General features: G+C 46.2%; 2 protein-coding genes across 3 annotated transcripts; both read right to left on the minus strand.

Moving 5' to 3' along the window:
- Positions 1-2,024: 2,024 nt before the first annotated feature.
- Positions 2,025-13,838, minus strand: LOC146178133 (ABC transporter G family member 23-like). The gene is made up of 9 exons (XM_084579639.1): positions 12,903-13,838; positions 11,908-12,303; positions 10,788-10,965; positions 9,796-9,899; positions 7,726-7,796; positions 7,046-7,134; positions 3,920-4,096; positions 3,087-3,173; positions 2,025-2,230 (listed from the first exon to the last, which is right to left on the minus strand). Exons 1-9 carry the CDS (start codon positions 13,836-13,838, stop codon positions 2,025-2,027), a joined length of 2,244 nt encoding a protein of 747 aa, XP_084435765.1.
- A 12,022-nt stretch (positions 13,839-25,860) lies between these two features.
- LOC146178134 (ABC transporter G family member 23-like) lies at positions 25,861-59,956 on the minus strand. Of its 2 annotated transcripts, XM_084577960.1 has the most exons (9): positions 59,724-59,956; positions 45,217-45,461; positions 41,296-42,237; positions 37,939-38,104; positions 33,621-33,798; positions 31,288-31,403; positions 30,894-31,053; positions 29,711-29,974; positions 25,861-26,156 (listed from the first exon to the last, which is right to left on the minus strand). In XM_084577960.1, the coding sequence occupies exons 1-9, from the start codon at positions 59,760-59,762 to the stop codon at positions 25,945-25,947; spliced, it is 2,322 nt and encodes a 773-aa protein (XP_084434086.1). In that variant the 5' UTR covers positions 59,763-59,956; the 3' UTR covers positions 25,861-25,944. The 2 variants fall into 2 exon arrangements, with proteins under 2 accessions (XP_084434086.1, XP_084434085.1); XM_084577959.1 differs by lacking the exon at positions 59,724-59,956 and having other exon boundaries at positions 45,217-45,694.
- Between the last annotated feature and the right edge of the window lie 12,133 nt (positions 59,957-72,089).

The following is a 72,089-nucleotide window of genomic DNA, read 5'->3' on the forward strand; positions in this document are numbered from 1 at the left end:
GATAAAAGCGTGTTATCATGTTTGAGAAAAAACGTACTACCGCATTCAAACATGCAACGTAATTCGCATTTGTCAGCCTCCGGGATCCCTAGCGCGTCACGTGATTTGTAGTTGCGAGCCTCGGCCGTTTGGCTGTGGTGGCGATACCTGTACTTTTGTTATTCTTGTTTACTACCTTATAACAGCTCTGTTTTCAGTAAGAGTGGTCTTTTTGTAATCAGGAACTGGCATTCTATCGATGCAAACCCACTTCCTTTCTCTTTTTAGTGTCCCTTTAAGGACTTGAGCTACATGTGACCGAAGAAAGGAGCGACGCGACAAGGCGGTGCGGCCGATCATCGTTCGCTCTGTCGCGACCGCGCGAACCGACGGCAACGCAAGATGGCGACGACGGTCTGCGTTGTTGGCATAGTACGCACCCTTCTATGATGTAGTACCCCGCAAAACTATTTGCAAATGCAACAACAGTCAGAACAATTGCAACAATTGAATTATCTTGCGACAACATATAAAATAAAATGCATTTAGGGCGTACCGTATTGAGTTTGAGGCACTGAACATGTGTTAACTTGCGCTGTACAAGTGGTAACGTGACCTTGTCTTTTTTTAGATTAGACGTGCGTTGAATCCTTGCATCATTGTTGGCACAAAGCTAGAAATTTACGCAGCAAAGCACAATCATAAGGCAACACTGCAAGAACTAAAGCGTACGAAGTGAGCGGCAGTGACGTACGCTGAGTGTGCGTCAATGCCGCGTATCCACTTCATAATCGCACATGCGCTTCCGGGCGAACGAGCGAAATGTTCTATTTCCGCAGGTCCGTCGCGACGAGCCAAGCGACACAGGCATTTTTGTTCGCGCGAAGGCTTCTCGCGACCCGTGCCACCGTCGCGCTCGCGTTCGCATGAGTTTTCGCGTACATGCATGTAGCTCAGCCTTAAGAATGGTTGCTCGCAAAATTTTAAATTCGTTGCTGATGGTTTTGAGACTAAAAAGCGCAGCTGCTGGAAAATAAAAATCCAAGCGCGCAATATTGTTTTAGACAAAGTAATGCTTCGGGAATGCTGCCCTTCGCCTACCGCGCACCAGATTTCACTGCTGCTCCACAGCGTCAATCAGGAGCCGGGTTCGACCGCCGCGCCACCTACCCAGGGAAACCGCCGGGCGCCGCCCGTAATGTACAGCGGAGGTAGGGAGTTTTCAAACTGAAGCTGGTTCTAATAACGTTGAAGGTAGGAACCTAAATCAGCGTCAGCACGCTCAGATGCCGCGAAACCGTTTGCGAATCGCGTGCTGCGCGCGTGCCCGAGCAACCTATGACGTCAGCAGCACAGGATGGCCTGACTGCTCGACTTTAGGGTATGGCTTTCATCACCGGACGCTTTTTTAGAAGTTCGACTGCGGAAAAACAAAGCAGCGTTCCAGTGAAATAATTCACATGGGAGTTCGGAAAACCGTGAGGACTATAGACCAAGTTTCTGTTCACTGTATATATATGAAATAAAAAATTGCCGGAGTTTCCCTTTAATGCGTTACGAAGTTTGGTTTGGTTTTGGGATTTAACGTCCCAAAGCGACTCACGCTATGAGAGACGCCGTAGTGGAGGACTCAGGAAATTATCGGTCCAAAACATTAATGCATCCACCGCTGCTGGGCCCGTGACAGTACGCTCAGCATTACAATATATTAAACATGTTGAGCCACCGCGCGAGTCTGCGACCTGCGCCAGAATGCTGAGCGATAGCAGCAAATGCACGCAGGTGGGGGCAGCCAACAGGTAAATAAGAGGACCATGCTCCAATAATAGCGCTCGTATTCGGACAGGCGGAACGACGCTTTCAAGAACATTTTCCCCTCTGAAGTGCTTTCAAGAAGTCTGCCACGCTCGTTGCAGTCAACACCGATAATAGCTACATCGTGGCTACCGAAGGGCAGATGTCAGTCTCCCGAATATTTCCCCATTGTGGGGAACAAATAGAACAAGGTAAATAGACATTGTCATACCACACCGGACCAGCGGCGGTTACTGTCGGAAGGCCAGCACGGTGCCGGCGAGGAACACGGTGGCCCATGTGACGCTCACCAGGACTCCGAGCAGAACGTGCACGTGCGTCAGGCCCCATCCCTTGGACATGACGCTGCGGAAGGCGTCCGCCGGCAGCGTCAGCGGCAGCACGTAGCTCACCGCGCGAACCGCGCTCGGGATCCCTTCCAGGGGCCACAGGATGCCTGCTACCGCCAAGAATACCATCAGCGAACACAGCAACGCCATGTTCGGTCTGAATAGCGCAAGCGACACAAGACACATTGCCTGACAGGGACGAGGTACGTACTGGAGGAGCACTGGCGGAATGTCTGGACTATTGAAAGTGATTAGGCAGTGTATGCTGTTTTTACTCGCTTTTTGATGCCACCCTTTCCATTGACTGGTTACATGTGCGCACGTACGTGCACGTGCGCACGCACATAGGATATAAACTAGGCGAATTATTTTAACTGAACGTTTCTTGCACGGTTTTTAGGGCCCTTTGTAGCTTTGCGTACACTCGAAGCACAAATAACCCTATAGAGGATTAAAACGAGAGTAACATGCTCTCTAGCGTACTCCCGGCCTGTCTACATCGGGGTAGATTTTAACCCTCTAAATATGCAGAATATCTACCGTTGGCAACGGAAGCATATTCTCACTTCAAAACATGAGGAGTTTTAGCAGCTACTAAAATTTTACACAAGGTTTCAAGCTCCTTCAATTCCTAACCTCAATATCTATATGGTACCGTGGTTAAATGTCTTCTGAGATTATTAATTACATCAAATTAATGTTGTTTCACATATTTAGTGAGCGAAAATCTATCCTAATGACTGAAAAGAATATGTTAATAGCTCCTATAGGGAGTGCGCTAGAGAGCATGTTACTTTGTTTTTAGTGCCTATAGTACTTTGTGTTTAGAATGTATACCATCGTTTCCAAATGCCACACAGTGGTGAACGAAAAACCAAAATTAACAATGGAGAACATTGACTGTGTACCAGAAAAATATTACTGTAAACAGCACAGAATTGCAGTGGAGGGTGTTATACGCACCGCTGATCATCATGGCCGGGTAGTTTGCTCCGACGGAGACCATGGTGGCAGCATCAGGATCATCGAACAAGGACGAGATAAGAAATCCTGCGCATGCGTGGGGTGCATTAGCTAGTTACGCGTAACATTGTTTGTCAAAAGCGCTTGTAGCGTCACCCCAAGAATAGATTGCCTACTGATCATAATTATGAGTACCAATACAAAGGGAGCCAACAGCCAGTGACACCGAGGAAAGCACGGGAAATTTCTTTTATGTGGTGTTGGTGATTGTGAAATAACAATTTAATCATGTATGTATCTTTTTATCTCATAACGATATAGCCCCTCGTCTTCCCTACATGCGTTTGCTTATATCAGTATCAATTGGTACCAGGCTATATCACTGCATAAAGTATTTCAGGTGCCATGATGAGTGTGCTGTAAGACAACGCGTACGACAAAGTCAGTGGTTTAGTAATATTATTCTTTATGCAGGAAAGGTGCCCAAGAGAATTTAAGCCTTAGAAATAAGGAAGCCGACAAAGCGGGTCGAAGTGTGGCATTATGTGCAGGAGGTGCACGCATTATTGTATGCACGAGGCAACAAGGGGAAATCGTTACGCATTGATGGCAGAATAACGGCACATACTGCATGCATAACGGAAACAGAACATTGAAGTAAAAATATACTAAATATTAAATACGGCGCGTTCCGCTCGTACGGTCACCGCCTGCGCCCGTGTACTGACACGAACATTCAAAGGTCCCCACCCGAAGAAATTAACCCGGAGACCGGTACCGCGGCGCGCCAAGTGGCACACTGCCTGGTGTCTTGCATAGGGAGTGTTTCTCACCGAGCATCATGCCACAGGTGCCTTGGAGCAGGGTGAGCACGATGACGACATACATGGGGCCCCTGTTGGGCAGCTGAAATATGAAGAAGGCCACGAATAGCAACAGCAGATCCTGCGCCACGATGATGAAGATCTGAGAGGCGGCGTGGGCCAGCACCACCTCGAAGGAGCGAACGCCTGCATGAGAGGACGAATGGCTGGACGTTTGCCTGATGCACGAATTTGCGCATGCGATGTCCAATTTTTTAGAGAGAATTTCTACATTCAAACCAAGATATGTCAAAGCGGACACCGATATAGTTCTGCATACCAATAATACAGATAAGCTTTCACGCTATTGATGTGGTTATTGCAGTGACCCGTTGCCCATCGACGTGTAGGCAGCGTGTCGCTCGTTAGGAGTTGACAAGCCCAACCTGCTTCACATCGAAGCCACAACGGACGATGCTTTAGAACAGGATGTTTGATCTTGTTACGAATACAATATAAGTAGAATAATCTAAGTTAAGGTGCAGTGGCCTGCGCAAAGTCTTCGGCAGCGAAGCACTCCATGTAAGGTTAGTCTGTTAACGATAGAAAAGAAAAAAGTCTACGTTGGTTTGTCGGAAACTGGGGATGTATAGGCTAAAGATGTTATAAATACACGACGAGGGTCTGTCGCCTTGGAAAATACATGGCAAAGTTCAATAATTCAAAAATTATGCACAGGAGCTCTCTACAGTTAATAAGCAAACATAGAAAACTCAACACGACATAGGCTTCTCTAAAACAAGGCAAGTAATAGAGCAATAAGGTGACAAAAGTGATGTAAGATGACGGACTCTGTGCAGTTCAAAAAGAAACTAGCATTAAGCAAATCCCATTTTAAAATTGATTTCATATGTGCTGTTTTCAACCGCCAAATCTGGACTTTCAAGGTAAATATATTAAAATTCATTACCTGGTACGTGAGCTTTTGAAAGCTCCTCTTCGCGCGGGGGTAAAAAATTCATAATTTTGCTGCTGGAAAATATAAGCTGAATAAAAAATGAGGTATTGTATCTCAAGATCAAATGTTTTAGCGCAGTTAGGCGTTTAATATATGCGCTGCTAGTTTCTTTTCGTTTATTTTTTCAGTCGTTACTGTGTTATACCGGGATAAAACTTCTTGCATGAGCTCACTAAAAGGAAGCTCTTCTAAAGCATGAATGGCTCTTCAGTGCAAACTGCATTATTATTTTTTTCACTTTACCGCTGGTATTTGTGCCCCTTGTAAGTATAAGCTATCCTACTTGTACGAATAGAAGATAAGTTTTCACCATCTCCGGTGCGGAGGAGGCAGGCTCGCCCTGAGCTCCTAGTAATAAGTGGTAATGGCCTGATACGTATTCATTGTGTATTCATTGGTGAGCGGCCTCGTTCCCCGGGACGTCCGAGTGAGCGGGGCCCATACGAGATCCACTACGTTCCTATCATTTGGCAACGCGCTAAGAATTTTGAATGCAGTAGCGGAGATACGACCCCTGGCGAAGTTGCGAAGGGCCATTTTGGAATCCCTGAGAATGTTGCTGGTTCCGTTTTGAACCATTCCTAGGGCTACGCTTCGCTCAGCCGAGAACGGGCTACCACGTGGCGGCGGCTGCAACGCGGTCGCAGCCAAACCGCTGGACGTATGCCAAAATCTTTCCCGACATAGCAAATCCATACTGCCAACTGTGCGGCGAGCCTGCCACCTTAGACCATATAATCTGGGACTGCGCGGAGGATCCGCTCTGGTGGATCTAGTACCATCTCCCTCGCTGGAACACTGGGAAGCAGTTCTCGCCAGCCGGGACCCGGACGTCCAGTCCCGGGCCTCGGCAAGAGCGCAAGAGGTCGCTAACAGACTTTTAACATGTCTACTTAGGGTAGGTAGTAATCGCAGATCCAGACCATAAAAGGGAAATAACAAATTAAAATTGGGATGGAGCGCATTTGGCATGCACTCGCAGATTATGACAAACTGCCAGTCACCTGTAGCAGCTGAATGCAACCCAAGACAAAAATCATCGCTCACGAATAAAGTTCTTTTTTTCTCTCTCTCTCCCGATATCCCGTAAAACGTTCGTAAATTAATTTACCAAAGGCAGGGCGGTGTTTGGGCGATTGTGTTCAGTACCTGAGTCCTCTAAAGAAGACGCTGATTAGACATCACGCCTAAGATTTTTATCGAATTCTCTTCAGTGAGACAACCATCTTAAATGTGATGCAGAGCTTACAATTTTCACTGTCTTGCTATAAATTTATTGTTACTTAGTTTTAGCCATGTTCACTGTTTGTTCATCAGCTTTCGGCTCGGAAGGGGTTTCGACCACGCGTTATTCAAAGCCCTTAGCTACAGTTAAGCCGATAACCAGAAGAGCAAGGCTGAAATGAACATGTAGTCGAGATTTGGGTGAGCTTAGAGAAGCCCGCTTCCTCGTGACAGCCACATCTCGTTCAGCTGGCGGCTCCAATGGGCGGTTGTACTCTGTGGTTGTGCTCGAGCAGCGTCAGTACAGACTTGCTTTCAAGCGACTAATGAACTCAGCCTTACAGAGCCCAAGAGCGTCCCCTATAGTAAGCATAATCTCCATATCATTCCGGTACAAAATGTTTCGAGCAGACTTGTTGCTTAGTAACAAGTTAACTGTCCCGAGTATAGATTTTGCCCACTTGTCACGAAAGTCTTCGTTGCTGTGAAATTTATGGTAGACCGCGCCAGTTGCCGCAGAATTGATGTGGCCCCTTTGAGATCCCACCAAGATGAAAGCTAAATTGACGTAATCCTGTGTCGCTTGAAAGCGATTGCAAATCCCCAGCTCCACATGCACCTTACCAACCCATGACGTCAGCAGCAAATGGTGGAGCTTGTAGAGGTCGCTCGATTATGAAGTGCAATTCACACAAAGGGCGCTTATTTTTAAAATCCAACTGGGGAAAAACTACGCCACGACAAGGTACCAAATCTGACATGATAGATCAGTGCACCATGAAGAATGCAGAGTTAAAATTCTTTTGCTGTCCGTCAATATCAAGAAACCACCGGCATCACCTTTTAAGCGTTTCCCGTTTTTCGTCCACAGCAACGCCAGTGTGATATATGTACGCTGCTAATGGAATACTTACCAGCGACGATGCACCTTTCTAGAAGGCCGTCAGTTTTCTCCTCCAGGAGTGTGTTGAGGCAGGAGGTGACAGCCATGAAGTAAGTGATCCTGAAGGATAAAGAGAGCGCGACAGCCGAGATGCACATATACTATGATATAAAGATATGAATCTATATACTCTAACCTTCGTGACAATCAAAGAACTGAGTAAAGATCAAAGACCAAAGAGCGCAACTCTAGCGTAAGCTAAAATAGCGTTTCCAGTATAGCGCGCGGTCCACTTCGAAGGAAGGCTGACGATTGTATGTTCACAATAGTGGAACAAAACCAAGGAACTTTACACACTACTCGAAAGAAAAAGGAAGGCAACACACGTGCTGCATTGTTTTTATTTTTCGTTATCTGTCCGTTGTTGTTTTTAATCTTCTTTCTACCACTCTCTAAAGGTAATCCGCAAGAGTTGTCATTACGGGAACTATTGTTGAGGATTGCTTTTACACGACGTGGCCAAGACTGTATAGGATAGGATTTGGTTCACTATTAAGGGTTTGCATCTAAATCAGTGGTAGAATCACATATGCCTATGTGGTGAGAGCTAGTTAACGTCTCGAAGCAGTACGAGCCGTGAGAATCGTCCTAATGAAGGGCAGGTTATTTCCGATCACCTGATGTTCCCAAATATGCGAATGAAGCACTCACGTGAGGATCATGCCGGGAGCTACAAATTCGCTGAAGGTTGCCGTCTTGCTGCCAATGATCGGTTCCTCGAACTGTAAATGTCGAAAAAAAAAAAAAAAAAACACCAAGCGAAACCTTGTACTCCCACTCCGAAGCACTTCCGTTAAGAGTATACAGAAGGAGTCAACAGCCAAGGAAAACATGTTTTTTTTTTTTTTTTAGGATGCTACTCAATGTGAATTGATATCACTCATAAAGATAACTGATTTAAAAGCAGAAGAAAAACTTAGTCGGGCGCTTCAGCTTCACTTTAAGAGTAGACGCGAAAGCATGCGCAATAATTGGCTCGCAGCTCTAAGAGTAGACGCGAAAGCATCCGCAGTAATTGGCTCGTAGCTCGAAGAGTAGACGCGAAACATCTGCAATAATTGGCTCGTAGCTCGAAGAGTAGACGCGAAAGCATCCGCAGTAATTGGCTCGTAGCTCGAAGAGTAGACGCGAAACATCTGCAATAATTGGCTCGTAGCTCGAAGAGTAGACGCGAAAGCATCCGCAGTAATTGGCTCGTAGCTCGAAGAGTAGACGCGAAACATCTGCAATAATTGGCTCGTAGCTCTAAGAGTAGAAGCGAAAGCATCCGCAGTAATTGGCTCGTAGCTCGAAGAGTAGACGCGAAACATCTGCAATAATTGGCTCGTAGCTCGAAGAGTAGACGCGAAAGCATCCGCAGTAATTGGCTCGTAGCTCAGCATCCCACCTTGGCTTGAAGTACCCCATACCGAGCGTTCTTCTGTGCGAACGCTCAGCATCCTTTTTACGAAGTTTCACTGGTAGTTGAGCAGCACCCTAAAGAACCCTTAAATGAAACCCCTGCACTATTACACGTATCCGGTAAAATATCAGACGACGTTGCCGCCCTAATACTAACCACAAGTTCCATCGCACGTACATGTTCAAACTCAGTGACACACGCACGAGATTGTTCGTCTGCACCCCGCTGGCTTCATTCACTGATCACTGCAGTCACTACTCACTGATCAATCAGTCAACCAATCAAACTATCGACCACCGCCCAATTAATGATAACCGACACTACATATATAATATGCACTCAACACAAGGCGTCCATTGTTTTGCGGCACGGAAATACTTATAAGGTCAGTATCGATAGAAGCCGCCATGGAGGAGTCGGCGCCGCCCAAATCTTTACCCCGGCAGGATTTTGGCTTGTCCTCAAAAGCTCCCTCAAGCTCGGGTGGTGGCTTTTCCGCACAACGAGCCCAGATACGCTCTCGCATAAAGACAACCACATGACGCCCATGGAATCCGAACCCACACTCCAGGATCATCCACGGTCGCGTTACACGTGACACTCGCGCAACACAGGACGTTCCATGTCCGCCACTGTGGAGGAGGGTGATGGTGGCAAACGCTGTCAAGGATAGGTTACACGCAGTTTAAATACCTAGGCCTAAGAAAGAAGATTGAACAGCCGCTGCTGTAGCTCAGTTCGTAGAACACTGGAACAGAAATTCAGAGGTAGTGGCTTCGGATCCTGCTGGCGGGGGGCAATTGTTTTTCATTCTGCTTTATTTGTTTATTTATTTACTTATCTATTTGTTCAAGAACTTATTTATTTGTACATATAGAAAAGCAGAATAATATTGATGAAATATTTCAGTTGCTCTTCAAATGATCTTATTGATTTATGCGTGACTGCGTAGTTAACAAGGTTGTTCCAGTCAACTATGCTGCGAGGGAAATAAGTGTACTTGAAGCATTTAACTCTTGTGGTTAGAGGTGTTATTCCTTTTCAGTGAAGTCTCGTGGGTTAGCCTGTCGAGAAAGTGAAGACACCAGATGTGTGAATATATAGAGATAATCAATTATCTTTGATTACATAATTATTTCACGCTGATCACCTCCCCTCCTCCCAAATTTCCTAATGCTTCATTTGGTGTGAAACCGCTGTTGGGTTCATTCCTATGTACATCATAATGAACCCTTCATTTTCTCTACATTTGTTTCCCGATTCCGCAAGCAATAACCAACGTAACCGTTTGGTGGCGCAGCTTAACCCTGTGCACGTACCACAAGAACGTTGCTGTCGGCGAGCTTGTTGGGTAGAAAGCCCGGCAGTGAGGCGTCCAGGGCAAGATGAAGGTATGCCTCGATGGTCATGAAAACTTGCTGGTCTAAAAGAAAAACTAAAGTTTAATGACGTTGTCGACCAATGCCACAGCCTGATAAACTTGAAACCAGAAAAGCTGAATAAGCACTCTCTTTGGACTTCCTGAAGCTAGGCGGTCATCCATGACATTGGCCCGCATGCGCAAACCGGGATACAAGTCTAATGCAGTGAATAGGCAATAAAATGGAGAGTTGAGCTAGTTGGTGTACCATTTCGTAAAACACATAGTGCAACGGACGAAGGACAAGCGAGTAGACGGGACCAGCGCTGTTCCCGTGTACTCGCTTGTGCATCGTCCGCTGAGCTCTATGTTTAAGGAAAAGCAGTGAATATGCTTTCGTAGTTTTGCTGTGGATAATCCTGAAATTCGCATGTTTGTCAACTGTACTCGCTCGCTCACACACTGAGTCGAACAGGCTAAGGTGGGCACACGCGCCTGTGCAACTGCAATGCGTTTTTTACATCAACGTCCTCTCGAATGTTTTCTTTCGAAGACATGCACGCTGTGGAATGCAATTTACATGTGTGAGCTTGCTATTGTATACGTCGTCATTACCACAGTAATTATGGCAAATTGCAGTGCAAACACTGGCGCTGAAAAAGCCACGTACGTCCAATTTTATGTTGTTAGTGTACCAATTATCACAGATACTTTGCCACCAGAAGGGCCAAAATGCATGACGTAAAAATGCTGAACTAAGGCGGGTGACGTGTGAGTACCGAACATACAAGAGAAAATGGCCCCGAGGAGCAGCACCAAAGTGCCCTTAACGCATGTATGGCGTCGAAGCAAAATTCGAGGTCTGCACGGCGATGCATGCTTCAAAACGAAGCTCAAAAAGACACCGAATGCAAGCGTGCCATTTGTCGAGAAGGGCGAGAATTGTCTTACTGGACATGTCCAGGTGGACGTGGACAGCGGCGAAGTCCACGAGCTCCTTCGTGAGCTGCGTGGTTGGCGTGTAACGCGCCATCAGGCTTTGGGTGATGTTGTGCCTGATGTGAATGACACCGTAGGTGTCGCCGTTCCTCACCGAGTCCAAGGCAGCGTCCATGCTGTGAAATGACACCTGCAGCATTGGCAGCCAACAACACAGGACGGTCGTGTTCTACTTTCGTTTAGAACATGTGGGTAGCTACGCATTCCAACTATGCATTGCGAAACTCAGGAAATGTTTGCAGATAAGAGTATGAAAGGCAGCTACTGAGGCGTTGCAGCGTGCGTGTGAGCAACATGTGCTTACGCTTGCTACATCTTTCGCACTTACATCTTTCGCACTTCCAAGACAGAAACTAGCGACATTCTCAGTCAGCTGTACACAACTAAATTATGAGAGAATTGTGGAGATGGGATAAAGTATCTAAAAAAATAATATGTCTTCGAGCAGGATGCCAGATGATCTATCATTTTATGCATATATCGTACATCTAATGATTCATGGTATAGTGCATAATATTTGACATTCCAAAGCAGCATAAGGTAAAAGATAGGTTGTAGTCAAGGGCTTCGTATTATACCTCTAGGTGATTTTTTTTAATGTGCGCTGATATCACAGTACATCGGCGCGTTGCGTTTCGCCCTCGTCGAAACGTTGCCGGAGTTCAACATGCGTGTTCAGGCTCAGCACTCGAGCAGCCTATCTCCGAAAGAATGCTACTGGGGCAGGGGCGGGGTTGGGTGTGGGTGGGTGCGGAGGTGGGTAAACTGTATAAATGAAAATGATGAAATTAAATTCAACCTTTAAGGCCTCAAAACAGACGTATAGTCGACTTTCTCTGAGGGACCTCTGCACACCGCAGTATTAGTTCAGGTATACTCATTGCTATGTTTCGGCCACCACTAAGATTCTTACAGATAAAGTACATACCATAAGATAATGTTAGAACCGTCATATCCATAGAGTTAAGCAGAATCACATGGGGAAGTATTTACAACGCGACTTCAAATCCGTAATGTCTGTAGCCTTTCCCGTCGTCGTCAGAGAGGTAAGAGAAGCTACGAATGGGCGTACCTGTTGCAGGATGCTGCTGTCAATGTTTCCTAGGAAGAGCGCGCTGAATGAGCCGGTGCCCGACACCTCCTCATTTACCACCGCGATGCGCAGGTCGAACGGCGTGTGTCCCACGATAGAGCAGAAGATGCCCACCTCGATCGAAGGCAGCAGGAAGCTGTAGAGAAGCAGCCCCATGCTACGCCTCAGCTTCATGACGTTCTTGTGAAATATGGCCCCGACGCGCGCTTTCGAGCGCTCTAAATCCTTGCGCTCGAAGCCGCGAGCACTCCGGGCGCGGGACACGGACGCCATGAAGCTGAGCGAGGTGTGCCCAAATTCTTCGGGCTGCAGATTCTCCTCAGCAGGCTCTTCGGCTTTCTCAGGCTCCTCTGCGGTGGCCAGTTTGAGGAACACCTGCGCTGAGAAAGGTGCATTATACAAGTGAGCGAACGTACATAAAGCGGTGGTATATACGGTACGTTCTTCTATGTCGGCAGGGAAGAAGCGATTTGACGCCTGTCCTTGCGAGATGGTTATGGCAGCGTTGAAGCGGGACAATATGCCGATGTGTGAAGCAGAGTAAAGCAGCTGATACTGACCTATTCTTATAAGATATTTTGTTTTCTACACCGTTTGTACAGCTGTCGTTTCAGCCTGTTTCATGCTTAAAATGATTGGCTCCCGTAGAAACAGTCACTGCCAGAGCATCACGTGACCGCCAGGGAGGGAGCCGTGTGTCCATGCAGGGTTAGACTTCAAGAAACGTCGCTTAGCAGGTGTGGTCAATCTGCGATCGCATGGCGCTTGTGAGAGCAAAGTGAAGTATGGGTGGCATTCTGCAAAGCGGACTTGAGGCTCGCCTTATCAGATTTTATTTCCTTTCTATCGCAACCTACTACGTTAGACTGCACTCCTGTCGGCATGCATAGTCCTTAAATACAGCTGCAGGTGGTAGAGTTCGGTCTTGTAGGCTTGTAAACGAGAGTGGAAAGAGCGGCTATAATTCATCTCACCTCCTCCAGGTTGTCGGTATTGTGGCGCATCATCAGCTGCATGGGCGACTCTTCCGCCAGTATCTTTCCGTGCCTCAGGAAGGCCACGGTGGTCGCCAGTCGGGCCTCGTCGATGTAGTGGGTCGTGATGATGATAGTCATGCGCTCCTTCTCGGCCAGCGCGACCATGTGCTCCCAGATGGACATGCGCAGTACGGGATCGATGCCCACGGTAGGCTCGTCAAGTATGAGCAGCGGAGGATTATGTATTAGTGAGACCGCGAGTGAGACGCGCCTCTTCTGGCCTCCGCTCAGGCAGGACACAGGCCGCTTGCAGTCGGGCAGCTCAAGGAAGGCGGTCAGAAACTCCGTGCGCTCCTTGGCCAACTCCGGAGACAGGTCGTAGATCCTGGCGAAAAAGGCCATGGTCTCTTCGATGGTGAAGGCGTTGAAAAGGGCCACCTCCTGCGGCATGTAACCTACGTTGGCCCCGGGGATTTTGGAGCCCTGGGTTCCAGGCTCATGACCGAAGACACGAATCATTCCCTTCTGGAACCGCTTTCGTCCCATGATGCAGCGCAGGAGAGTGGTTTTTCCGCAGCCCGAGGATCCGAGGAGCGCGTAGATGGAGCCCCTGCGCACCGTCATGTCGACGCCTCGGAATATGTCGACCTTGTCGTTGCCGCCGCCGTACCACAGTTCGAGGCCATTGATAAAGACGGCAGGCGTCCCTATTTTCGGCCGCTTCTCCTTGGCCTGCCTCCCTGCATCTTCGGGTTGCTGAGCTTCGACGCCTCCGGGAGATTCAGGAGCCTCGGCGACGTCGCCTTGCACCCCTGGCGCCTTCCGAATTGCCTCTTCCTCCTGCTGAGGCTCCGCGTTCCGCATCGCTGCCCCTGGCGATGTGAATGCTGGGGAGGGACGATCCATGGGCTCGGCGCCATGCTGGTCACCCATCAGAGTACAGTGTTTTGGACGGGTGGGGAGCTGATGGCGCTTCCGGTACCGCTTGCTTTCGAGGCGAGGGTAGGTCCAGTCTTTTGTAACGCCTTCACTGTGCAGCAGATCAACCGGCCCGGGGGTTCCCGAAGAGCTGGAGTGGGCCGGTGTTTTGTGCTACAGTCTCGTTCAAGCAGAGTCTTCTTCTGACCCAGATGGGCGTGGCCGAGCGTGCTTCTCGTGTCGCGAGAGTAGTGCGCGAGCCGCGCTTTCTTCTACTTTTCATGGATTGTTTCGGGGCGTTAGAAAATAATGTGTAAGGCGCATCTGTAACAAAAAAAAATTAAAAAGGATTGTTCCTTTTCCGACATTTTCAGATGAGTAACCGCGAGCTAAGTGAGATTCACCAGCTTGGCTACATACCACTCAAGTTTGGCGCAAGTTCCAGGTCTCAAACCAGCACGACGAGGCTTCGAAGGCTTTATATAATTATAATCAACTTCTTCCTTTCGGACTGCACAGCGTTTAAGAGGACCTAGTTGCCTATATGGTAGACGAAGTGACCTTATACGAGCAGCTTGCAATTTGGTTTCTCACCCGACTGTAAGCAGGCGCACTGTCATGTTGGCGCATGTCCTTGTGGTACTGAGTGCGCATGCGCGAGATCGTATCAGCATTTATAAAAGCAGCCTCTTGTCTGGTAATAAACACACTTTGTTCACTGCCTCCCGGCCGTTCACACCTACTGAGTGGCTTACTCTGACATTTGTCTCCGACTTGTGCCCTTATGACTTGGACTTGAGCTACCTATTATGATACTTCGCCGAACTGTTCTTCATCATCCCCCAACCATGGCCCGAGGCCCTCCTATACAAATAAAAATTCCTTCATTCATCCATACAGACCCCGCCACGAGGCGGATACAAGCTTAACGCGCAGAGCCCCGGGGTATGGTAATGGTGACCATACATTCTGTGGTGCGTTCAGGGGGCCAAAGTTTGGAGGTGGACTGTCTAAATTTGGAGGTAACCATTGAGCCACCATACTCGAATTACATTTAACATCAATTCTGGTGAAATTCTGTGGTCTATTTTTGGGGTTGAATGGGGCCAAACTATGGGCTTGGCTAACCCCAATGGCCATACTCGAATAGGTTAGACATCAATTTCGGTCATATTTTGACTAGCTGTAATTTTTTGGGGAGTGGATTAAAAGGCCGAAATTTTTGTGTGGCCAGGCCAAATTTTGAGGTCACCATTGGGTTGTCCGTACCCAATTAGGTTGGACACCAGACTCAGTCGAATCGAATATCAGTGGCCCGCAGGGCCGATTTGGGCGATGCGAACAGACGCTTTATTACAAACTTTTGGGCACACCTCCTGCGGACGCTTTTTGCAGAATAACATTAATGCGCCCGCATGCAAAATGAGGCTTTGCAAGTGCATTCAGTTAACCGCCAAGCGCACACCGACAGACTACCAGGTCAAATGTTGTCTGCGCGTATGCCGATTGTGCAAAGCATCTAAAGTGCAAAGCATCTAAAGTATAACATAGCATTTTTGCACACAGCAGCGGTGGCAGGCAGAACGCGGTGACATGTTCCGGTGATCTTCTCTAACTACTACACAATATTCTTACAGAAAACGCCTACCTTGCTCTCGTCTCCGCCGATCTGGATCAACTCGATTTTCCCATCATTCCCCTGATAAGGACTACTCACTTGGCTACATGGCTTTCGACTTCCGGAACATCGAGAAGTGCCCTGGCTGTGCTTAAAAGGCGGGATCCACCGGCTGCGCTGACATTTGCACACAGCAGTGGTGGCTGCTGGCAGCCAGCGGTGACCTGCTCCGGTGATCTGCTCTAACTACTACGCAATATTCTTGCAGGTTGGTGGTTTTAGTATATCTTTTTTTTCAAACGTTGTTTGGGTAACCGCTGTTGCTGCCGCTGCTGCTGCTGCTGCTGTTTTGTGCTGTTTTTATTATTATTTTTATTTATTTTTATATTTCCTACTGTTTCTTCAGAGAACCCTCATTTTGAGGATATGTCGCAGAGTTTAGCCTGCCATTAGGATGTGGCTGATGATGAAATGATTTTAGTATGCTCCGCTTGTAACTATTCTTATCACCTTGGAAAATGTTCCGGTGTGTTGCGTCGAGCTTTCGTAACAAGGGTGACTCTTTTAGGTCAACCTGAAAATGCACAACTTGTGAGTCAGCAATAAAGAAAAGTGAGGGTGCTCCTTCAACAGCTGAGAATGCAAATGTTGAACGCCTGCTAAAGGACCTGAATGACAAATTTTCTTTGCTTCTTCCCCTCATTGCCAAGGTTGACGCACTCAGTGAACTCGTTGCTAAAGTTGACGGCATTGAAAGTTCAATTAAACTATTTTTCGACCAGTATGACACTGTGCTAGAAAGTCTTGAGAAACAAAAGAATAACATGACTGCCCTTAAGAAAAGGGTAGAAAACATTGAAACTGGAAAATCCCCTGTGACGAGACAAATAAGGCTTCAGATGAATGAACTGCAGCAATACAACCACAGACTGGACTTGTAAGTGTATGGTGTTGTTCAAGAACAGCATGAAAATCTTCTTGAGCAAATGAATAGCTTAGCGGCTTCGCTACAACTCCCAACGCTAAAAGACTCTGACCTTGAAGCTCTGCATCGCTTGCCACCAAAGTTTGGTAAGAAACCAGTCATCATTCCAAGATTTCGTCAGGTATCCCTAAAACAGAAATGGATGAAATGCCGTTCTCTTCTCAGGGAAAAAGACTCAGACGTGAAGCTTCTTGAAAACTTAACTCCGGAAAACAAACGATTATTCTGGCTAGCCCGCTCGAAGGGAACCGAACTTAACTATGCTTTTGTGTGGCAGAAAGACGGGCGCATCTTTGCTCGAAAGGCAGAAGACGATAAAGTTCTTAGGATCTACGACGAGCATGATCTGGAACAACTGTAATGATAAGAGGCAAGCATTTTCTGCTCCTCCGGCCCATTATTCACAAGAATGGCAGGTCTCGAATCTGGTTGTGTTTATCATAACATAGAATCTTTTCGTAGCATTCCTTTACTAAACAATTAGCAGGTGAAGTACTTTTCCTTTTATCACCTGAATGCGCAGAGTTTGCGTAACAAGGATGAAGAAGTTAGCAGTTTTTGTCTTATTTAGAGCAAGAGTTTGATGTTTTGGGCTTTTCAGAAACCTGGTTCAGGAATTCTGATGATATAGTACATTTTGAAGGTTATGAATGTGAAGCTTTATGCAGAAAAGATAAAATAGGCGGTAGTGTTGCAGTATACATTAAGCAATTGCAAATTATGAGCGCTGCGACGGAGAACAACAACGAGAGAGTAATGGCAAGGACAGGCGCTACTATCAACTGAACATTTATTCGAAGAACACAGATTACTCCTTGTCATTACTCTCTCGTTGTTGTTCTCCGTCGCAGCGCTCATAATTTGCAATCATGTACCAACTAGCTCAACTTTCCGTATTACTACATTAAGCAAAGCTTTCTATATGAAGTCGTATCTGACTATATATAGTGTTTTGAACCATAACATTGAATCGCTTTTTGTCAAAACCAGGGCATTCTTGTGTGGCATTATTTACAGACCACTGTCAAGCTCTAGCGAAGAATTATTTCGGATTCTTAATTGAATTTATGCTAGACAAACTCTCTGTATTAGGACTTCCTATTATCATTATGGGTGATTATAATATCAATCTGCTTCGACGCTCCCATGTATCTAACGCTTTCGTAGACACTTCGTCTTCTTATGGCTTCTGCAATGTTATCAATACCCCTACTCGCGTTACTGATAATACTGAATCCTTAATAGGACTTTGTTTATTAAGCTATAAGTTTATAACACGATGTGTGGTGTCCTTGCTAGCGACGTCAGTGATCATTTGTCTCTTTTCTGCTTTATACCAAGAGGGCGATCTAAAGATTTTCGTTGCACAAACAGAACACACACTACACGAATAATAACAAATGTCAACATTGAACAATTTCGATCTCTTGTAGCCGCTGCTGACTGGCACGAACTTCTATCAGTCCTAAACCCCAATGACTTATACGAACGATTCCTCGAAAAAATAATTGAATTGTGTAATATTGCATTCCCTACCGTCACAATAAAAAAGAGCAAAAGGGCTAGGAAACCTTGGGTTACACGCGACTTAGTGATAAGAGCGCGAAATGCTCTTTTCCATAAGTTCCTATCATGCAGAGAAATTAATATTTTATGAATACAAAAAGATCCGTAACAAGTTAGGTAATGATATAAGAAAGCACGCGTCCACTACTATGCCAACAAATTTGCTGACATTTATTATGATCCTCAAAAGACATGGCGCATTGTAAAAATCTTACTTGGTAAACACCATAAAGTTTTACCTGCTGAATTAAAGATTGATAACCAAATGTACGATGGTGTGGATCTCAGTAATATGTTCAATAGACATTTTTTAACTTTTGCATCTTTTACTACTTCCGGTGCTTGTGATTTCGATAAGTATATTCAGTGTAACCTGGCTAAGTCCACGTTTCTTTATCCAGTCACAGAAACCGAAATTGTTCACCTAGTTAATGACCTTAAAAATAACAGCTCATGTGGTTTAGATGGTATTAGGGCGGCACCAATCAAAGCGGTTTCTGATATTCTATCTGAAATATTATGCCACTTAACTAATCAGGTGTTATCTGCGGGAATATTTCCAGATAAAATGAAAATTGCTAAAGTCATAGTTCTACACAAAGGGGGTGCCGTCGATTGCATCGGTAACTATCGTCCAATATCAGTCCTCCCACTGTTTTCCAAGATAGTAGAAAAAGTAATTAATCTAAGGCTAACTAAGAACTTGACTGAAAATGCATTGCTCTCTGCAGTCCAGTATGGTTTCCAGAGAGGTAAGTCAATTGAATCTGCTCTATTATTCATTAAAGATAAGATAGCACATAATATAGACATGCAGTTGTGTACTATAGGAATTTTTCTGGATTTCAACAAAGCTTTTGACTCAATTAAGCATGAAGTACTTTTTGAAAAACTGTCACACTACGGAATAAGAGGCGTCGCACTTCAACTGCTCCAAAGCTACTTGTGAAACCGTTCTCAGTTTGTCGTTATATATGATTTTGCCTCGGATCCCGAATTCCTAAAATACGGTGTTCCTCAAGGCTCCATCCTAGGCCCTTTATTATTTCTTATATATATAAATGATATCATTGCTATCCCTGAAAATTCCAATATCTTTCTCTATGCCGATGACACGAGCGCCTTTTTTTTCCTCGCCAAGCTTACCCTCTCTAGTGTCTGCAGCTAACAAATGGCTTGAAGATCTGTCGAGATGGCTTTGTGCAAACCAGCTGTTGTTAAATGGTAATAAAACGAAATATATAATTTTTTCAGCTGTCAATGAACCAATAAATAAAAATATCACACTTTCGTTCCAATCTATCTTCTTAGAACGTGTTTCAGTGCATAAGTATTTAGGTGTTCTATTTCACGAAAACCTTCGCTGGTCTTTTCATGTAGGCTTTGTACCCAGCAAAACAGCCCTATACATAGGTATACTGAATAAATTTCGCCCGCTTTTGCCAATGCACTTGAGGAAGCAACTGTATTTTTCCACTGTCCAGTACTACCAGTTGGTATGGGGAGTGGGTACAAAGACCAACATGGAAAAGATTTATATGTGGCAAAAGAAAGGCCTTCGGTTTATTTACAATCTGTCTAGATATGATTCTGCGTCTGCATACTTTAAAGTAAGTAATATATATAAGTATTACAGCCCTCTATAAACAACGACTATCCGAATTTATATACCGACAATTCAAACTGACGGCAATGCGTTTTAAGTACGTTTATCAACACAGATCCACATTACGTCTTTAGAAATGTGAACTTTATAAAGCCTTGCATAAGGACCGGGTATGAAATGCAGTTAATTGACTGGCAAATCCCTAACCTCTTGAACTGTTATTCTGACATAATTTATCTACTTGAACAATCATCCTCCTTGTTAACATTAAAAAAAAAATCAAGATGTACTTTTTGGAACATACGTGACTATTTGTTTCCTATTTCCGTTGTGTAATACCAATTACTGTTGACACTGTTACCTTGATGTATGTTAAAGATTGCATTTTATGTGTTTTGCTCCTGGTTTGTGTTTGTATGACATTCTAACATATGACTGACTATTTTGTGCTGCTCTGTGCCTGCTGCGTTGTGTTGCACATGTCAATTGTGGTGCCAAAGGCCCAGTCAGGTGACTTGTACGTCACCTTTAGCCTCGGTCCCAAGGCAAAAACTGTATTTTGCTACAAACTGCAATAAATCAAATCAAAAGCGCACTTAAGCGCGAAACAATGGCAGCTCTGAACGCGAAACTATCCCGCTGGGGTGGCACAGTGGTTACGGCGCTCGATTACTGTTCCCAAGGACGCGGGATCGAATCCCGGCCTCGGCGGCCGCTTTTTGATGGAGGCGCAAACCAAGGCGTCCGTGTGCTGTGCGATGTCAGTGCACGTTGAAGAACCCCAGGTGTCCGAAATGTCGGGTGTCCTCCACTACGGCGTCTCTCATAGCCTGAGTCGCTTTGGGACGTTAAACCCCACAAACCAAACCTGAACGTGAAACTGCTGCATCACGCCCACGGTGTGCGTCGCCTGCTCCGTTGGACCTGCACCTTATCATTTGCTTTCGCATGTAGGCTACGCATCTATAGCAGCTGGTGTGCGCTCCCTTTCTGCAGAAGGGTCTAGCGGTGCGTACCAATCGATGAAAACTGAAATAACACAATAGAGATTTTTCTCGGGTAAAGCGCCACATTCCGTCTGGTTCAATGGACTATGTGGGTCTACTTCCGCACTAAAGTTACGTCAAGAGGCTAGCAGCAGCGACGAGGTGTCGCTTTATTCGAAGCCTGATAGGCTACTCGAGCCTTTGATACAGGGGTGACGCGTGACGCATACTGTTCATTCTGCGCGCACTCGTTTTGCGGTGGCTTAGATGGTGTATTCTTGTCGAGAATCGAAGGTGCCGACCTGCCACCAGCTGTCCCAAACTCCTCAATCACTATCGATGACATCGCATCCTTAAAGCAAGTGTCAGGGTTAGGTTCACCAGACAGCTTAGAGGGCTTAGAAAGTGGCTGGGTAGGGTCTGCTTTGAAGATATCCAGTACGGCCTTTTTATGTAAACAGAAGTGACGCTTTTATCGGAGTTACCATTTGTTTTTTTCTGTAATAAAACACGTCTCACTGTAACAAACTTTGGATGCAGAGAACTCAATCTGCGTGACTTTCACATTCGTTATATGTGGATTCGACTGCAGTCCTACTAAATCTGATGCTGAAGACATTGTTTTCAGGTTGTTTAAAACAAACCCAGCGTCTTGGTTTTTAAGCGAGGGACAAATTTCGGAAGACGACGAAAATTCGAAATCCATAGAATGCTTGTAAATTAACTACCAGCAACAAATTGTCACCCGATTTACCCAAAAGATATTTAATAATTTCAAAGCCGATAGAGTCGGGGCCAGGAGCCACAGAAGGCAACCACGGGGACTGTTCGGTTTTTGCTTGGTTGTGTACAGTTGTTGGTGCCACTCCTAAACCAGGACACCGGGGGATTCGTTTTTTTATGCACGAATCGTGTCATGGTTTGCCTTTTTTATGTTGTCAGCTCGAGTAAAGCTGAGACCAGCGCTTCCGCTAACCATTTCATATACACTCTGCTCAATTAATGCAGCCTTTTTTTTTTTCTTGAGGATAACAGCGCGGGACACAGGACGGGAGCACAAGATTAGAGGACGACACAACGAGCGCTGCTCTTTGTGTCGTCCTCTAATCTTGTGCTCCCGTCCTGTACCCCGCTCTGTTATCCTCAAGATGCATAACCAACATGCCCAAGCTGCTATTCTAGCTAATGCAGCCTGTAAAAATAACTATTAATTAATGCTCTATAATTATAACTGTAGGAAGACGGTGCATACGAACGGATCTAAATGCCAGTTACACCAAGGAAGTCATAAGGTATTTTCTTGGGATGTTTTGATCAATGTGAAATTAGAACATAGTCATGGGGGTAGTTGATTAGAATTTAGACGAAAAAATAGGTTGATAGAGGGAGAGGGTAACCCTTCTGCGTCGCTTTTAGGGTTATGAGCTATGAAGCGATACGGTGGCGCAAGTCTTCGGCTCCCCTTGCGCATCCTCGTTCGCGTTATGCAACTCGCTACTAGCCTAACCATTTAATCTTTGAATTTGCACCTATGTTATCTCGCGCATACTTATTCAGCTGTAAGCCTCCCCATGAAAAATCATTCGACAAATATATCCGCTTTAACCAAGGACGTGCATGCCTGTGTGGCCCATGAACCACACCACTTTCCAACGTCAGTAAATAAAAAACACCTGAGCTGTGGGCCAAAGAAACGTTATTAATAATGTCAGTGAAGGCAGAACGATCCATTCAAATATATATACTCTCGCACCCGCACGACCACTTTCTTGTGGCCACTTTTTGTGACCAAATGGCATAAATCTCACTGCTACCATCTACTCATCTATGTTCCTTCACCATATAATAAACGTCATCATCATACAGGACCATGCCCACTGCAGGGCGGATGCCTCTCCCATACTCCTCCAATTAACCCGGTCTTGTGCTAACTGCCCACTTGACCTCAGCGAACGCACTAGCCTCATCTTCCCACATAACATTCTGCCACCTCCTTCTACGCTTTCCTTCCCTTGGAATCCAATTTGTTACCTTAAGCGACCATCGGTTATCTTCTCTTCGGATTACATGTCCTGCCCATGCCCATTTCTTTCTCTTAATTCCCATCAGAATGTCAGCAACTTGAGTTAATTTTATGACCTACTCTGCACGCTTCCTATCTCTTAACGTTATACAACCATTTTTCGTTGCATAGTCCTTCTGCGTTGTCCTCAACTCAAGTAGAACCCATTTTCGTTAGCCTCCACGTTTCAGCCCCGTAGTTGAGTACAAGTAAGATGCAAATATTTTATACTTTCCTCTTAAGCGATACCAGTACGTTCCTACTCATAATCTGCGAGTACTTGCGAAATGCGCTCCATCCCAATCTTATTCTCATAGTTATTTCTCTTTCATGGTCTGGATTCGTGGTTGCTACTTGTCCTGACGCCTAAGTAGACATATTTGCCTACCATTTCCAGTGATTCGCTACCAATTGTGAACTGCTATTCCTTCGCGATGCTTTTGAACATCACTTTAGTCTTCTGCATCATGATTTTCAAGCCTACCTTTCTGCTTTTCCTGTCTAGATTATCAATCATTTTTTGCAGCTCATCCCCTGAGTTGCTTAGCAAGGCAATGTCATCAGCTTATCGCAGACTACTGAGGTATTCTCCATCAACAATTAACGCTAACTGCACCTATTCCAAGACTCCGAATACTTCCTCTAAGCAAGCTGTGAATAGTACTTGGGAGATCGTGTCTCCTTGCCTAACACCTCTCTTCGTGGGAATTTTGTTACTTTCTTTATGCAGAACTGTGGTGGCTGTGCAGCCACTATAAATATCTTCCAGTACTTTCACGTACGGCTCGTCTACCCCCTGATTTCGCAATGTCTGCATGACGGGAGAGGTTTCTACTGAGTCAGATGCATTTTTCGTAACCAATTAATGCTATCTATAAGGACTGGTTATATTCCGAGCATTTTTCTGTCATATGGTTGATGGTATGGGTATGATCGATAGTAGAGTATACTTTCCGAAAACCTGCCTGACCTTCTGCTTGATTGAAGTATAAGGTTGTACTGATTCTGTTAGCGATTACCTTAGTAAATATCTTGTACGTGACAATAGTAATCTGATTGGTCTGTAATTTTCAGGTCTTTAGCGTCCCTTTTTTATGAATTAAGATAATGTTAGCATCCTTCCATGATTCCGGTACCGTCGATGACTCTAGGCATTGCGTATGCAGGGTGGTTAGTTTTCCTAGCAAAATATCCCCCCCCCCCCCCCCCCTGCCTTCACAACAAATCTGTAAGTACCTGATCCTCTCCTGCTGCTTTCCCCTATTCATAGTTTCTAAAGCTTTCTTCACCTTTTCCTTCGTTACAGGGGGAATGTCTCACTGCTTTTCCCTACTGCCAATCTCATTAATGTTATGGCTGCTTCGGCTACTGTATAGATCAGTATAGAACTCCTTAGCTGCTCTGACTATCTTGTTCATATTCGTGATGACATTGCCTGCCTTATGCCTTAGCGCTTACGCCAGATTTTTGCCTGTGCCCAATTATCTTTCTGCCGCTTTAAGGTTACCCCCGTTCTTTAGAGAGTGTTCAATTTTCCCCATGTTATACTTCCTTATGTCAGCCACTTTATGCTTATTGATTAGCTTTGATATCTCTGCCAGTTCTACCCTGTCTGTTGGGTTGGAAGCTCTCATGCTTTGGTGTTTATTAATCAAATCTCTTGTCTCCTCGGCCATCTTTTACGGCTTTTCCGTTTCCACTTCCGGTTCTTCCGTTTGGTGTAGAAGGTGTTCATAATTCGTAAGTTATCACGCTGTGCAAGCTCAACTAGTAATTCCCTCCTGCTACTCCTAGAAGCAATGCCATAGTCTCCAGTCTTTTTCCTATACCTTGGCTTGAAGTCGCCCATTAGTACAGTGTATTTACTTTCCCCATTGCTTATTCCACGTCTTCGTAGAAGCTTCCGACTGCCTGAAGCACATGTACGAGCATAGTCCTGTACAGCATTGTTCATACTGTTTAGTAGGCCTAATTACTGTTTCTGTCACCCGCTCATTAATGCTACAGAATTCCTTCATATTGCTGTATCCTTATTGGCAACGAGTCTTACTCCTAGCTCTCGTTTCTGCGGTAAATCTCGATAACACAGTACATGCCCGCGCTTCAGCACAGTATATGCCTCATTTGGCCTTCTAACCTCACTAAGCCTTAGCATCTCATTTCATACCACATAATTGCGCGTACAGTATACTACTAAAGTCGCCTCACTAGCTATGGTTCTAGCATTAAACGTTGCCAGGATCAGTTTCCAAGGGCGGCCTGTCCGGAGCCAGAGATTCTCAGCACCCTTTGCTGCTTTACAGGTTTGACCGCCGCCGTGATGAGTTGCTCCGCAGTCGCCGGGGGCCTGGGCTTTGTTAGAGTATTCATACAAGATTGTGGCCAGTTACCACACTATGGTGGCCAAATCCTGTTCTGGTGACGGATTGTGTTTCCGAAAGTGTTCACGGGCATCAGCTCGCACCCAAGCCTTTTTACGTAATTCTATCAACACGCGTTTTTTTTTTTTTTTTTATCCGGCGGGGAATCGCGCGGCACCGGGATTCGAACCACGAGCCTCTTGCACGCGAGACAAATGTTCCACTTCTACGCCATCGCCGCCCTTGAGTTAAAGTACTATAGACACGAAATTTGTGGCATTTTAAGTCATTCCTGTATATCAATCAGGATGCAGTTTTCGCTCATGACCGCTGCATAACTTATAGTCGAATTTTCTTTTCTCACCAGTTCCGGTTTCAATATCCGAGAGATGACAGTGACGTCGCAATCATGTCTTGTTGCGCGGCATAAAAAAAAGAACAGCTATATAATCGCTGGTTCTTCACTTGCAATGATTCCAGTTCTTGAGGTAGGCTGACTTTATCATTGTAATGAATTCAAATGACACAGCAATGATTATATCGCTGCATTTTCATCCCTCACGTCACCTAGACTTGACTGACGTCATAGAGATCGCTCGGTTGTTGAAACCGAAACAGATGAAAAAGAAATTCCATCTTGTCAGATTTAACCACACGAGCCCCGCAACGCAGGCTGCGCTGGCTTGCGTTCTTCTGAAACGCACTACCGTGACCACGAGGTCCGTGAGTACGGCCAGGTGCAGCGGGAGCACATCTAAACTTGTCTAGTATGCCAAAAAAAAAAAGTGCAATAGATATCATTTACTGGAGCCTGTAAAATTTACGAACACAAACGAACGACATGGCACACAGTGTAGTGATCTTGCAGCGTCAGTTTAATCATGTCACAGGAGGATGTAGGGCACGCGTATGTACAAGAGGTGTCGAGTGCTGGGCGGCTAGCTGCGTAGTCGGAAGGCGACCGCGGCGAAGATGAGGAAGACGGCGCACCAGGCGCCCGAGACTACGAAGCCGAGCCAGACCTCGGTGTGCGCGATGCCCCAGCCGCGGGAGAGGATGCAGCGCAGTGACTCGGTCGGGATGGTCTGCGGCAGCCCGTAGCTCAGGTAGCGCATGTAGTATGGCATCGCCTGCGTCGGCCACACCACGCCTGCGTGAAAGGGAGAAAAAGGGTTAGCCAGGTTGGCAGTACGGTTTGAAAGCCTCCACATACAGCTTGTCATTGCTTACCCGGTACTTAACAGTCCAGCTGATAGCACACTTCAAGCGGTGAAGAGACGACATTTTTGGTGATATTCATACGTCTACTATGCCTCACTCGTTCAGTTTATAAATCTGGTTTTAATATCTTTGTAAAGTTTATTTTCTCTGCTTTCGAATGGTGCATTTTGTTTATAAATAGCTGCAAAGATGTGTAAGCTGCAAAGAAAAACGCAAAGGTAGGAAACGGCTTTTCAGCTCTACTTGTCTCAGGTTTCGCTCTACGACTCTCGAGGAATATGCACGGTCAGGGTGATTTCAGCTAATTTTTTTGTGGTTCGCTTGAAGCTCACCAGCTCTTCATGAAATTTTTTTAAGCACGATTGAAATGCTCCATGGCTTGTTTTTTTTTTTTTTTTTTTAAAGTTTCGGGCATTCCTTCCTTTATTCAACTGGTAACAATTATCAACTACAAAGTGTACAAAAAAGGAAATAGTGGAATAGCAGAGCCACGTACGTTAAAAGCAGTAGGTAGCGCCATCTATGAAATGTACAGTCGCGGACAAAAGAGGTATACTCCACGCGAATCGCAACGATTGCATTTTTTCCGTATAAAAAATGTGCCACACAAAATTGCTTGGACTAGATGGACAGTATATCAAGGAGGGTACGTTATCCATTGTGGGGATTCACAATCCCCTTCCTCCATTGTAACGCCCGCGCGTAATTAACACGCGTGATTACGTGCGCTGGTAGAGAGGTTGGCGGAGGAGAGGGCCCGCTGGCCATCCCCCGCCGCCTCCCGGGCCCTGTGACGACGCTGCCGCGGGCTTCCCTCTTTCCTGCCGGCGTAACCGGGAGACCTCCTCTCCCGCTCCGTGTCGAGGAGCGCGACTGTCCCAACTCGTTCGGGTTTTTTCGGCGGTTGGGCGCGCTCGCGCGCGGTTCATGATTTCCGCCGAGGAGACCATCGCCGTCACCGAGAATCGCCCACTGACCGTAGGCACTTACCGCAACGGGATGTGAGCGAGAAACCGTGTCGGGTGAGAAGACTCTTCCTCTCACCTTCTTAGCGCGCTTCCCCATTAGGTGTTTTTTTATTTCACCCCCGTACGCGGCGTTCGCTCGCTACACTGCGGCTGTATTTGTGTGCTGTTGATTTGCCGTGTATAATTACTCGGACAGATTAAAGCTCGTTCGAGTGCGCAACTCGTGTTTGTCCCCTCTGGCCCGAACCCGCCGCAGTGGCGATTTCTCGCACCGCGGATTGGGGGTCACAGCTCAGTCTGCTAGGGCTGGCACGTCGGGGCTAGAAGGCGACTGTAGCGTCTAGCCCCCCGTGGCGCATTCTTGCGAGAATGAACCCCCATACCATATCTTAGAAATAACTGCTTCTCTGTCGGAAAAATATGGCGGGCAGTTTTCTCGCAGCGCGTGGAATATACCACTTTTGTCCGCGAGGGTACGTGCAATAAGAAAATCGCAGTTCAGAAAAATTACAAGGGTGGCGCTGCAAACGCCCTGACACCATATATCTCAATAATTAAGATATATGGAGAAAAATGAGCATGATAGCTACTGCTATCACCCCTTTTCAAAGGGGACGCTCCTATATTCCATCCACCCATCCATCCATCCACCCTGACGGTAGAGCAGCGCCTCCCCGGTTTGATGTATGCAGACGATATTGTGCTGCTAGCTGAGAGTCTGGAAGAATTGCAAACTCTAGTGAAGTATTGCGGAGACGAAGGGGACGCTATAGGCTTCAGTTTCAGCGCAGTTAAGTCGGGTCTGATGATTTTCAATGGCTCAACTGATCCGGGTCTTAAAATACAAGGCCATGAAATACCTAGAGTAGCAGAATATAAATATCTGGGGGTATGGGTAAACGAAGGATTGGCATACATTGGAAAGCATGAGCAATCACCTAAGGCCAAAGGGCGAAGGAATTCCGGGATAATGAAGCATAAGGCATTGTGGGGATACAATAGGTATGAGGTTTTGAGTGGTATTTGGAAAGGAATTATGGTGCCCGGACTTACTTTCGGAAATGCGGTTTGTGCCTAAAATCAGAGGTACAGTCGACATTAGAAATAAATCAGAGATCTGTTGGACGATTAGCACTAGGTGCTCACGGCAAAACTACAAATGAGGCGGTACAGGGAGATATGGGTTGGGCATCTTTCGAAGTACGGGAAGCTCAGAGTAAAATATATGAGGAACGCCTGAGGAAATTGGACAGTAACAGATGGGCAGCTAAAGTATCTAAATACCTGTACTTAAAAAGCGTTGACTCACAATGGAGGAAAAGAACTAGGAAACTAACTAGTAAGTATGCAAGTCACAAGGACGGAGAAATGAAGAGCATTAAGCAACAGGTGAAAAACACAGAAGGTAAAAATTGGATAAATTCGATGGAAAAGAAACAGAGTGTGGAATTATACCGAAAGTGGAAAATGCAGATAAGGAAGGAAGATTTCTTTGATAACTCAAGAGGCAGTGCTACGGCGGAAACTATACTTCGTCTCACAAGATATCTGCAGCCCTGCGAAAAGCAGAGGAGCCCTTGCAATTGTACTTCTAAGTGCCTCTCGCCCCTGCGCACTATAATAGAGAATTGTGCTCCTATACTGTCACCTCCGCCAATTTGGGCGGAGAGGTGCGTAGGAGCAGAATTGCCTATTGTACTGCAAGCATCTTATGTCAGTAGTGGGAAGGCTCTTGTCCTATCATTGGGGAGTGTATACTTTGTTCGAGGTAGCGGCGCAGTGGGGTGAAGAGGGAGTTGAATGAGGCAGCCCATGCTGAGAAGGAGGGGAATAAAAGCCTTCCCTTTCTCTGCCTGCACGCCGCTGTGGAGCCACAAAAAGGTTTGAAAGCCCGGGCATCAACAAAAGAAAAGCCTTCAGGCAGCGCAGATCAAGAAGGCTGGGTACTCAATTCCTCAGTCATGGATTAGTGGCGTAGCCTGTGGCAGAATCTGAACTACTCTCAAGATTGCGACCGTGGAACCGCCACCTTAAGCTGATTTCATTCGCTACCATCTGTTTGACACGCGTTTGAACAGTGTCTGCTCGGCCTGTTTATATCTGTACGCCTGTACCATATTGTATATGTGAAAATTATTACATATCCACGCATTTGAAACCCGTTAGAGTGCTGGTTGTTAACAGCGGAATAGCATAACAAAGAACTGAATAGGTACTACGCCAGCTCCTTACATTATGAAAAAATATCCCAGTAGCTTGGGCCTGCTACGTTAGTGGGAAGGTCGTATAGCAGTCTTCGCATTATGTGCGGCAATTTTTTTCTACAATGGAGCACGGACTAGCCAGTGCACTCCGCTTCGGCGCCATTTTTGACAATACAAGCCACGGAAACAAAAATAGCAAAAGGAAAAAAAAAACTTTGAGTCGGCGCCTGCTTTGCACTCGTATTTTGCGCTATGTTGCGCAAGACTCTGCATTGAACTGCCTGCATAGGCAGAGGAAACAGCAAACTGACCGCTGAGCAACAGGTTCGGGTAGAAGGATCCGAGCGCTAGCATGATGGCCGAGTTCTCCTCGACGCACATGGAGGAGATGACGAGGCCGTAGATCATGCCGCAGCAGCCCTGCAGCAGGGTCAGCAGAACCACCCACACGAAGGGGCCCCGCGAGGGGATCTCGAACACGATGAAGGTGAACACCAGCAGGCCGGCCACTTGCACGAACATCACCAGGAACTGGCAGATCACGTGCGACAGGATCACCTCGAACGGACGCACACCTGCGAACCACACAGAGGGTGTGTTACGTCATGAAAGTTGCATACATGCTGTGTTATAGAGTAAGACTGTACGCCGACACTGATTGCGGCACGGGTATGGAAAGGATGAGTGATGCACAGTTAACGTCACCAGTACTTATGCTGTGCATGGCCTTAGCCTGTACGCTGGATAAGTCTAGACCGTAATGTTCTTTTCATCCGGATATGGCCACAGCAGCGTACTTTCTTGTGACCTCCTGCCATTACTTAGTTCCCAGTTTGCTTTGCATTTCCTCACTGCATTAGGCTGACCGAAATCTAAAGAAGGGATAGCTGGGACATAGGGGCCGCTGCCCTTTCTGACGGAGACTGCTTGTCGCGTGCGGCATCTGTTGAAGCCTCGTCGCCTACTCGTTGCTTCGGCAGACGACGGCTGTCTCCTCTCTCACACATTATTCCCACATCTTTATCATTTCTGGTTTAATTGTAGGGTTTAACGTCCCAAAGCGACTCAGCCTATGAGAGACGCCGTAGTGGAGGGCTCCAGAAATTTCGACCACTTGGGATTCTTTAACGTGCACTGACATCGCACAGCAGACGGACGCCTAGCTTTTCGCCACCACAGAAAAGCGGCCACTGAGGCCGGGATCGATCCCCCAACCTTGGGCCTAATAGTCGAGCGCCCTAACCACTGCGCTACCATGGCTGGCTCTATCAGTTCTATTCTGTCCGCGAGACACAGAGTGTGCTCTTCGCAACAAAGTTTTAACCATACAGTTCGTACTTAGTTGCTTATTCTCGGTCACTGTGTATACGGAGAGCGAATATGGTTACCGGGCTAAACTGTATGCAGAAAATTGACATGCTTCATCAATTTTAAGTCCATCTACATCCCTCGTGGGCTGGCGCACTTGAAGAGCGCGAGAATGCGGGTACCTACCAGCCACCCAGCTCCTTTCGAGTAGCCCTTCCTTCTGCTCGGACACGATGGAGATGGCAGTGAGGCCCACGGCCATGATGTACGTGATGCTGATGATGATTCCAGGGGCCATGAACTCAGTGAAGCTTGGCTTGTCCACGCCGTAGATGGGGGCCTTGATCTGCATTTGCACGGCACTTTCTGCTCTAAACAGGCAAAATGTCTCGTTTACTTTTTTTGTCGCCCCACAGCTCTGTCCTCATTGAGAGGCAATCGCATACAGGGTGTACTCTTTTTTTGCTTTTTTTTCCGCGACATATTTTGTGCAGTAATACACTTAAGGAATTGAATTTCTTATATACGATATATTGCAACACAGGGTTATAAATATTTGTCAAGCGGGTGGTCTGCTTACCACGACGGGCAGTTGAGCGAGGGCGGGGTTCTTGTTCATCCTTTTCAGGATGTCTGCAGAGAATGAACTGAACGCCTCAAAGATGGTCTTCTGCAACGTGTACCCGATCTGCTGGTCTATTGAGGGGTGGGTGAAGGTGCAGAAGAGAACAGTCAGACATCCAAATCAGTACTGAAGTAGGGGAGCGATAACTCATTAACATCTACCCGAGTGCAGCCGTACGGCTACAGAACAAACTATAAAGCCCTGAGGCTGAGGTTTTTGCTGTACACTGGGGGTTACGCTTGCGGGTTCTGCCCACAATAGGGAGTTTGAGAATAATCGGGCCCAACCGGTTAGGGTGATGTGGTAATAGCGGGATGAGGATGCAGACGCGCGCGCGGAGTGCTGCGATGAATATGTGAGGGGTGCGGTAATCATATAATCTTCTTCCCCTAACCGATAGGATCCCTCTGCTTTTTCTTCTCTATTTTCTGTTCTGTCTGCACGAGGCAACAGAGCAAGTAGCAGGCACGTGCATTTTCTTTTCCTTCTTCCTTCAGTCGCAACAACTGATAGGGTCCCCTATTCTAAACCTCCCTAAAAGAGAGTTTTAGAAAAGAGGACCCTATCAGTTAGGAGAATAGGGGAATAGCAGGGAGCGAGATTGCATGCTCAGAGTGAGTGCCCCACCCCGCGGCCATTGATCGCAGTATTCCACGCGGCCGCATTAATTCCCGCAATTACCCTATTCCCTAACCGATAGTGTCCCCTATTCTAAAACTAATTGCTTCACCGTAACACCACTTAGTATCCACAAGTAAGGCACACACACAATCGCACGTAATAGTTAACAATCACGACTGCTGTCACCACCTGGAGTCTAGATCAGAGTTCTGTAGGTAAGAGGCGTTAAACCTCCTTTCTACAAGACCGGTTTCCGCACGGACAGACAATGGACTGATGTGACTATGAGGGACTTTTTTTTTCTTTTTTTTTTTAGGGAAGCGAACAACACACTCCTTCTGCACTGTACCCTGGACAGCACATGATTAATGTAATCTTCTAAATCCTCGCACATGTGGAACACGACGGATACGTTGCCAGGTCCGTCTTGTACACCATTTGTCAAAAGTTTAAAGCCCAGGGGGTCTACTTCCGAGTCAAGCTATGTGGCTTGTAATGCATTCCTAGGTTTCCAAACTTGCTGAAGGCAAGAATATTTTTCATCCTACCCTCTCCAATGGCAAGGACTTCTGCGATTGTTAAATAAGTCATAATATATGGCCTAAAAGCAAACCCTCTGGCCTCTAAGCTTTTGACAAATGCTGTCTAGCATTTGTCTAGCAGGAAAAAATAAATCGTCTTGGCCCAGAGATTCAAGCCGGTACCAGCGCCTTTACGGTGTAGTCGCTCTACCAAGTGATCTACTCAGGACATCCAGCAGATCTGATGGTAGGGCGAGAGCGTACTGATTCATAACTCAAGTGGGAACAGTGTTTGTAGAACGTTTAAGGGAACCCCCGGGGTGAAGTAGATGGAAGAGGACTCGGGTGGATGCTGAGAAATAATTACTTCCCTATTAAAAATTTACTTTACCTTGGAGGATCCCTCTAAACATTGATCGAAATCGATACTGACTGCGCAATTGGCCACGACATTGCTGTGCATATGTATGAGTTCAAAAAGCGGTTTGTGACTTGCGCATCATTTGCAAATTATAATAGTCTCTAAATACGACCACATTTGATAAGAATTTCGGGATATTAATGTAAAATGTTCTGACCACAAAGCAGTGTACAATGTGCGAAATTCCGGATATTCGAAACTCATACCCACTTGCAGTGGACGAAAGAATTGCGTAAGCCCCAACCACGCTCCTCGAGCAGTCATGTAGTGCGCACTGACAAGGTGCAGCGGTGGCGCAGAGTTGTGTAAATAAATGCCGTTACCCAGAATTATAACTGCGTGAATGCACACTTGAGCACCGAATTGCATTTCTTGGGCGTTATTTTTCGCAGTGCGTTAGACATTCATGTAGCTGCTATCACGGGAAACCCAGTTCTCACAGTTCTGAGGAGTCCGATGTGCGGGAAGAGATTTTACGCGCTTGTAAAAGGCTGTATAAACACACACACTCCTCGCTCCGTTTTCTCAAGGATGCTCGGCGACACCTGGAACTTCAAGAAAGCGGTTGCATATACCGCTGCGTGCTAATTATTAACGCACTAAGCGCATTTCCTTCGGAGGTAAGAGAAAGATTTCAAAAGATACATTTATCACCACGGGGCGGAAAAATACAAACGCGGCGCCGCTGCGCGTAATGTGCTCAGCTGGGCGCATTGAGAGCTCACTGGTCATGTCCAGGTACACGTTGATGCTGCTGTCTTCGATGGTGCGGTTATCCGCGTTCACCCCCAGGAAAAAGCGGTAGTGCAGCGCCGCCGAGAAGTTGGCCCCGATGGCGATCACTCCCCATGCGCTGCCCGCCCGCACCGCGTCAAGCGCGGCATCCAGGTCCGTGTACGGAATCTGTAAGCCAAGGAATTTCGATATTGCGAAGCAGAAAATGCATCTCGATCAATGCATAAAAGTAACATGCATGGGAAGAAGAAGCATAAATAAAACTAACACGAGGATGTTTTTAACTAGTTTAACACATATACGCATAGCGTACTTCATGTGGAATACCGCATTCTTGTGCATGACAATAAATATTGCCGTGGAAAAAAAGCTTTCTTCCTCTAGTGTAGGTTCAAGAGACTCTGAACTCTTTCTATGTTGCGACTCCGCATATGGAGCAAACGAGATTTTCGCGCATTGTGTCCTGTTGAAACCATCACGCGTGATAAGAAGTATGGAAGTTGATGTCAACAATGCTTTAAGCATTACCGCATGTAATTTGCGTAGTGTCCTATATTGCACGAAAACTCAAAAGTGTCTAAAGAAAAATATTCCCACCAATAAGATGGTGATTCTAAGTTCTGCAGCGGTTGAAGCATTTTATGACAAACAAATATTCATTTCAAATTCCTGAAGTTTGCACATAATACATCAGTTCATAGCGAGTTTTTGTTCTGTGACACTTAATACAAAGCAAGCTCAACGGTACTTTCAACAGTTCAGTTCAGTCGTGTCCGACTCTTCGTGACCCTATAGACCATGTCACGCCACGCTTTCCGGTTTCTCACTATCTTCCTAACATCACATAACTTCATCTGCAGTGCCTCAAGGATGCCATCTAACCATCACGTTCGCTGCCTACCCCTTCTCCGGCGACCCTCAACCTTTCCCAACATCAAATCTTTCTCCAGCGACTCCTCTCTTCTCATCAGATGACCAAAGTAGTTGAGCTTTAACTTTAGAATTTGACCCTCCAATGAGCAGTCAGGGTTTATGGTCGACAATATCGACTGATTTGATCTTCTGGCAATCCAAGGAACTCTTAAGAGTCTTCGCCAACACCACAATTCAAACGTGTCAATTCTTCGGCGGTCAGCATTTTTCACAGTCCAACTCTCACGTCCATACATCACAACTGGAAAGACCATAGCACGAGTTATACGGATCTTGGTTGGCAGACTAATGTCTCTGCTCTTTACTAGGTGGTCAAGGCTAACCATTGCTCTCTTTCCCAGAAGCAGGCGTCTCCTAATTTCATAGCTGCAGTCTCCTTCCGAGGTAATCTTGGAGCCCAAGAACAGAAAATCTGTCACAGCTTCCACTTCTTGTCCATTGATGCTCCAGGACTTGATAGGGCAAGACGCCATGATCTTTGTCTTTTAATGTTCAGTTTAAGCCCAAACATCTCACTCTCTTCTTGTACGCGCATCAGAAGTCTCTTGAGTTCCACTTCACTTTCTGCCATTAAAGTGGTATCATCCGCATATCTAAGGTTGTTGATGCGTTTTCCAGCAGTCTTCACTCCAGCTGAAAACTCGTCCAGACCGGCCTTCCTCATGATGCACTCTGCATATAGGTTAAATAGGCAGGGCGACAGTATACAGCCTTGCCTCACTCCTTTCTCAATCATAAACCAATCAGTAAGACCATGCCCAGTTCTGACTGTGGCCTCTTGTCCTTCATACAGGTTCCTGAGGAGACAGATGAGGTGAATCGGAACTCCCATCTCTTGGAGAGCTTGCCACAATCTGCTGTGATCTACGCAGTCAAACGCTTTCGCATAATCAATAAAGCAGAAGTATATGGGTTTCTGGAACTCTCTTGCTTTTTCCATGATCCAGCGAAGGTTGGCAATTTGGTCTCTAGTTCCTCTGCCCTTGCGAAACCCAGCTTGCACGTCCGGAAGCTCCCGATCCACATACTGCTGCAGCCTACCTTGGAGGATTTTCAACATCACCTTGCTAGCATGCGAAATAAGCGCGATCGTGCGGTAGCTGGAAAAATCTTTGGCACTGCCTTTCTTTGGAATGGGGATGAAAACTGACCTCCTCCAATCCTGTGGCCACTGCAGGGTTGTCCAAATCTTCTGATATAATGTATGCAGAATGTTAACAGCGTCATGGTTGAGGTTTTGAAGCAACTCAGCTGGAATGCCATCAATTCCGCTAGCTTTGTTCTTAGCAAGGCTGGCTAAGGCCCATTCAACTTCACTCTTCAGGATGCCCGGCTCGAGATCAGTAATTACAACCGTCTTATGTTGGGTTTGCACATTCGGGTCCTTCTTGTACAGTTCTTCTGTGTATTCCTGCCACCTCTTCTTTATCTCTGAGGCTTCAGTGAGGTCCTTGCCTCGTTTGTCCTTTATCACGTCCAGCTTAGCACAGAAGCTTCCTTTGATATCTTTGATTGTCTTATACAGAGCTCTTGTGTTCCTTAATTGGCTGTTGTCCTCAACTGCTTGGCACTGTGTGTTCAGGAAGGCATTCTTATCTCTCCTTGCTATTTTCTGAAAATCCGCATTGAGAGCCTTGTATCTTTCTCTTTCCCCCATAACTTTTGCCATCCTCCTTTCCTCAACTATTTGCAAAGCCTCTTCAGATAACCAGTTTGCTTTCTTGCATTTCTTTTGCTTTGGAACTACCTTAGTAGCAACTTGTATTATATCACGAACATCAGTCCACATCTCTTCGGGCTCTGTCTTCTAGATCTAATTCTTGAAATCGATTCCTCACTTCCACAGCATATTCTAATGGAATTTGATCCAGATCATACCTGAAAGGCCTTCTAGTTTTCTGCGTTTTCCTCAATCGAAGCTTAATTTTGGCAACAAGAAGCTGATGATCGGTGCTACAATCGGCCCCAGGCCTTGTTTTTACTGCTTGTATAGCGCTTCTCCATCTCTGCCGGCAAAGAATATAATCGATTTGATTCCGGTACAGACCGTCCGGTGAAGTCCATGTGTACAGGCGCCTCTTGTGCTGTTGAAAATGAGTATTCGCTATGGTCAGGTTGTTTTCTTGGCAAAACTCTACTAGCCTCTGCCCAGCTTCATTTGGCTCGCCAAGACCGAACTTGCCTATAATTCCGGATATTTCTTCACTCCCGACCTTAGCATTCCAGTCTCCTATGAGAAAAACGACGTCTGATGGTGGAGTGCGGTCTAAAAGGCATTGCAAGTCAGCATAAAATATCTCAACGTCAGCTTCTTCAGCAGTAGTGGTTGGTGCATAGACTTGGATATCTGTTATGTTGAAAGGGTGACCTTGGATTCGAAGTTAAATCATTCGGTCGTTTTTGGGGTTGTACCTTAGCACTGCTTTGCCCATTCTTCTGTTTACTATGAGAGCGACCCCATTCCTTCTCCTGGATTCGTGCCCACAATAAAAGACGTAATGGTCGCCGGAATTGAATTCTCTCATTCCATTCCACTTGAGCTCGCTTATACCCAAGATATCAATGTTCAAACTGTCCATTTCTCGCTTGACGACATCCAGTTTACCTTGCGACATAGATCTTACATTCCATGTTGCTATGTGATATATCTCCTTGCAACATCGGACTTTCCGGTCGCTTCCCGACACATCCACAACTGAGCGTCCTTTTGGCTTTAGCCCAGCCGCTTCATTCGTCCTGGAGCTACTAGGAATCGCCCTTTGTTCATCTCCAGTAACATGTGGAATGCCTTCCAACCAGGGGGGCTCATCTTCCGGCGCCATATCATGAATGGTATTGTGACTGGCCATAGGGTTTTCTTGGCAGGAAATACTGGAGTGGGTTGCCATTACCTTCTCCAGTGAATCACATTTTGTCAGAACTCTCTGCCGTGACCTGTCTATCTTGGGTGGCCCTACACAGCAGAGCTCACGACTTCATCAAGTTTCGCAAGCCCCTCCGCCACGACAAGGCAGTGATCCATGAAGGGCAGTGATCCAGTACTTTCAACGCTGTAGTAAAAAATGCAACCAGTCCCTGTACCGGTTTCGTTCATGGCTTATTTTAGGCAGTCACTCATGGACACACGCAGCAGCGGAACTGATGCGAATGGGTGTACATAATTAAGAGCGATTCTCGCCCTTCAGCTTTATTTTTATCGCCTGAGGAACGTAAGTATTATCAACAAAAACACTTAATTCTTTTGCGCATAAATCAGCTTAGCTAGTAGACAGGTAATTATAGGTTTGCGTGGCAGCGCGCATTCAAGAAGACACGCAGTTTCTGCGGCGAATAGATCCCGACCTCCTTCATAGAGCTGACGATGCTTGCATGTACCTGAGTGAGCGTGGTGTTGTCGATCCGCTGCAGGAAGGCGACCGACAGGAGCGGGTGTGTCTCTTGGTTGACGACGGCCACCTGGAGTTCGAACGGGTCCGAGCCGATGCACAGGCAGAACAGCACCACTTGAATTGACGGGACCAGGAATGTGAATAGCAGCACCCTGAGCAGCAGCAGCAAAAACAAATCATTGTGAACCTCGAATGGCCAGTATGCGCCAATTTCAGTCACATCGATCTCTTATTGACGGATTCGAAAAAGCTAGGCGCTCTGAGGAAAGATAGACCATGTTGCCCTCATTTCTCGCAATTTATAGAAGGCCTCACAAAAGGCAGTCGTGATATTTTCATAAAGTCAAGAATGATGTTCTCACGTTGACCCGATGTCAAAGGCGCAGTTAACTGTTGTGCACCGCAACGCGCTATTCAGCTGCTTGCGTATGAAGGGTGCTGTTATCCCATTCATTCTAATGTGACCGTGATGTTTCTATGCTGTCATGCGTGGTCACGGTAACGCCGCTGCAATACACGTATATTTAACCACTGAAACTGTGCCGTGGGTTTATCGCGTAAACTGTATCTATTATAAATCTCCGCACAGCCCCGTCGATCCCACAGCGAAGGAGAAGTACAGGCACTTGCGTGGTTTAAACTAACTGAAAACCTTCCCAAGCGCTGCAAATAGGGCGTGCAAGATGCACCCTGTAGGATAGATGCGCCACGCGCGAGGCGTGCCATCATGTCCGGGAGTGCTGACGGCATATAGTTTATTTTTTTCTGCGCGGACGGAAAGGTTGATACTGGCTACCATAACCTATTGTCCTATTCCTCGCCGCCGGCACCATCTATTACATTGTCGACGCTCTCCTACGCAATTACGAGGCACAGACTATTCCTGCGATTCCAACACTTATAGCGTCGACGGACGGACTGCCTAGTATCATTAAGCATCATTGGTTCAGTCGCGAGCATTAAGCATCATTGGCGCAGGCAGCGATAGCGCCCACTTATATATATATACTCCATGCTGCAGACATACAACATACTCTCACCGATTTACTCATGACGCTGATGTTACGACAGTACCCCAAATAGCGAGACGTGCTCACATGTTACGTAAACGAAGCTACGACCTTTGTGGTAAGAGCCATCGCCTTCCTGTGCCACGCCTCATTTTTACCAAGTGTAAAAACGGTAGTGAGATCATTATTCCCGCACGCCACTATTGTAGAAAGTTCTTTCAACATTTTACAGAGCGACTATCAGCAATTTTTCTTTTCCGGCTGCATGAACAACAAGTAGCAAAGCGCACCAACAGCAACAATACAGCACCTGTATGGCAATTAAATGTTCGCCTAATTTCCTAATGCAAATACAAAATGCCAGAACGGATGAGCGAGCTTACAGCAAAACAGCGCCTCGTTTCAGTTTAGTAAAAAAAAAAAAAAAAAAAGGCATTATTTCTCTTTAAGAGGGATCCATGATTAGTAGATGCTTTTTTTTTCTGAACCCATTAGCGGTAATTAGATAGCAATTGCCGCTACCGGCAACATTCTTTCCCTTCATTTTTTATTATCTTTAATACACCACTAGCGCCACCACTAATTTCTCCGCACGCTAATTCAAATCCGCAGAGTGAAAGGCTGCAGAAATATACTCCTCACTCGCAAATCAACGCAAACTGTGGAAACGGTCCCAGAAACGCCCATTGTGTAACTGGGCTCACTGTCTTCGGTAACCTGCAATCCCCGCGCTTCCCAACATCTGAGCTGCTCTAGGGCAGGCACGGAGCTCTTGAACATGCTAACTTTCACATTTCTCTGAAAACGGCACAAGGAGGTTGGGATATAGGAACCTACGGGACATGCAAGCAGACGCGTGCACGCATTGGTAACACACACACACACACACACACACACACACACACACACACACACACACACACACACACACACACACACACACACACACACACACACACACACACACACACACACACACACACACACACACACACACACACACACACACACACACACACACACACACACACACACACACACACACACACACACACACACACACACACACACACACACACACACACACACACACACACACACACACACACACACACACACACACACACACACACACACACACACACACACACACACACACACACACACACACACACACACACACACACACACACACACACACACACACACACACACACACACACACACACACACACACACACACACACACACACACACACACACACACACACACACACACACGCGCACACACACACACAAAAGCCCTGCGTCGTTAACACCACCAATATTAATAAACAAAATCTCACCCATGCTTCGCCATGGTGCAAGCGATTAGGTTGGTTAAATAAAAATATATCAGTCAGTGTAATTAACGCATCGCTAATGCGAACGTGAGCGCTACTGCGAATATGGATGGCTTCTAAGCATTCACGTGTTTGCTACTGCGAATATGGAGGGCTTCTAAAATTTCACGTGTTAGCCGCATTTATGAAGAATTGAAGTCGCAAAAAAGACGGGATGTAGGCAGGCGACAACATAGGTCGCCCCGGGTTGCTGCCTGCTTCTCTCCTGTCTTAATGGCTTTACTCTTCATTATGGGCCATAAAATACCTGCAACTCTGATTTCCATCCTAAGTCGGTATTTGTTTGCCAATGATGAAGCTTTTAGAAAACTGACACGAGAAATTTTAGCATTCCATATTCACACTAGCACTGACTTAAAGCGATCCATGCAGTCGCTAACTTAAACAGCAAACATGCATTTAACCTCCGTAAGCTCCTGAAACATGAAGCAATGCGTGGGTTTTTTGTTTCTTTTATTGTGGCTCCCGATGTAAAGAAAACTGCGCAAGAATCGTTTTCTGGCGTAAATAAAGTCAGTGAGAATCAGCGTTTATGCTGTAGGAGTTTTGTTTTGTCGTGTCTCCCGACGTTTTTAAAGCATTAACGAACTCCAACTTGCAAAAATAATTGCCTCAATTACTCTAACGTGTCCGTGTTCAATACGCACAAGCCTCTCTCCCATGTGACTTCATGTGAAGAACTGACACCAGTGGCATAAACCGCATTGCTCGACTTGAACGCTCAATCGCGATAGATGCATGTTTTTGGCCGCGACTCACGTCTGACTCAATTCGTTCCGACTCTGCGGCAATGAGTAAGGTTATAAAAAAGAGCAATAGTGCAAAATGTAATTCAGGCTAACACAGCGATAGAAAGACAACCTGAAACATTTCAATTCAGCCACCATCACATTGCACCTGCGTGCCACCAGAAAGTAAAAGCAAGCTCACGGCAGGTTTCGGTGCAGTCTGGTGAGCGACTTTGCCACAAGTGCCCACGTCCTATACCAGGCGTCCAGGAAAGGTTCCTTCTTGCGAACGGCGTGCTTTTCGCTTAACTCCTGCGGCGGGATCTGCTCCAGGCTGTTGCTTCGCACAAGGTGGGTCATCGAGTTCGCCGCCAGGGTGTCCTTGCTTGCGGATAGGCTCACCACGGCCTTCCCGTTGGCCGCCGCCTCGACGGTCTGCGCCGGAACCACAACACCACCGTTCTCCGCTACCTGCGGTTGGCCGCCGCTGTGGCCGTTGTGGTTTTGGTGGTTGTCCGCCATGCAGAGCTTAAGGAAGACGTCCTCGAGCGTCAGCATGCCGTGCTGCTTCATCAGATCTTCAGGGATGGCCTGCGCCAAGATTCGTCCCTGTCGCATGAGGCCCACCAGGTTGGCTAGGCGGGCCTCCTCGATGTAGTGTGTGGTGATGATGACGCTGATCGCCTCGCGATGGGTCAGGGTCACCAGGTAGTGCCAGATACTCTGGCGCAGCAGCGGGTCCACGCCCACCGTGGGCTCATCCAGGATGAGCAGCGGTGGCCGGTGGATGAGCGCAGCCGCAAGACTGACCCGCCGCTTCTGGCCTCCACTGAGGTTTTTTACCAGACGACTCTTTTCGGGCAGGCCGAGGAAGCGAATGAGGAACGCTGTGCGCTCCTGGAGCACATGACTTTCGATCCTGAACAGCCTGCCGAAGTACGTAAGTGTCTCGAGGATGGAGAACTCCGGGTACAGCGTCAGTTCCTGCGGCATGTAGCCGACGCCGGGACCCGGGATGTAGCTTCCCGGTTGTCCCGGCTTGTAGCCGAACACGTGCACGCTGCCGTGGCGCGGCTTTAGCCGGCCGACGATGCATCGCAGGAGGGTGGTCTTGCCGCAGCCGCTAGGGCCCAGGAGCCCGTAGCTGAAGAAGGAAAAATTAGGGGGATACATAAGCTCCGCCGTTGAGGTATGACGCTGTATCGTACCGTTCCCTTGAGGAATAGCCGCGCATATGAACATTTATGTCGCAAAAAATAATCACTAGTCCTTTTATTTTGTCTCTTATATCGCACGCATTCTAAAGCATACAGTCTTAAGCTCCCATTCAAATGAAAGATCGACTGGCTCAAAATAGGCACCTATAAATCCCCGCCTAGACAAGGTCGAACGTGCCTGCGTGGCCTAGAAATAGCGTGTCTTATTCATCGTCGAAGTATCCTGGGAAGTTCTACTCCCATCTTAAAGGAGAAGCACATGTTGGCAGCTGCTGCCATTTGGTCTCGACATGGCCTAGGGCTAGCTTAATTCATCACTTGAGATCTAAGAGTCCTGAATTCGATTCCTCTTCCCTGCCTCATGACTGGCCAACTACCACTCGCCATAACCAGGATCGTTATTTTTGTTTACAACGCGCACTACTATCGCAACGATGACTGATTTTCCGTTAAAGGAGCATAGCCACTGATATTTGGGCGCATGGTCCTCGTGTTAATGAAGCGTAAGATATTACTCTACAAGGACCGCCTTGTGGTATATATATATATATATATATATATATATATATATATATATATATATATATATATATATATATATATATATATATTATGTTTCTGCAGCTGATCGATGGATATGGCGTGAAAGTTCCGTATCGGTCACATGTGCCATGAAGAAAAGTGGTATAACTGCTGCGTCTTCACACGTTGCGATTCATGAAGCAGATGGACAACGGGAGGGGCGATTGTATCGCAGTTTATTTAATTCCTCCAGTAGCCTATACTTAACTTTTGTTTCATAGCCGTCGCAGGGCTGTTTATGCAGAGCTGTAACCAACATTGATGAAATGAAAATTTTGATAAATCATTTAGCTGTTATAGAAGAATACCACGCGAGCATCTGTGCATAGCAACGCTGAAAACAATAAAACGCACCGAAAAATTGGGGTGGCTATGCTCCTTTAACAATATCACGTTAAAAATCGCTGCCTTTGCTTGAATCAATTCGGCCTCGATTTAACACCCGAAGGTTTCCCAGACTGCTTTAAATGGGCCAGCATCAGGGGTAGCCACGAAGATTGCGGGGAGGGGGTTCAGGGTTAGAACCTTCCCCCACATTTTCCGAGCACTTCTCCTCTTTCCGGCCTTTTCGCCCATTATTTTTCGACAGACGGCGTATAACTAGGGTTGTTCGTTTTCGGGTGAAACCCGGTTTTCTATGTTTCTTTTTAATTTCACCTTCTGGTGCAAATAGCATCGATCTCTTGTTCCCCTGTTTTAGATATGTGTGGGGCAGACATATCAGCGATGGTTGCAGTTTAAAGAAGATAGGTCAAGTTTTCTGTGAGCACAAGTGACGCCTTTAATTATCTCAGCAAAGTTGCCGAGTCAAGGCAAGAGAGGACTTTGTGCTGCTTTTCATCGGTGCGAGATTTTAATAAAGGTCATGGTGTGCGTCTCAAGGTATTTCTTGTCTCAATATTGTTTTTATACGCATGCTCACTAACTCCTGCGAATTTAATTTGCCCCGGTGGCAATACTGGCGGCACTCGGCCCATTCCATCATCTCTTGCTTATTCTGGAAAAAAAAAGAAAGAAAAAAAAAGACAGCAAGAAGTGCATATATATATCGCCAAGCAAAGCTGCTATGGCTACGAATCAGCAGAATGGCACACAAAGCTTCTGCTACGCATAGGCAGCAACGGCAAGGGCGAAAAAAAAATTTTTTTTTGTTAACGCCTCCCATGAGACACCTTCAAGCGGTGTTATTCCGGGTTTAAAGTCTTGAAGCGACTCGTGGGTTACGAGGGACGCCGTAGTCGAGTGCTCTGGATTAGAGCTCACTTCGCATGCGGGTTGCGGCTGGCATTCGACACCGCTACCATGAGATTAGACCACCGCGACAAGACTCTTGGCAGGGCTACTTATTTCATGTCGTTGTTCGCTTATTCTGCACTTCGATGGAGGCGAAACGAAGTGGCGTCCGTGTGCTGTGCGATGTCAGCGCACGTTAAAGATCCCCAGGTGGTCGAAATTACGCCGTAGCCCTCCACTACGGCCCCCCTTTCTCTCTATCCACTTTCACTCCCACCTTCATCCCTTCCCTTACTGCGTGGTTCAGGTGTCCACAGAGCAAGTGTGACAGATACTGCGCCTTTCCCTTCCTATGAACCAACCAACCAATCTGCACTTTGCCAAGTAGGCGGTATTGTAGCGCGTTGATCCTCGCGCGGGAAAGAAAAAACAGCGCGTTGTAATCTAGTGAAAGCATGCGAATAGCATCAGCTATAATGCAAATACCGTCATGACGTTGCAATATGTGCCTATCTGCGATGCAGCTGGTATAAGACGATCGGATTTGTCACGCACTTAGATGAGTGAGACTGCAAGTAAGCACGCAACGACGGTGTTATGAACAAAAAAATACGATTTGTTGATCACAATGATGCGATAAACTTACAATTAGGAGTCTAAAATGCTACCCTGATGCGCCAGGCCGATGACACGTTAAAAGGACTGTCCTTCCCCCTCTCTAACATTCCGACAATCGTTTTTAGCGTCGACCGCATTGCATGCGGCGCTAATTATTACCTCAAATGTGGATTTGAGTGCTTTTGCGGACGAAACACCCAGCATCGGTAGCTTGATATCTGACTGCTTCCATCGCCACACCCATCTCTGCTTTAAGAAACGAACGACAGCCTGCAAGGCTCGTTTAGCCCGTGTAACTACGCAGTCATATAGCCCGAATCGCTTTGGGACGTTAAATTCCACAATCCAAACCAGCCTCTTGTAAACAGATTCTTAAAAACTCTCCCGAATCGCGACATTGAAAGAAAAGTCGTCGCGGAAGGTACGTGCCCAGGAGGAGCCGTTCGCGACTAGAAACGAAACGGTGTACTCACATCTTGCCTTCGGGCAGGCTGAGGTCGATGCCCCTGAGTGTCTCGACGGCGTTGTTGCCGCGACCGTAGGAGATACGCAATCCTCGGACGTCCACGGCCAACCTGGAGGTCGGAGATGACCTGGCGAACGACGTCACCTTGCCGTTGGAAGCCGTGAGCATGGGCATCGGTGGCGCGAGGGACGCCGCCGAAGCGTTCTGAGGCACCGTGGTCCCCTTGCCGTTGATATGTCCGGGTGGCGGGAACTGCGAAGCCAGAACAGAGCCATCGCCGTTGCAGAAGGAGGGACCCCGTATCCGGGCTTCGGGGATCCTGGACACATCTAGAGCGTGGCGGCGGCTGCTGCCGGCTGCAGCGCACGACGACGCGCGTCCCTTCTTGGCCGCTCCGGGCCGGTCCGAGCTGTGGTGGTGGTAGCCGCGTTGCAGCCGACCGCCCGAGTGCATGCTAGGCCAGGCCCGGCTCGCCACTGAACTAATGACCCAGAAGCCCCGCGCCGCCGCCGAGGGGTCCGCAAAGCCGTACACCGAGAACCCTCCTCTCTCTCTGCGCCGCCGAGCGGTCTTCTCTTCGTCGGGACCTGCCTGTACCTCCTCGCGGATTTACCGCTGCTCGAAGGGGGCTGCATTCCGTAGCGGGCCGCGCTAACGGCTGGCTGCTCGCCGCCGCGAGCGTGCACTTGGCCGAGACCGCACGCAGTAGTGTCGTTGCTGCTCGCCGGCACAACACCGCGTCGCTTCGTCGTCTGTCTAGCGGGCGTGAAGTGTCTCGCGGGCTTTGTCGCTTTTCAGAAAAGCGACGTTTCGCGTGCCATCCAGGCGGATTTTGAAATTCTACGGAGAAGAGCGGAGGTTCTACTGGACGTGCTTTTTGAAGAGGGGTGAGGGATCGTACTGGAAAGCGCGGGGGCGGTGGTTTGTACCCGTGCTTGACCGCTCCCCCCTCAGTGACGTCATGCAATGCCTCACTGACTGCATCACGTAGAAAACATGCTTGGCCACTACCTAGTCCTCTGACTCGTGTCATTCGAAGTATAGTGGGCTCCGTGACGCTACCTGCACAAGACTGCATCGCATGACCTCATCCTGTGTCGTGTCTTCGACCACCCTCCTCTTGTGCCAGCTACATCCACTTTATCCGCGCGAACACCCCCAATCTCACCCGCCCGCATAATAATCTGCTCTCCCCTTCTACTTTTGTCTTCTCTTGGAATGCAGCCAGATTTCCCTGATGGGCATAAGTTATATTACCTTCACATTACATATACTGCCCATCGCTTCTGTATTCGATCAGAACACATACCTAGCCACATGCAATATACACTTTTTGAACACTTCTATTTTTCCACAGCGAAACGAAGGGCAATAGACAATTCTTAAACGCCTTATATACAGAGAGAAAAGGGAGAGCAGGAGGACAATCTCATTCCTCAATAGGAAATATATCTTTTCAATGTGGACGCCTATTCCCCAAACCCACCTCACCTCTTTAAATTCGCCCCTATGATGTCAAAAATTGATATCGCGTACGATCAAAGTTAGGAGAGAGGGTCAACGCTGAACAATGAAAGTCACGCTACTCATTCTTAGCGCTCACTTGTCAGACCCGACAATAACAACACTCCTTATATCAACTTTTGGTAACGAAAAAAAAAAAATGCGCGGCGATGTGCAGGTCACTGATTCCACACTTATTCTAAAGTGGAGCCCCCATAATATTTACGTCGCGCCACTTTTCGAACACATCCGAATTCTCACGGTCAGCGAACTAATCAGACAACCTGGGATCTATTGCATCTCCCTAGTCGAATGCTAACGATTTCTTTGTGCAATTATAGTCGGCGGACACTCGCGGAATGTCGCAGAAGTGGCAGCGACGTTAATCTGACGTGCTCTTTCACCTCGGCACCGATCGCATCGGTTTGGTGGCACGACCAGGCGGCGCTTACTGTTCCCTTTGTTGCTTTGCAGTTTCGTTCCGTGGGCGATATACAGTTCACGAGACGAACGAAGACAACACAAGCGCTGAAACAGCGCGAGAAAACGAGACGAAGATAGACACAACACCACCGCAAAGAATCGCTGTCTAACTATGAATCGATATACAGTTGATACTACAATGCCAAGGGCGCGTTATGTACCTTGATCCTTTGCTGCGCTACGTTAATTGTCAAAACTGTCCTTGTTTCTTCAGAGGCAGTAGGTGATATGGCGGGGTGTTTTCTCACCAGCATAAATTTTATTTCTTTTTTTTTTATATTGCGAAAGCAATACTACTCTAGGTTTCGAGCCTTCAGCGTAGTGCGGCGGTAGCCACATCTTACCAACGTGACGCTGTGACGTCACACCCCACGTGACACTAGGGTGAGAGCTGGGCTACCAACTCAAAAGCAAGGCCCCTTTGTGCTATGCGATGTCAGTGCACTTTAAAGGATCCCAGGTGGCCGAAATTCGCGGAGCCCTCCACTGGGCGCCTCTCATAGGCTGAGTCGCTTTGGGACGTTAAACCGCATAAACCAAACTATCTTATCCGCTGCAAGTGTTTTTATTGCGAAAGCAACACTACTCTAGGTTTCGAATAATGAATAACTAAGGCACGTTCATACGGCTTGGTTAAAGCGGGGCTTTGTATGTGGGCTGATGAAAAAGAAAAAGAATGCTCAGTCACCCGCAGCTCATGCTTTCGTTCAATATTTATTTCAGCAGCGTTGAACCCATGTAATTTTTTCCGATTTCTTTTGTGGGGAAGGGCGCCTCTCACAAGAAGGCATCTTGCTTTCTGGTTTCGGGTGGGTGTGTGGTTGGTGGCGGATGAAAGTGGCCGAGACTTCATCATCCTCAGCCTGACTATGCCCAATGCAGAGCGAAGGCCTCTCCCATATTCCTCCAATCAACCCGGTCCTGTGCGAGCTGCATCCACTTGACCCCTGCGAACTTCTTGACCTCATCCGCCCACCTAATTTTCTGCCGCCCCTGCTAAGCTTTCCTTCCTTTGGAATCCAGTTGTTCTAAGCGACCATCGGTTATCCCTTCTTCGCGCTACACATACTTATTGCTACATCACGCTACATGGCGAAGACTTATTGATGGCTTTATGCACATGTTACCGTCGTGCATAGTGCAGAGCGGAACGGCAAAGAAATGTTGCGTGTCCCTAAAAACAACAATTGAAGTTTCTACGCGCCATTTCTAGGAAAGACTTCACGCCCACTTCGTATACTAAAGTAAGGATTTCTGATGATGCAGTCTGTGCTTCTATACTCTGGACTTTTATACTCTGATCCTTGCAAAGCTCAAATACGTTTACACTGTGCGCACACAACCTGAAAACACGCTTACACAAAGGGAAGAGCATCAAGTTGTAATATTGATGAAACGTCGTACTTTCTTGCGCCGTGAGTGGATCATCTGTTTTTTGCATGAAGTCGTACGTGGATCCAATAACAAGAAAGTCGGATTCTAAGATCGCTGTTGCGCCGTGAATTTGTTGCGGCAGTACTCCCAGGTTGTCCGATCTATCAGCACCAGGTAACTTTACAAGGAAGCACCTGATGCCAGGGGAGCCGACAAGAAGTTTCCCAACGCCCATGCCGTAGAAGAATCACTGGTGTCATTAAGACGAAGAATGAAAGATGCCGATTTTCATCCCTCGAGGAACGCAAACCGCGTCTGCAAGTGGTATCAGTGTTGATGAAGTGAAGAATGATTTATATATAAAAAAAAGATCACAATGTTTTTGAACATTATCGACGATTGTCAATCTTGTTGAAGTTGTCATTGAACGTGTTCGAAAACCTTTAGATATCTGTCTACTATTAAGGATCCCCATTGTACCTGACTCGCCTTGCAAAGGAATTTCGTTGTTAGGCATTTTGAACGAGCTGTCTGACGATCACTGCGTTTTCGCCACCAGTCGCTTGCCATATATTCCCTTCAAGATGAATTGGAAGAAAGTATTGATAACGACAAGAAAGGGACTGTGAATTTGATTAAAAAAAAAAAAACTCACTACTACTATAGTAACCAGTGCAGGTGCATGTAACAGCGTTCGCATGTATTCTAAGCAAAATATCGCTTCGAGGGAGTTTTTTTTTTCTTTTTTTTTGATGAAAATGTACCAGTGCGGAGAAAAGTAACGGAGCACGCTATTTGCTTCAAAATTTTTTGACGTGCTGCATAATTGAAACTGCAGTCGTGGTATGTGAGAACCGGCAGTAGACGCCAGTGCCCTTCACTTGGACAAATATTGTTTTCTTATCCCCAGTGCAGAAGGCGCGATTTTGATTTGACCGGAAAAGCGTGTTCTATTTACTTCCGCACCTGTACATTAACTTTGCCCGTGCAAGGGCTGTCCGAAATTTGTGCTTATATACTCAAATGTGAGCAGAAATTGACCCTTATTCTGATGTCACTTCAGTATGTTTCTCACATAGTTAAACATCTGTAGCCACATAAATACACTGCGATGCTGATTCTTGATGAAATTCATATCAAACCCTGTCTTGGTTACAAGGATAGGAACATATGTGAGGCTGCGGTCGATTCGAACGAGGCAGCCATACCAGTGCAGATATTTCTGTTAAACTTCTGCGCAGCTGATACAATGAAATGGCATACATTATTCTAGCGAAAACCTTGCAGGGTGACAACCTTCAGGTAATTCTCAAAAATATGATCTTGTACTGAGAAGAGATTGGATACAGGGTCGTAGCCATTGCCTATGATAGCTGGCTAACAGGAAGGCAATGATGATTTTCCTACTAAAGCTTAGCACCGTTTGTCCACATCAGGCAGCCCTAGCTAGCTCAGTATTTTACATAGACACTGTGCACCTCCTTAAACGCACAATGAATAACTTGCCGAGTCAGAACGTAGGGACTCACTTTTTCTACCCGCGCTTTGAGCTTTCGAACAATGATGTTCATTCGTAATGACTGTCTTGTTTGAGAGATTTACGTAGTCATATGTACTGCTTATTCACTGGTATGATTTGACGTTCGAAGCACTTAACCTGGGCAAATCGGAACGACAAACAGGTGAAACAGTTAGTGCAGATTTTTTATTCGCGCGTAGCCGAAACTCTGGCAGCTCGCACTGTAGTAAAGTAGATTTTTCATAAGCACCAACAGCAGAAATGTTCGCCAAAATAATTCCCCGCTGGTGGAATATTGTGAGTGTAAAGACACCAAGCGAAGGCCTTCATAGTTGTAATGTGTACGAAGGACTCACGTCCTACCATACAGGTAATACGAAAGTAGCTTTTCTCGAAGTTTTCATTACGTGGCTAGACGTGTGGGAATTTTATGGCCGAGAGATTGGAAAAATGCTCCATCAATGAGGTCCAATTTAAGTCCATCCTGCTGGACATCCTCCCAGTAGTCGTTTTGAGCACTACCTGCAAATGGCTGGTGGACAATACCAAGAAAATATTCGACAGTTTTTAGGACTGAAGGCAAGATCTGCCGTCACAATCCCTTTCCAAGGAGGAGAAACGATGACCTCAGAGGCATCAAAAAGATAAGCAGAATCAGATATCAGGGCACCTCCTTCAATGTTCATGTTGGTGACGCTAACCCTGGTTGGGCTCAGAGTGCGAATGCCAGCTACTGGTTTGTTTGTGGTGCAGTGTACATGGTATGCTCAAAGTCCTCAAGGGTTAAGGCTGGTGACAGCGCACATGGTTGTTACTGTAAAGGAGACAGACATGGAAGAGTACATCCATTCCGTAATCACAGAACTTAAGGTGGCCTCAAATTTCCATCTTCCCTTGTGGCTACAACCGTCGCAAGGAACTATGACAGAGGTTGTAGTTAAAAGTACTAGTGCAGCAGACACAAGGGCTGATCAGATGCATGTCTTCGGGCAAATGGTGCTAAAACCACCGCCGAGGCTTGTGGACAAGTGAAAATGGGCTCGCCGACGTGCTCTTTGACGAACTTTGCCACTAATTGCAGGAAATCTTGCGCAAACAAAGGATTCAATGGAAAATTGGAAAGAAGATAATAAAAAAAAAAGAAGCCCAAATTTTTCTCGGAAGGTAATATTTCCTACAAAATCTCTTCTCCAGTCTTGTGTTGAAGTTAGTTGCGCGAAATGAGTTTTCACGCTGACTTTGTTTGAACACCACAGCCCGCAAGAGCGCGTGAGCGCAAGTAAATTTCAAACGTTTCATACCTGAATTCGTTGCCATCGACCCGTTCCTCGCGTCTAGCACAAACCTTTTATCTCGTCAAACAAAGAATAAACAAAAATACAATAATAAAAACAACATGTCACAGAATACATGTCCACACCAGTAAAGTGAAGAGCACTCTATTATTTAAACGGAAAATACTCTAGGACCTTGTACAGAACCACCACAAATCAAAGCAGTTAAGGCTCTATTGAAGTTTTTAAAGGACTCCGGGTTGCGTTCGAAGGTAAATTTTAAATGTGCGTCCTCTGTCCCTTTAACTTAGTGGACCATGAACACAAAAATCTCATTTCATCGCTGCTCTTTTTTTTTTACTTTTTCTCCCTTTTTTCCTCCCCCTCGTGTAGGGTAGCCTTGAAAATACAATACTCTCTATACATAAGTGACCCGAGAAGCAGTTTAGGATGGCGCCCTTCATGAGTAAAAACTAGCGCATTGTTTTCAAGGTTGACGCGGAGGAAGTATACACTCGTGATAGCTTCCCGAGGTGGAAACAAACAAACAAAACCGTCGTAAGTAATAAAAGCACATTTTTTTTTTTAATCGGTGCACAGTGCGACAAGTCCTGCTGTGCAACAGTTCACGGCGTTCAAAATCACAGCACACCAATATAATATGTGTTGGTTCACATAATATCAGCATGTGTGCAAACACCAGCACCCCATCAAACTACTTGCGTGGTGGTGAATTAATAAGAGACACAATCTCCCCAGTACTATTCACAGCTTGCTTAGAGGAAGTTAGGGATAAGGGTAGATGGAGAATACCTCAGTAATACCTCCATCTGTATAGCACCTGATGGAAATAAAGATTTATTTATTATTTATTTATTTAATCTACGATTTGCTGATGACATTGCCTTGCTAAGCAACTCGGGGGATAAACTGCAAATCATGATTGATGACCTAGACAGGAAAAGTAGAAAGGTAGGCTTGAAAATCAATATGCAGAAGACTAAGGTAATGTTCAACAGCCTCGGGAAGGAACAGCAGTTTACATTAGGTAGCGAAATACTGTAAGTAGTAGGCGAATATGTCTACTTAGGACAGGTAGTAACCACAGATCCGGACCATGAAAAGGAAATAACAAGAAGAATAAGATTGGGATGGAGCGCATTTGGCAAGCACTCGCAGATTATGACTAGCAGCTTACCGGTATCGCTCAAGAGGAAAGTATACAACTGTTGCATCTTGCCTGTACTCACCTATGGGGCTGAAACGTGGAGGCTAACTAAGAGAGTTCTACTTAAGTTGAGGACAACCCAGAGAGCTATGAAACGAAAAATGGTAGGGGTAATATTAAGAGATAGGAAGCGTGCAGAGTGGATCAGAGAAATAACTCAAGTTACATTCTTGTGGAAATTAGGAAAAAGAAATGGGCATGGGCAGGACACGTAGTGCGAAGAGAGGATAACCGATTGTCGCTTAGGATAACAAACTGGATTTCAAGGGTTTGAAAGCGTAGCAGGGGGCGGCAGAAAGTTAGGTGGGCTGATGAGGTTAAGAAGTTCGCAGGGGTCAAGTGGATGCAGCTAGCACAGAACCGGGTTAAGTGGAGAAATATGGGAGAGGCCTTCGCTCTGCAGTGGGTATAGTCAGGCTGATGATGATGATGAATGATTAAGGTACGCGGCTACCTTAGCGACCTGAGCTTACCGTGCGCATTTAAGGGCGTGCAGCAGTGCACGTGAGGTGGCGTGAATGGCGACAAGGGGGAGATATCGATGCAAGTCAGGGCTATTCCAAGTACGCGGTTTGGGGTCCGTAGCATGAATGACCTGAAATCGCGGTAGTCAAAAACCAGTCCATATCATGCCAAGTAAAACGGCAGTGATATGCGTCGCACTTACCGTCAGTCCTAAACATAAGCGTTAATAGCAGCTTGTTTGCTGACAAATGAGCAACGTTTGTTCCTGAACTAGTTGGTTCATGTTTTCAAGACAGAATTCCTTTTAGCGTCACATAAGTGTCATGTTGTTAGTACATGTGCTACGCTAAAAACAATTCTGCTGATAACTATCGACTACTAACTAGACCCAGTATAACGACCATAACCTACAGATCTATTAGCTCCTATAGAACAGCCCCTAACCCTGCAAATTGTTACACCTCTTTCTAATAGTATTCGCCATTAACCATCTTGTCTGAGTCCAAGTAATAACATACCACCCTACATTTTAGCTCAGCAAGGTGGTTTATTAATCCCTGGCGGAGACACAAAACATTGACGATGAGACTCATCACGCCACTGCATGCTCTGCTGTTAATACCCCAAACGAACAGATCAACAGCAAGAAATAAACGATTACCTAGAGCGCAAACGCACCCCCCCCCCCCTCCAGAACAAAAATACTTGCTAGATGTGCGTAATATTCATGCATTTCGCTCGGTTTTAAAGTGAAATGATGCATTAGTGGCGAATTGATATTCTTTTGCCTTTTCTCCTCATGACCCCTCCCTTTCCTCATACTGTCTTCTCGCTCTAACTTTTACTTCGTCACCACAGTTCAGGTGCCTCAGTGGTCGATGGAATATGCTGCGGCTGGCAAGAATCTTTTCTTTCCCTTCTTATCTTCTTTTATTAAACATGTATTACTATCATAACTGCAAGTACTTACGGGTGTGCCAATAAGGCGCTCTGCCAGAAACGCGAGAGCCAACTTGACGTAATCGCACAGCTAACACTGGGGTTCAGTATCGTTTGTGCGCGCTGTCAGTAAGCGCGAAAAACAAATGACATTATCTGCATGACAGCCTCTATGCGCGTTACGAATGTGGCATAGTACGGTTGCTTGCAAAATCTTCAGTTTGCACGTGCAGCTGCAATGGACATGAGGGAAGCGTTGCACTGCTCTATTGTGCTCCATTTCTGCCGAGCTAGACACCGCGTCCTGCTGAAGAGAGCGCCGGCTCTGCACTGCACGATCGAGGAAGCAGCGGCGATGCAGGGGAAGAGTAGGTGGAGAGGAAAAAACCGGTCAGTTGGCCCGATGCGGTGCCGCCGAAAACGACTGTCTTCCCCCCCCCCCCCCCCCCCCCCCCCTTGAACGAATGGTGATCCCAGGCGAGCGCTCTGGTTTCCCCGAGCTGACGTCAGGGGCGATATAATGGTCCCATCTTCGCGACCATCTCCACACTTCCGGCCAGATTTCATCGCCTTGGGCGAGTCGACTGCGCTCTTCTTGTTCGCTGCGCATTGATTTCCAGTCTTGTTTTGAAGAGCGCCGTCATCGGCTAGGCTTCAGTTTTAGCGCAATTAAGTCGGGTCTGACAATTTTCAACGGCTCAACTGATCAGGGTCTTAAAATATAAGGCCATGAAATACCCAGATTAACAGAATATAAATATCTCGGGGTATGGGTAAACGAAGAATCGGCATACATTGAAAAGTATAAGCAATCACTTAAGGCAAAAGGGCGAAGAAATGCCGGGATAATGAAGCATAGGGCATTGTGGGGATACAACAGGTATGAGGTTTTGAGGGGCATTATGGTGCCTGGGCTTACTTTCGGAAATATGGTTTGGTGCCGAAAATCGGAGGTAAAGTCTACATTAGAAATAAATCAGAGAGCCGTCGGACGATTAGCACTAGGTGCCCACGGCAAAACCAAAAATGAGGCGCTACAGGGAGATATGGGCTGGTGATCTTTCAATGTACGGGATGCTCAGAGTAAAATATTATATGAGAAACGCCTGAGGAAATTGGACAGTAACAGATGGGCAGCTAAAGTATTTAAATGCGTGTACTTAAAAAGCGTTGACTCACAATGAAGGAAAAGAACTAGGAAACTAACTAGTAAGTATGCTAGTAACAAGGATGGAGAAATAAAGAGCATTAAGCAACAGGTGAAAAACACAGAAGGTAAAAATTGGATAAATTCGATGGAAAAGAAACAGAGTGTGGAATTATACCGAAAGTGGAAAACGCAGATCAGGAAGGAAGATTTCTTTGATAACTCAAGAGGCAGTGCCCTACTTTTTGAAGCTAGATCAGGGTGCCTTAGAACACGCAACTGCAAAAAGAAATTTAACAATGGAGATGACGCATGTGCTGTATGTGGTAACTCCAGTGAAACAATTGACCATATTATACTCGAATGTAATGGTATCCATCCGGAAGTCGATGCAGGCGCAGTCACTGTTCCTGACGCTCTGGGGTTTAGAGATACCTGTGGCCTGGTGAATAAACTGGTGGTGGAAGCTAGCAAAAAACAATTGGAAGATTTGTGGCTTAAAAACAGAAAAGTGACATAATGTTAGTAATGTAGAAACAAAATTCAATAAATAAAATTATGGTATAGTTAACCAATCTAAAACAATAATTGAAATATAGGGAGAAATCGTGGAAATCACGAAGATAGATGATGATTGTGTTAGTAGTGCTTCGGTGGCTCTAACAGCGAAGGAAATGAGGTTTCTGAATGCAAGGCAATGACGCCGCGCTGTTGTCATCCGCAGCTGGAGATATTATGTATCTTTGGTTATCAGTGTCTTCACGTTTTCTTTTGTTGTTTGTTCCATGTATATATTTTCGCAGGACAAGCAATAAAGCGAGTTGAAAGTCAGCGCTCGTTTGTGTACTTCGTTCGTCCTCGTCTTTTTTGTGCTGTTTACCCTTAATAGGGAGAAAAATGAGCATGATACCAACTGCTACCACCCCGTTTCAAAAAGTATGCTCCTATATTCTATCCATCCATCCCAATAGGCACGCACAGTTTCTTTCGTAATGCCAAGGCATGACGAAATAATGCGTCCATGCCTAAACCGATTATCTCTACCTGCAAAGGCCAAGCAAGGAGTGGAGATAAAGCGCAGTAAGCTTGGCTTTTGTCCGTACGCGGGCCTATGTTCTGTGGAGTGAATAGTTTCTTTCACAGGAATTCACTCGGGAGACCTATTATCGCTAACAACATGCAAAGGCAACAATCTTCGCTCTCTGGCGTAACATGGGGAGACGTCTCGGAAAGAAAAAAAAAAACGGGGGACAGCGTTTTTAAGAATAGAGGGCACGTACCCAGATTGAACGTCGCACCCCTCGCCTTTCCAGCGCACGCGCACTTCCGCCGCATAATTACTTTATCTCCCTAACCGATATGGTCCCTCTATACTAACTAATGGCTGCCTCAATATGCTTGCTGTTTTTGCATATCAATGTTCAGACACGGGCACAGTCTTTATTTACCGCATGACACTCGAGCCCACTTGCCAATTCTAAAGATTCCTCGATTCCCTACGGATGGCGTGTCTCGGTCCCGATTCGCATGTCAGGCCAATTTTTCCTTCACCACTATTAATTTATTTTGCATTTTTACATGTGCAATGATGTTTACTTATGTTGCCGCCACAACCAATTTACCTGAGGTTTTATTCATTTTAATTCTGTATGGACCCTCCCGCGGACCATGCCGTTTTTCCACTCACACCAACGACGCTACCGTAATGTCGCCGACAGCCTAGTTTTTCTCTGATTAGGACCCTTATAGCTATAGCATCGGAATGAAAGCATGGAAAAAAGAACAGCTAGTTTATATATAGTGATATAAAAGTTGTGTCAGAGACCACAGCTAACACTATAACGTGATGTATATGATCGCAATCACAGCAACTGTGCACTACCCATGGAAGAAATATTTTGCCCCTAACCGATTTTTTTTAGGCAGCTGTTTCTGCGAAAACTTAACGAAGAAAAACATAAAAACGGCTAAACAAAGCAGGCAAACATAAGCAACGGCTCCACATTGCATCGCCCAGGAAGCGCAATCTGTTGCATAAATTAAGAGTCAAATTGTACATGTCTCTTAGTGCGGGGCCACCATTGACTCTTGACGCAGCGGTCAAACAGGCTTCTTTACAAGCTGATGGCACCTCACGCGTTGTGTGCACCGAGGAGGCCAGGAAAAAGGAATGCTGTTACTTGACCATTTATCAAAGAGCATGAATGGTTGGTTTGGTTTGGTTTGTGGGGTTTAACGTCCCAAAGCGACTCAGGCTATGAGAGACGCCGTAGTGGAGGACTCCGGAAATTTCGACCACCTGGGGTTCTTTAACGTGCACTGACATCGCACAGCACACGGGCGCATTGCTTTTCGCCTCCATCGAAAAGCGGCCGCCGAGGCCGCGTGAAAAAGACGCGGACGGGCGCTGAACTTACAACAGCGTTTATTTTGGAAGAATTCATTGTTATATACATTCTGTACAGCCATGGCTATCGTTCAAGGATGCAAAATAGGTCAGCTCTTTTTGGCAAAGGGTGATACTGACACAGCCCTCTCCCAGACTACACATCTGTTCAGATTCTGCGATTTCTCTTCTGATGCGTTCTTTGCTCTTGTTACGGAGGTGCTATCAAGTGCAAGTGAACAATCCCGGCAGGTAATACAATGACTTGTGAGGAAAACTTCAAAGTCTTCCCTCGTGCGCTTTTTTTACGTTCCTGGAATTCTCTCATAACCTCGTTCATACATCTCCCAGTTTGCCCAACATAAGTGTTTTCCACAATTTAAAGGACTTTGGTAAACTACATCTTCTGTGCATTCAACAAAAGGCCGACGCTTCGGAACAATTTTCGACTATCGAGTGGTTTTTAACTTGGTCCGATGTACAGTACTCACGGATTGAAATAGGACACTCGGAGCGCGTGGCCGTCGCTGCATGCAAGGCAGTGTGGTAAACAACAGGCCGGCTTATTGGTGACCGGAAGGAGCAGTTCTGCTTTTTAGATGTTCTCCCCCTCGCGCTATACCACAATGCAGCACCTTGGTTCCATGAGCATCCACGGGCGGCGCTGGATGCAGCGACGGCCACGCGCTCCGAGTGTCCTATTTCAATCCGTGAGTACTGTACACCACATTCTTTCCTTTGTATCCCGTCTATCGATGTGCGACCAGCGTGGGAAGAGGTTTTGATCACGCGTGACATCGTCGTCAGTACCAAAACGCGTTAGCCACGACATGCACGTTGAAAGGACTGCAGCTGCAGACAAACAAGCAGTACACAGCTTGTTCGTTGCTTAAAGGTGTCGTGATACAAGCTACGTCAGGCTTTGAACACGTCATGCAAACGCGCAAATTTCTGTTTTAATTTCGTTCTCTAACAGACAACCACTCTGACGTTGTAGCGGTCCGAAAGCTAGAAACTGGCACGAAATGACAGTGACGTGGCGTTGCAGTGGACTTCGCCTGCTGGGATACACATGATGAAAGTCTGCATGGCAAAAGCCTGGTGGACACGCTTGTGAACATATAGCAGACCATGCCGTCTCTAAACGACCGGTGCCGAGAGCGGTGAAAACCATGACAATTTTGCTGATCCACCCCACGCGTTTACGCACTTTTAGCATGCAAATGGGCAGTTTCAGAACAGGGTCGGGGCGGATATGGGGACGTCAACCGCACCCTTCCACGTTAGCATTCAGTGGAAGTGCACTGCGCTATTTTAAAGCTCACTATATTATTGTTGACGAGGAGAAGTAAAACAGTGGGCCTCTCGACATCTTACGGCCTGCTCCTGTCTCGCGAATAAGAGAAAACCTACAACACCGGCTACAGAGGATCGTCAGCCATCGAATCTCTTCACTCGTCACGCCGGCCAAATCAGAAGGAGGGGCACAATTCTATTATATGACAAAAGGCTCGATATGTGGCTTCATGGCATCCTTGTCGAAGCTGTCGGCAGGTGCCAGACAAAATTGAAGGCTAGCAGCAAGCACATCCTGGTCCAATCCCCCCACTTTTATAGACACGTCATTTTCGTCGATGCCCACATCGCTACACTGAGCAGGTTTTTTCTTTTGTTTTGTTTTTTTGCAACAAGGCAGAAAAGTCACAGCCCAATATCCGTCGTGACATTACGTAGAACACGTGAGTACACTGACCGCTGCAACTTTCCACGTATGAACATTCTAGGCCAAGCCGACAGAATTTCCCGCCACTGCGACCGTTCTGCATGCCTCAAACCAACGTTACTAGATTATCTGGCAACGTTGCCTGAAATTGCTTGTGTGTGAGGGCAACAACCATGGAAACCGGAAGACCGAGTGAATTAAAGCAGTGCATGGAAACCGGAAGACCGAGTGAATTAAAGCAGTGCGTCATGAGTGATCCTAGCCAATACAAGCGGGAACTAGCATGACATGTGCTCTGACCACCAGGACTTCCTTTGCGGGCACTGACATCGCACGACTGCACTTTGTCCTTGCCAGGTGAGGTCGGGGCTCTATACCACGTTCCTCGGATTAGAAGCAGGCGGACGCCGTCACCAGAGAGAATTTACGATGCAATATTGAGCTTAAAACAACACTACGCCTCGTGAATTTACCTGTAGTGGCTCACGCACCACGTTGGTCCAGTTGGCCATCGCCGGACTAGAAGAAACAGTACAGGGTGTGCAGTTCCGGGAACATCCAGCGGCGACAGACTATTCTAGCCACTGTAGACAGACGAAGCGAACGCGACCGCAACCGAGGAAAAAAGCAGCAAACCAGCAATGTGTCCGTCAGCGGCGCTACGGCGCATGTCACCTCACGATAGCACGTGGTCGCGATGCCCTATCGCTAACGAGAGAGGCGAGGAGGAAAGGTCAGTACTGCGTCCGTTTTGTGAAAAGGGCAGGGGTGACCACTCCTTTCCGCTTCCATTTTCGCTCACGTTGAAGAGAGGGGAGCGGCCAAGAAATCCACTTATACTCTGAAGGCTTTGATTAAAGGTTCTAACGCCAGTCTCTGGTGGGAGGAAGTCTGGAAAGGGTGAAGGAGAAAGGATGAAATGGCAGAAAATTTCTTGGAAACCGAAGGGCGGACTCTGTCTGGAAAAAGTTTGGGTGGGGTAGCCATGCCTGTCCTGTGACATCCTTCTGTGGCCATTTTATCAGTCGGCATGGGCTGACCTCATTTCTTTTTTTTTTCAGCCATGAGTAATCATATCTCCCTCGTGCCTAAACTCTTCTCTATCAAGCTGCTGAAAACAAATCGTTGTACTCTCTTGATAACAAGGACAACCAAGAATGTTTCAGTCTGCTCGTCGGGGGCCCCTTCAGTGTCTGCGCGCGTGCGGGAGCTTTGTTTGCAATAGAGCCGATCTCGGTATGAATCCTTCACTCGTGAAAGTGATAAAGCGCAGTAACAGCGGTTGCTGAATATAGGACTAATTTACATCTGTGTCAGCGAACGTGGTCATAAAAGCCGTCAAAATGAATTTCATGCACGCCGTAGCTTATAGTGGCGCTGTCCTTCAACGCTTTTTTTTTTTTACTGTGGTACTCAAACGACGAAGCGTAATGCCAGTCAAAGCGCCGAAATAAAACTTAGAAATGTAAGCAGGAGCTTTGAAGAGCGAATATTCTGCTGAAAGTATAAAAGGGCGAATGGTGTCCGGGATGAAAAAAGAAAATGCACTTTGTATTCGAGGCACCACATCCAAGCATCCGTTTATTATCACGTTTATTTCTTCAACCATCAATAATTTCCCTGACGAGGCGCTTTTGAAAAGGCGTGTCACAAAAGGGCTCAAAACTAGAACGACTACCCTACAGTGAAATATGCAAGCTCCAAAAAAGCTAGTGCAGAAATGATTTAAGGTGTATCTAATAAACAACACGCAAGAATAAGGGGCTTTAGAATAAAACGGCGTTGGTGTTTTCACTCGCTAGCGGCAACATAAGCCACGAGGAATGTTTTCCGCACTTGCTGCGATATTTCGAAAATACTTTAGCGTGAAACTAATAGATCTGTTATCAGCGTTTTAATTTTTACTTGTGTTGGCTATCTCAAAGCGGGCAAAAATTTTTATCATGCATATTATATGCATGATAAAAATTTGGGAACGACGGAGTTGCCTTATAAGCAATGTCGGGCAGGACGAATTCTTGGTAAGCGCGCCACAAAAGATATTTTAACCTGCAGTATTAAATTACTTCCTCTCCCACTGAACTTGCTGGCTGCTGTGAGTCGTGATAGCCCAACCTCACTGATAGCCACGCTATCACCAGTAAAGAGCTATAGAATTAGGGCACCCAGTGTTGGTGCACATTGTCCACATTTATACGATTTTAAAGTAGTTAAGATAAGTTGGACATGCTGCGAAAGTTTTTTCGCACAGATGGAAGTTGAAGGTGACGACGACGTGAAACCCATAGCGACAGAATGTGTTGCAGTGTGTGTGTGTGTGGGGGGGGGGGGGGGGGAGGGGGGGGGTTATCGGCTCACGCTAGAGAGAAAAAAAGTGGCGATAGCTGCGACCATTTTCGCTTCCCACGAGAAATTACCTGGGTTCTAATCAACTCCGCTCTGATTTTTTTATTCAGTGTGAAAGAACCACAACGGACACGCAAGCTTCACACGATTCGATTGGCGGTTTACCTTGGTTAGACAGATGATACCTTCTGAAAGCACTGAATTACACGCGCAAGGACACGTGAACTACGACGTCACGATTTGGCGGGCAAAACAGCAGTCAGGCACAGTCAAGATCGTTGCTCGGCTCTGGCGATCGTGTGAGCGCTTTAAAGATGTAAACAATGCGGTTTTCATAAATAGTTCTTTTTACCAGGTCAAAGTCTCCGTGGTTGACGTCACCGGCGCATATGAGACTGCCGCGAGATAGGAAAAGTTTCCTAGGCAGAGAGGAATGATGTTCCGTGCCGTAACCGAAAATTCCATTCAGGGATCTCAAATGCATTTGAGGCACTTTCTATCTGCCGGTCTTTGAGCAGTGCCTATTTCTGTGCGGTGTTTGATTTGCGACGGAACAGCGCAGAACAACGGGATATTAGAGTCTCGATGTTCTACGCTGTTCCGTGTCACAAATTAATAACCAACATGCCCAAGCAGCTGTCGTGATGTTTGATTGCATTTTTGTTTAACCGTGCAGTTGATGGTAGCAATTGCAGACGAATGCGCCAACATTTGCGGTGTATTCCTCTTTCGTGTCTTTATGTTGCCTCTGCCAAGTGGGCCAAGAAGTGCTAACACACGAGAGAGCTTGAAAAGTGCTGTAAGTTTAGTTCCAAACTTTATTCAATCACAATGTGCATATTTTTGATGTATGAAGAGAAAGGGAGCATGTAAACACGAACTCTCGCGCGTGCACTTCAAGCTGGCATCTGCTCAACGTGACTACCGTACTTACTCCTAAATCGCTCAACCCGTCGTGTTCGACGATGTCCCAACAACAGCTTTTTCAGACACATGCACAAGAAAAACACGATGGGCACTGTCAGGTGTCTTTCTGGGCCCATGTTTGAAAAAGTAGCCCAGTTTAACTTTCATGAAAGGAAAATTGCTTGAATAACTAGCCCAGCAAAGTGTACTGTTATCCTCGCTTCGGGAACAACATAAAAACGAAGTTAGGGCCGTACCGTCGACTATATGTTGCTCAAAGAAAGCCCACAGTCACCAGCGCAGCATATTGCAAATAGTGTGACGCGTCGTTCAAAAGCGTGCCACAGATGAACCTAAAGGCGCGAAAAAAGAGGGGAAATAGTATAATTTTTTTTTGTTATAATAATAATCGGCGGACAATTTTAAAAGCGCCCACAACGTCACCGCTGTCGCACATCAAGACATTAATCTATCGAGCGAATTCGTGACATTTTTAGACAAAAAAAAATTCTTAATTTATCTGGCTAACCATCGAAATTTTCAGATAGCACGGCGTGCCTTCAATTTTTCTTTTAGGGGAAATCCTAGGTCGTGAATCTCCAAAAAAAGTAAAAGTAAAAAAGTGGCGTGATATGTGACGTGTACAACCATTGCAGGGGGATACAAGTGAAGTTTATATACTGACATCCGATTTCAAAGCATACCTTAATAAAAAGCTGATCAAGAGAATAAATTATAAGCTCACGATTTTGATGCCTTCGGCTTGTTTGGCGCTTTTAGTAAAAGATAAGAAAAAAGAGATACAAGCCTTCCGGTAGACGATTACGTAGACAGTGATGTTTACGGTGCAATCTTTCCACAGCTTGAAAATAAGCTGGTATTGCAAACACACTGCAAAATTTGTATTTTTAAGCAGTGCAGCGCTTTATTCACGCACTTCTTTTCTTGGCGGAACGAGTAAACCGATGATAGGATTTTGTTTTGTCCGTCATAGGCGTCAGTTCGCGGTGCCTTTGCTATGCGGTCAATTCACCGGACAATAAGCGCTGTCATAAAGCAGGCGACCTGAAGCCTTCGAGCAAACGATGAATTGAAGCCACGCTCGCGTGCCAGGATGAGACGCTGATTCTGCGGGCTTCAGTTTCTTTTCGTTTCTCCCACATTGTCTCCACGGTGTCCTTGTTCTGGTGACCTTTAGCCCTGGTGGGAAGCCGATACGATGAATCAGTCTTGGTTTGACCTTGGTTAAGAGTCAGAGAAAACACGCGCTGCCGACAAAAAGGCACGTTTACTTAGAAAAAAAGAAGGCGGAGGGGTCAGCTGCTGCTGACGCGCTAATCGAGCGATTTAGCAGTGCTTCTAATCACGAACTACTTTCTTTCTTTTATTGAAAAGGGAAGAAGTGGGGGTGGGAGGCAAAGTGGTACTTCTTACAAGGCGACCAGCATAGTATCTGTACGCTGAGAGTGCAGTGATAATCGTAAAAAGAAGCATGGCTGACACCCGAAATATTTTATGCCGAATTTTTTCTTTTTGAATTATTGTCGTGGATGTTTATGACGATGCGATAGTTTCCAGAAAATCCGGCTTTATGAGCGGAGTATTTGCGGCGGTGTTTATGCGAGTGATATGGGCTGGCGCTGTTTATTCGGTGGATTGTGTTCACATCACAAGACCACGTGACAATGAGCTGGTGAGAGCTCGGCAGTTAATTTGATATGGGTTGGTGAGATGGGAATCAGCTCACCGGGTCCCTTCAGACACGCTATCCAATAGGCCACGCAGGCACGTTTGTACGGGTTGGTTCAAACGCGTATTTGTGTTTCCGTCGGGTGCTCTCGCAGTGGTCGCTTACCAGTCTAAGGTAATGAGTGAGATATTTAAATGACCCGTTAAATTGCAAAGTCTATGCGCGCGAAATAATGCCAAGATTAGGAGTTGCGGATAAGAGTTACTAACCCTGCCGCACCATACCTTTAAAGGCTGAGCTTAAATGTACACCCGATTATTTTTTTTTTTTTTGCTTAGTTGCATGAACGTTTGCAACATAACAGAAGCTAAAAAAAGGGGCAAGATAAGCGGAGACAATTGAATAAATAAAGATAGATATTATGAGGACGCTCAAATTTCGCCTTCGAGTATGCGCTTGAGCACCTTTAACATCATCTAATTCCGCGGTTTATTAAATTTTTTAGTGTAAACTATTTTATCATTAAGATTATGATTTCAGTAACATTAATCCATAATTCAAGAGCACGTTAATAAGTCAAACGCGTCAAAAGGCGCTCACTAGTTTCCTCTGCTTCTCAAACAAGACTGGTACTAACGACTTATCATGGCCCGCCAGACGTGCAAAGGGTTTGGGTTCGAATCCAAACAGCGACCAATTTATTTCATTGAATTGCGCATTTGTTTTTCCGGCGCGTTTTTCCCAATTTTGCATTATGGCGACGGTGGCGCCTTTGAAAAGAACGAGTTGTATATGGTATCGAGTGGTTGAATAACCATAGCAGCGATCAGAAAACGAGTTTGATTCTTTCAGTCAGCAATACATTGTACTTTCCTACACTGAACGCGTCGCTTTTCTTTCTTTAATGGACATCACGTGCACAACTGCTCAGAATAGAAGCAGTATTATTCTGGTAGATTAGAGAAACGATATAAGGGACAATAATTCGTGCACGATATTCAGCTACTCTTGAATTCAGGCTCCTTCTCTTTGTTTTTGAGTACAGTGACTACGTAGCCCTTTGAAGCGTTATGTACGCACACGTGCCTGGGGCAACCCTTACATAGGTGCTTTTGAAAGTTCAACAACCATCTCACTGGGCGATACGAAAATGCGCACACATCTATTGTAAGAAGCTGTGCTGAATAGAAAGTCGTCTACGCAAGAAGGACGATAACGAAAATTCGTACTGCAAGCACGCGTTGAACAGCGTTGTCCGGTGGCGGCCGAAGCCTGTCCCACTCTCGCTTTATCCGAACGCAGATCGGCCGCACCGAAACGCGACCTCGAAGCAAGACGCCTGAATGTTCTTTTCACACGAGGAAACAGCACCACTGCTAAAGCGATAACCGCGTCGAGACGGGGTGCAGGTCGTCGCTGGCACTGCTCCTGCAATCGACGACGTGCAGTGTTGCGCCTCAGACCTGCTAGAGGATAGCCCGGTCTCCGGGAGCGATAGGTTACGATCATGTGACCTCAAAAACCTCTTACGCCACGCTTGGCACATGAAGCGGCTTATGGGCTTTTCATGGAACCCAGCTCCGCGTGTCGCCACACTGGCGAGCTGTTTGTTAGACTTGGAAATACCACGGTCCGTTTCACATGCACATTTATTTACGAAATATCTAGGCCAAGTATGGGAAGCAGGTGGACGTCAAAATTACACAAGCAAACACTTTGACCTCGAAGAAAAGGGTATTCATTTTGACAAAACAGACATTGGGAAGAATTACGTATATTTATATAAAATTGAACTTTATACTTGAATAAACAGTCTCCTGGAGGCTGTTTACTTGGTTTACTATCTCAAAGCGACTCAGGCTTTGAGGGACACTGTAGTTCAGGGCGGCGAATGTTGACCACTTGGAGTTCTTAATCTTGCACCGATACCGTACAATATACGGAATCTTCGCGTTTCGCCTCCATCGAAAAGCGGCCGCTATGGCCGGGATCGGACCCGTGCCTCTTGGCTTAGTAGCCGAGCGCACTGGCCACTGAGCCACCGCGGCAGGGCAAAATTGAAACAGATATTTTGACGCTTGGCAAAGGAACTGAAGAAGAAAAAAAAAACAATAAATAGAAGGAACAACAACGGCACATTGCATAGCGGAAAGTGCCACTGACAGGAGGTTGAAATCAGCCATCGTGGCGAGGTTGAAGAATAAAAAGTGAAAATTTTGCCAGACACGTGACGTCACCGGAGGTATCTGAGCCGCTCATTTAGCTATTCGCAAAACATCTTTAGAAAAAATGATAGGTCATTCTCAGCAGAAGCAAGGCTTGAAAGCGCTGGCCACCAATTGACCACAGTGACGATTGCAGGATAGCCTGAGCCAAATCTAAATGTGGATACGTGAAGAGCATTGCTCGGATACCTCCAAACCACATTTAACCCGAGGTCAAGTAAAAGTCAACTTTCTGTTTGCCTGACCAGATTTGGATGTGCCCAGATTAAGGCATGCCAAAGAATTACTCATTTGGTGAGGATATTTCTCCATATTGTCACGTGATACTGACAAGGCCGCAGGCACAAAAGAAAAGACAGTCGTGATAACACTGAAGTCGACTCTTTATTGGGCCGATTTGCGCCCGCAAAAGAACTGAGCAACTCGGCGGCGGCGATAGTAGCGAATGTGCTCATCGATCGTCGAACAAAGCATGCCCGTCGCACCCGTCCACGCTCAATTTAACGGTGGCCAAGAAACATCGAAATAAAGCCGTAACCAGTGACTAGCACAACCTAGAACACTACAGAACATACGCGAGGGCCGGCATCTTCGAGACACATCTCGGCGCATCTTGCGCGACACATAATCTGATAAAGCTGCATCTCGCGACAACGAGCATGAATGAACAAACAAAGAAAGAAGGTTTCACATGCTAAACTGTTGTTTAATCTGGAATGTACTGGTATTCCTCAAAGGTTGTCCACTGGATCAAAGCCTGCCTTAGTGATAGGAAAAAATACGTCATCATCAGGAACTGTTCTTCTCGGATGTTAGATAATACTTCTGGTGTGCCTCGGGGAAGTGTCTTGGGCCCGCTTCTTTTTTTAATTTTTCAGCAATGATCTGTTAGATGTTATTCCTGCGCAGGTTTCTGCCCGATTATTTGCCGATGACTGTGTTGTGTTTAAAGAAATTACGCACACAAAAGATCAAGAAATATTACAGGATACTTTAGAAGCTATTTCCCACTGGTGTACAAATTGGGGCATGTAGTTAAACACTGATAAAACGGTACTTTTAAGAGTAACAAGGAAAATATACCCATGTTTCTTTACATGTCAGCTTAACAACAATAATTTTTTTTAGAGGTGAAGTCATATAAATAATTAGGGGTTACGCTTAGAAATAAACTAACTTGGTCAAAACACATATCAGAAACTTCTGCTGCTGCACTTCGCAAACTGTGGTTTCTTAAGCGAAAACTTAGGAATGCTCCTGCCAGTACTAAGCGTCTTGCTTATAACAACTGCGTAAGAGCTAAACTTCAGTATGCGGCGGTTCTATGAGACCCGCATAAAAAAAAAAGATCACTCAACTCGAGCGTGTGCAAAGAAAAGCTGTGTGATTTATATTTGGAAAATATAGAAGACAAGATTCACCATCTACGCTTATGAAACAACACAGCATACACACCCTAGAATCCCGAAGTTAGTCGCCTCATCTTGCTTCATCGCTGCATACAACGAAAAATAAAAATGAAGTTGCGTAAATGCGTCGAAGCTCATTGTACGAGGATAACAAGACACACGCAGGAACACTCACTAGCACCAATTTTCGCCCGCACGAAAACATTTACTTCCCCAGAACTGTATCCGAATGGAATAAATTACCTTCTCATATTTTTCTGTCCAGCAATTTCGCAACAGAGTTGGAACGTCATCTCCTTATTTCATGAGGTTTGGTTTGTGTTGCGATGTCTGTCTATATCTTCAATTCAGATGGATTATTTGACTTCTTTTTTTTTTTTTTTCTCTATGCATATGCTTGTCATTTCTTGTATTGCAAAATGTTTGAATGTGCCCCTCCTGCAAGGACCATGCATGGTCCGTAGTAGTTAAAAAAAATACAGAACTGATTCGCGTGCCAGAATCATAGTGATAAGGCCGCATGCCGGCGGCTTTCGAAAAAAAAAAAGAAAAAAAAAAAGAACAAATACAGATTTGAATAGTTTGCGGGAATATCATCGGGTATGTTTCGCTTCTAAAAAAACACACAAATCATCATATCATTATCACTTCCTATCAACATGTGGACCCCCGTCCCATCCGATTCCATCACTTCACCCTGCCGTCGTGACTACGATGTTCCGTATTCTCATTGGTTTGAATCCGTTCAGTTTTTTCTTATGCGATTTTTTCCCGTCCTTTAACGCATGAGGGCCGAAGACAGATCACTGGTCACCGAGGTGCATTAATAGTGCGGGAGCGCGTTAGTCAGCGATCGCGCCTCGGAAAAAAAAAAAAAAAAAAATGAACAGCTGCTCACATTCGCATGCGAGCAGAAATAGGTTCAGTGTATTGTTATCGCTGATGAGGCAGTTTTCCCGCTTTCTTCGAAGAACTCAAGTTTTGCGTCCTGCAAACTGCTGACGAAGAATCCCGACGTAGGAAACTGTTAACAAGAATTATCAACCTTTGAATTTCACTTCGTGGCACACTCAATGGATATTGTTGTCATGGCGATACATCCATTTAAAGTCTCTTCTGCATTACAGTACATGTCAAGGTTGCCTTTTTCCTCCGTTACTTGCCTTCTCAAATTATGCTGGACTGATGGAAGGAAGAACCTTCGGAAAACATAAAACAAACAAACAAACAATGTATGGCTACAATTCATTTCAGGATTCAATAAAATAAAACTACCAGAAACGTTCTCATTTCAAAATTTCATTTCAAGGCTCGTATAACTGGAAGAACCTCGAATTTTCGTTGTGGATGTCATTATGAAAAGAGCGCCTGCAGCACATAATAGCACACACAATGTAGACAAATTTAGCTGCTTGCTCAGCGCGAGCTTTTCAACCAGACAGGTCTTACTCGACGTACGCGTTCACGTTCCAGCCTTCAGCGCTTAGCGATAGTGCGCGTTTACGAAATGAGATATTTATGTGTTACGGAGAGCAACGGGCTGCCTCTTTACAGCACTCGAAAGTTGTTTAGCACCGCTCCACATTCTCTGTTGACTACTTTTGTTATGAGACGCGCAAAAAAAAAAAAAAAAAGAAAGAGAGAAAAAGGTGTGTCGCCACGTTAGAGAAATTCTCCATATCTTATTCCATCAAAAAGAGGGCAAGCATTTCGCTGGAGTTATTTACGCCGCCGGGCTCCCATTATTACGTCGGAGGTGGCACGGGCGCGTTCTTCATGTAATTCAGTTAAAATGGTTTAGTGCAAGGCATTTTTTCCAACATTTTTCCTTCTGAAACCTGCTTAATACTTCCGTTCTTTCCGTTTTTATCTTGTTAAGTCCACGCGTGCAGGGCTGTTCATCTTCGCGGTCCCATTGCTGCTGACAGATGCAGCAATGTTTTTTTCTAAGTTTGGATCAAAGCAACATTGAGGATAGTCAGCTTGATGACATAAAACTTTGCTAAGAAATGTAGTGCACGAGATCTGTCTTAACTAAATATCTTATTAAACCAGTAGCACTAGAGTCGCCCATTCTGCAGGGTTACCTTCAGTCGCCTCTGTTATTTGCTTTAAATTTACAATCATTATGCCATAGTATCATCATATCCAGAGCTACACGAATATTTTCACTTGATAAATCTGAAATTAGGATTTAACCTATGCAGATGGAAACTTCGCCTTTAACTAGGCTGTGCAGCATGAACTTTGGCATGGCTCTTAATTGGGATAAAAATTTTCCCATACGGTCAGCGATATTGATGCGGTACACACATCAGAGCATTACGTTTCTACAGTATGTCATATGTTTATGTCATGACCTATGTAAAGAAATGAGAAATGTATATATTAAGTCTCGTTTCTTGATATGAAGTTATTCTGCGCTGGCAATTTCATTATTGGTGAATTATGATAGGATGGCCAGGAGCCATAGGCATTTGTTTCAGGTAACAGCTTCCGAGATCAGTTGGATCATCATCGGCTTAGCGTCAGAGTAGTGGGTACTGCTATGGTACTTCCGCAGGCACGCTCGGGAATCTTCAAGGTTGCGATGCTTCAAACGATCGACGCAGTCAACGCCTAAGACGCGAACGGAGAATATTTTAAAAATGAAAACCTTTCTAGGCTCATGGAACGAAATTTCGTGCTCGAGAGTTGTGCGCAAGGTCTGTCATATTCTGCGAGATTCCACGAGATTAGTTCTTGTCTAGCGCTCCCGCCGTCTACAATGCCACACTTGAACGCGCGGTCCACACTGTGCGAAGAAGTCTTCAGACATCTACCACATAGTGTGGGCCATACCCATCCAACCCGGCTATTCCTCCTCACCCCAACCGACCCGGGAGGACTGGGAGGCGACCCTGCTTGGCTGCTGTGACCTACAGGCCCAAAAGGCCTTGGTGGAGCGCGCCCGGGCAGCGGCCGATGCCATTGGGGTCCCGTACTAGGGACTCCACCTAGAGCTTGTGAAGACCAACCCGTTAAGGGTTGATCCAATCACACCTACCTGTACATTCTCATTTCGAGTTATAAATGCCTTCCTCCTCCTCCTCCTCCTCCTCCTCCTCCTCCTCCTCCTCCTCCTCCTCCTCCTCCTCCTCCTCCTCCTCCTCCTCCTCCTCCTCCTCCTCCTCTTCCTCTTCCTCCTCCTCCTCCTCCTCCTCCTCCTCCTCCTCCTCCTCCAAGTAACGCCACTCGAGAGGAGCGATGGTGCACCGGCCAAACTCACACTTGCCGAAGAAGAAAGTGTGACAGATACTACGCCGTTCCTTTCTTGTAAACCAATTATAATTATATGTAGCACTGCAACGAACGCCGATGAGAGGCGAACGATGAGGGACAAATGATAGGAGAGGAAGGGCAGGCTTTCGCCATTGTCCTCTGAACAGTCATCTTAGCATTAGTGGCGTGAGCTTAGACTGTATTTCATACAGCATCTTGGGATTCCTCTTCGCGAGACCCAGAATAATGGCCGAGTTTTACCATTGCCACCTAGGTAAGAAGGCCATGTCTGTACTCCGGCGATGTATGAGTGTGTTCGGGGAAAATCTAGCCGCATATAGGGAACGACGCCATGACCCCAGCGAGTATCTTTCTTCAGTGAACCTGTCGTTTCGTGCTTGTACGCGCTCTTAACCAATGCTTTTTTACGGCAGAAAGCTTTGTCCGCCGAATGTGTGCTTTTTATCATGCACGTACAAGTGTCCATTGCGTCTTTCGAGACCACCGGCTCGGGTATTTCGGTCAGTATTTCACAAGAGCAAGCGACAAAGCAACGGAGCGATCAAGATTTAGGCCTAATCTACGCCGATGGTGGCCAGCGTTGGGCTCTGAGTGAGTGAGGGGTTACAGATGAATATGTGCTGTGGTGCATTATACCCACCTCCCTTTTGAGGATAAAGCATGTCACTCCCGCAGCAAGTGGTATCCATGCAGTATACTTACGGTGTGAATTTACAGTCTGCCTGAACCCGCGTCTGCATCTTCTGTCCTTGTTTAGCGCGCGCGGATCGCGTAATGAACTGTAATATTCTAAAGGAAGTGTGCACACAAGATGTGAATTGTGTTAGGTATATGTTCCCTTTCAACGTACATTGTGTGCTTTGAAGCCGCCTTTGGATATTGAACCGTGCGACGAAATTCAACACCGTCCGCCATGCTGACCCGTTCGGGCTGCTATAGGTGTTCTTGCCGTGTGCTGCGTTGGGATATGCGAAACCTGTG

This window comes from Amblyomma maculatum, chromosome 9, assembly GCF_055883805.1.
Source record: "Amblyomma maculatum isolate TAMU_Amacu chromosome 9, ASM5588380v1, whole genome shotgun sequence".
NCBI lineage: Eukaryota > Metazoa > Arthropoda > Arachnida > Ixodida > Ixodidae > Amblyomma > Amblyomma maculatum.

Excerpts from the sequence above, each read along its gene's own strand:
- LOC146178133 (XM_084579639.1), bottom strand. The coding sequence starts at position 13,838 with ATGGGTGACCAGCATGGCGCCGAGCCCATGGATCGTCCCTCCCCAGCA. Across the intron at positions 12,304-12,902 it reads ATACCGACAACCTGGAGGAG|GTGTTCCTCAAACTGGCCAC; the intron begins GTGAGATGAATT and ends TTCTCAGCGCAG. Across the intron at positions 3,174-3,919 it reads CACCTGTGGCATGATGCTCG|GATTTCTTATCTCGTCCTTG; the intron begins GTGAGAAACACT and ends ACGCATGCGCAG.
- LOC146178134 (XM_084577959.1), bottom strand. The coding sequence starts at position 45,662 with ATGCACTCGGGCGGTCGGCTGCAACGCGGCTACCACCACCACAGCTCG. Across the intron at positions 33,799-37,938 it reads ACAACACCACGCTCACTCAG|ATTCCGTACACGGACCTGGA; the intron begins GTACATGCAAGC and ends CTTGGCTTACAG. Across the intron at positions 29,975-30,893 it reads CGAAAGGAGCTGGGTGGCTG|GTGTGCGTCCGTTCGAGGTG; the intron begins GTAGGTACCCGC and ends TGTGGTTCGCAG.